The 72089-nt window shown below is 38.3% G+C and overlaps 1 pseudogene; it reads left to right on the top strand.

Moving 5' to 3' along the window:
* The first annotated feature begins 68130 nt into the window (after positions 1-68130).
* LOC142876745 (uncharacterized) lies at positions 68131-68261 on the top strand (annotated as a pseudogene).
* The last annotated feature ends 3828 nt before the right edge of the window (positions 68262-72089 follow it).

The following is a 72089-nucleotide window of genomic DNA, read 5'->3' as shown; positions in this document are numbered from 1 at the left end:
ATTTTCCCCTTTGGAACAAGTATGCCAAAGATTATAAATGTTTTCTAGGTTGCTTCGATTGTATTGGTTGAAGGGTATTCTTTATACGTGAAAAGAGTGAATTAGAGGCCTTCGTATCTTAAGTTTTAACTGCTCAATAGATCACCTAATGTTTAAAAGAAATTTATAGCAACTTCTGGTCTTTTCCACAAGCCTTATCAGATGGGCAATAATAATATTCCTCCCTTGATTTATCTGACCCACACTCTTCCCGTTTTGTTTTATGTTTGTTTTTGTATTCTTTATTTCTTTGGCTACTCCATCTCAGGATTCTGTGCAGCAATCCTCTGCCCTTTATACAGTGGTAACTTTGGGGGTTCTGACCTAAGCTCTATTCTTTTTCCTTCCTTTACATTCTCTGAGTAATTGTATACTCTCTTGGCTGTGATTTTTATGTATATTATTGGCCCCAACACTGCAATCTCTATCTCCACTATTTTCTTTTCTCTAAACTTCAGACTCATCTGCTTTTCCGAGCACATGACCTCACTGCAATCTCATGCCCAACTTGTCCACATGAGTGCCTCTCTGGACCCCCGTTTACACTGGCGTCCCTGCAGGTGTTCCCCTTCTCCATGAGTGGCACCCTGGCCTCCCAGCTGCTCCAGCCCAGGCTCCTGGGAACCTTCCTTTGCTTTTTTCCATCCCACGCTCCCCATTACGGAAGTCACATGGCCTGGTCAATTTCACCCCTCCACACACCAGCCCCTGTCCTCTCCCAGGGCGTCACTACCCCACATGCTAAGTCATTCCCTGGAGCCTCATTGCAATTTACCTCCCTGCCTCCTTCCATGTTCCATCATCTGCTTTCCACACTGCATTCCACGTGAACTTTGTAAAATTCAAATCTGGTCATGCCATTCCCTCTCTTGATACCAATCAATGACTCTAGTGAAGATGGTTTATAAATTAATTCTTGTTTCTGTCCCCTATTTACCTTTCTAACCTTATTTCTACCCCACCAAAACACCTTTGACCTCAACAGTCCCACACTTCTAAATTATGTCCATTTCCTATATGTAATATGCTATTTCTCACTCTCAGTGTTTATACTTGCTGTTGATTCTGCCCCAAATGCTCAGCTCCTCCCTCCCTCCCTCCCTCCGGTGCTCACTTTGAACTAACTTGCTCTTACTTATCTTTAGCCTTCACATATCATCTTAGATGCTGTTCCCTCTGAGCTGTAATCTTTATATCCTCAAAGCTCATCTAGGTATCTCTCTTATGTACTTTAATTTCTTGATTATATCAAACATAGTGCTGAAATACTATTTTCCTTCCTTTCTACACCTAGAAGACATTCCCATCACTTATTAACTTACCGTCATTGAGTTTCTTGACTGGGGCTTTGCAATTCCTTTAAAGATGAATATTAGATTTGGAATAACCTCATGGGTAATTCTGATATGTCTTTGGGGCAACATCCCTGGCTATGCATTGAGAAACACCATGTGTTCCAATTCCTATTTCTTTCTTTATATTCTACAGTAGACCATAAGCTTATAAGAGTCATGACTCTGTTTAAAACTCTTGCTCGCTGCTGTAGTCCTGGCACTTATCAGGCACTTTGCATGGAACAGGAATTCAGTAAACAGGTGATGGAGCGATTGATCAGACACCTCTTGCCAGTGCATGAAATGCTCAGGAGCACTTTCAAGGGAAGCAAAATAACCCCAGAGATTTCAGATTTGTGTCCACATAATTAATTTCTACTGTTATTACAGGAATGTGAAAAAAAATTAATTAGTACTGTGCTTAAGAACTTAAAAATTATCAAAAGCCTTAAAATGTGCATATAGCAATTCTAATTCTGGGAATTTATACTGGTGAAAGATAAGAATTAACATTAATATTTAATTACATAGCATTTTTATAATGGTAAAAGTTGTGAACAGCCTAAGTGATCAATAACAGGTGATTGATTTATTAACTTATTATATATTCATATAATGAACTATAACATAAACATATTTTAAAAATTTATATATATGTGACTTCTCTAATGATATACAATAGACAAAAATGATTACTAAAGAATACATATATAAGTTTTTAAATTTATATTTAGAGCCAGATGCACTGGCTCATGCCTGTAATCCCAGTTACTTGGAAGGCTGAGGTGGGAGGATCACTTAAGGCCAAGAGTTAAAGGCCAGCCTATGCAATATAGCACAATCCTGTCTCTAGAAAAATGAAAAATAAATTAACCAGGTTGGTAGTGCACATCTGTAGTCCCAGTGACTCATGAGGCTCTCGGGAGCCCAGGGGTTTGAGGCTATGTGAGCTATGATCATGCCACTGCACTCCAACCTGGGCTGCAGAACAAGATCCTGTCTCTAAAAAAAAAAGAAAAAAATTATATTTATCCATTTAAATATCATTTGATATATCATATAAGAAAGTGTTCACTAATATATTGAATCATATTCACAATTTTCATTAACTTAGAATTAAAATAATTTTTTATATTATCTTTGCATTTTTTGTCTTTGATTATTATTGTTTTTTACTATGAAAGTGTGTTTTAGGAATCATAAAATGTTCCCATATATTAAAGGATGTTGGAACCACAGAGGTGTATTTGCTCACATTTTTGCTGAAATCATCCATCACTTCCACACTAACCCAGCATTTTTCCCAAGAGGATCACACAGCTGCCTATTATCAACAAAAGACACTTTCCAGAAAACTGAAGGAAACTGTTTTATGCTGCATCACAGCAGTTTCAGTCTTTTCCTAGTTCAAGGTAAGCTGTGGGTATTTCCTGAAGGATAATGTCTTGTTAATGGAAATCCATTCCTGCTTGATCAGGTGATAACCTGGGATATGGCTTTAACTAGATTAAAAAAAAGACCATCTGTGCCTGTGCTTTTTTGGTAGGATGTACTTTAAGCTTGAATTGTCTTCATCACTAGAATCTGGCATGATCGTGGTCTTTAGTAACATACAAAGAAAAAATGGTACTTAAAAAAATACTGTTAAAATACTTTTCTTACTTTAAAAGATGATACTGTTGTTACTTTTACTAAATACTAAAATGAACATCATAAGAATTCTTACGCATCTCAACATGTGAGAAGAAAAACTCCTATTTTTAATTGCTATTTTAGACTTATTGTCTTTATACTTTATACTGTTGCTTTTATTATTATAAATAGACAAGTGCTAACTGCCTTTCCAAAAGTAATGCTTTCGGGTAAAAACACTTATTGAATAGTTTAGACTAAAGGAACGTTAAGAAGTCATCAGTATTGTTCATACAGATGGCCTATGGAACTAGGGATTTCTGAAAGGACAGTGCTATCTTTTGAGTTCACGGTATTATCGAAAGAGATTTAGTGACTCCACAGCCTGTGCTCTGGAGCCCAGCTCTGCAGCCACTCCATGAGCACCTGAGCCTTGGACCCCAGACACACCGCTGCAGTGGCACATCCATATCCCAGACCTTCGAGCCATGGTTGCTCCACACATGCCCACATTCTGATCCTGGTTCCATGACAGTTCCACATGTGCCAGTGCCTAGGATACAAGCGCCACCACTGCTTCAGAAGCACCCATGCCTGATGAACCCCACAGGCACTGCAGCCCTTCATGCACCCACGTTCCCACCCCGGGCTCACCAGCTGTCCCAGGCACCTGTGCCTTGCACATAGACACCAACACTGTAGCAGGGGCATCTGCACTCCAGGCACCAGTGTCACCACGATTGTGAGCATGCTCATGAACCAAACCCAACACCAAGAGAGATCCTCTTGGCCATGGCTTTTCCCAAAGGAGAAAAAGATGTCAGGATGACCCCAGCAACCTCAACCAACAGTGACCCCAACAGCCCTTACCACTACTGCAGATGCCCACAAGCTTTGCCACTGAGGCCCCCTGCAATCTTCACTGTTGCTAACTTCAGCTGAGTAAGATGCACAGAGACTATGCTGTTGCACCCTCACCAGAGGTGAAATTGTTGCACCCCACTCAGCCAGCATCCTCAGACCTACCAGTCTATAAACTCTGGAATAGATGACTGCCCCATCAAATATGCAGGCATCAATGCAAGACAAGAAAAACAAACCAAACAAAAAAATCAAAGAAACATGACATCACCCAAGGAATACCATAGTTTTCTAGTAGCCAACCCCTCAAAATGGAGAGCTATGACTTGCCACACAAAGAATTCAAAATAAATGTTTTAAGGAAACTCAATGAGCTATAAGAGAGCACAGATGAGAAAACTCAACATTATCAGGAAAACAACACATGAACAAAATAAGGTCAACAAAAATATAAAAATCATGAAAATACAGAAATTCTGGAGCTGAAGAATACAATAGATGAAATTTAAAAATGCAATAAAGAGTATCGAAGCATACTTGATTAAACAGAAAAAGAATCTGCAAACTCAAAGACAGGTTATTTGAAATTCCCCAGTTAAACAAACAAAGTGAAAAAGAGTACAGAAAGTCTGTAGTATATTTGGGACGTACCATCAAACAGCCCAATTTATACATTATGAAAATACAAGTTGAAGAAAGAAAAATGGACAGAAAACTTTTTAAAAGAAATAATGGCTGAAAACTTCTGAAGTCTGGAGAAAGTTATGGACATCAGGGTACATTAAGCTCAAAAATTTCCAAACAGATTTTATATCTGAAATATATACAATTTTTATTTGGCAATCATACCTCAATAAAGTTGGAAAAAAATGTAATGACTCCATTTAAATAATATTCAGTTTCAAGAACTTTTTCTACCAAGCTATTTTGTTAAATGATGTCACAGCAATAATCATCTTTAAAATGAGCACTAAAATCCATAAAATTAAATACATGCATGTAAAATAATGTCAATTTCTTAAACACTAGAGCACTGGGTTTGTGAAACAACAGTTGTGATTTCTACTTTGATTAGGGCTCTAATAAAAGTCGTCCAGATTCAGTCACTGCATAAATTACTCACAGGGAGTTAATACAAGTATTTCTGCAGCTGCAATAACTCATTTAGGCTGTTGCAGAACTATTTAGCTCACTGCAGGCAGAACTTACCAAATGGCAACTCGGGAACCAAAGAGAGTTCACGGATATATGTGAAGCTTTAGTACCATCCTGGGCTTTGAACACAGGAGATCTAAAGGCCTGTGACTGTATCATTAGTATAATGATTAGCATAATGATTCCATTGCAACCTTACACCTAGTCTGTAGCCCCTTAATATGCCATGGATGCCCCTTTCTGCTACTTACGTGCTAGACCTGCCCACCTTGCCGCACACCTGCTCTCAGCTACACGTACTCTTTATGTTTTTCCCCATAATGTGGAGCTAGGCAGTCACCCCTACCTGACACATTCAGAGAGAACCAAAAATATACTTAAATGTCATCAAGGAGGAGTAACAAGAAAATGAGTAGGAATGCGAATAATTTAAAGGGTACTAAATATTCTTCCATCTCCCAACTTCCCACTATGGTATATTTCCATATTCATCCTCAACTTGAGTTCTTAAGATAATAATGCAGTAGCAGTTCATATTCTTAGTTTATCCACAGATTATAATACAGACTACTGCAGCTGCCACACTCTGTCCAGACTCCCCTTTAGTCCTGAAGGACATATTCCCTCAGCCACTGAGAGTGCTACTGCTGTCGACTGTCTTGGAATTGTGTGTGGGTGAAGACAGCTGCCTCTGCTGCCCCTCCCTAAAGGCGGTCTGCCTCCAGTGACCAGTGGTGAAGCTTGGCCCCCCTCTCATTCAGGCGTGGCTTTTAACGATAGCTACAAGGGGAATCCTCTCAATGGGCAGAGCTTCAGGAGGTGCACTTAGTCACCTCGTTTGTGTAGAAAGAGATGTAGCCTCAGTTTGGAATATGTATAGACACACGAGTATGTGACAGATGACCTGGCCAGATCAAAAAAGGCCTGGAGGGAGAGAGATGGGAATATTATAAACAAGGATATCTGGAGTAGCGGCACACATATAAGACTACGGGAGTAGACACAATGTGTGAAGACCTTTGAATTGAATTTCTGGTTTAGACCCACCAGAAAGCATCTACCCGGAAAGAGGGGTCAGACCACCAAACAGACAGCATGACTCAGCCAGTTGATGTCAGCCAGTGTCTGTCTCTGGCCACTCTGGTGCTGGTATAATGAATGCATGAAGGGGGTAGCTTTGGGGCTAGAGGTGTGAGTCATGCATGGGCTCCACAACATGGGCTCCCAATTGTCAGTGCCGGTCCAGCTCCTAGTGCCCCCAAATAAACTTGCCAGCCACAAAGATTAAAGCTTAGTCCCGAGTACTTCATCATTCTTTGAGGAGACCATTCTCTCACTTGGTGGCAAGTTGACCACGGTGTACTCCTTTTATCTTGGAAAGGTCAGAGATTTATTTTGACAGTAACAAATATAAATTCTGAACATGGATTTGCTTTCCCTGCACATAGGGTTTCAGCCAACACCATTTTCTGAGAGCTTATAGAGTGTCAGATCCAATGGTAGTGATTTTACTTATCACTATGTCAGATGAAGGGGCCTACTTTCAACCGAAGCAGGTCCGACAGCAGGTACATGATGGTATGAGCCACTGGTCCTGTGACGTGAAACAGCCTGGCCAAACACAATGGAGGTGCAAGCTCAGATATGCTTCCCTGTGAGAATGGGCAAACATCCCTCAGGACACAGCAAACACCTTAAATCAATGAGCATTCGATTGTTCTAGGTCATCAAAAAGTAGAATGCGTAGGTGAGGAACCAAGAAGTAGAAGCAATAGTTGCCTCTCTTACCAACATTCCCAATAACCCACTCAAGGAATTTGTGTTTCTTCTTCCTGCAACTCTGGGATCTGTGGGCTTAAAGATCCTAATTTCCGAAGGAAGAACATATCTACCATGAACAAATCATCAGCCCCACATCATCAGTTAAGCTGTATCAGCTGCCTGGGCACTTTTGAATTTCTTTTGGCAAAGGACCAACAGACAAGAAAAGGAGTCACCATCCTGACTGAGGTAATGGACTCCGATCTCTTTGATCCTCCACTGTGGGAGGTGGAGCTGCCACTACAGGGAGACGTATGTTGGACTCTTGGGCAATCTACTTTGGGTATGTCCTTGATCAATTGTTCTAGTAGATGGACAGGTGCGGCAGCCACAGCCAAAGGGAGGTATGGTGCACAGGATCTTATACCAGCGGATGATTATCCAAATAGTGGAGGTCGTCTCTGAGGGCCAGGGGAATCTAGAATGGATAGCAGAGGAGAGAGACTGAGTACTACGTGTGGTCTTGAGAGCAGCTCCAGTGCTCAGGTCTATAAGTTTCCCCTGGGAAACTTCCTGGAATCCTTGCAGGTGCTGCCCCAGAATTTATATAAAGAAGCAGAACAAAAGTGGGCATATAGGAATGACATCTATTGGGTGTCGGGCAGGTGGGGGGGTGTATACATACATAATGAGTACGATACGAACCAACTGGGTGATGGACACACTTGAAACTCTGACTCTAGGGGGAAGGGGAGACAAGGGCAATATACATAACCTTAACATTTGCAACCCCATATTATGCTGAAAAAAAATAACTTTTATTTTGTCTTTATTAAACTAATACATGCACTTGTTAGCTAAAAATTTCAAATAAAAAAATAAATAAAACAAACAAACAAAAATAAAGAGGCAGAACAAGCATAGCAAGGAATGAACTGTGGAGGACCCTGCTGTGCCAACCTGAAGGATTATCCCAGCCCTGCTCCCCACCCACCTCCTGGGGCACTGGTAGATGTCATTCTAGAGATTTGGGGTGTACTCTGAGAACTTCAATTTTAGGGCTTGACTTTCAGTGCCTTGGTGATTAATACACTTGAAGACAGGGTGAAAGATCTTGTGATTGAGTCACGACTCTCTTAATTATAGCATAGCAGAATGTTGACTCTTCTTTTTGTCTTTTAGATGATGTACTTGTTAGAGTCATGTAGCTTTCTGTCTTTAGAACCACTGAGAGTTAGTCCAAGTTAACTTAATTCACTAAAACACTACATTAATCATGTTATGTGACTGATGGAATAGTATCAGTTGGAAAACAAATCACAATATTTCATTAAATCATCTTATCAAAGATGACTACAAAACTCGTGAAATAAACCATTTTTTTTCTAAATTTCTATTTCCTAGATTTATTATTATTCATAAACTAATTTTCAAGAAAATAATTTAATTTTGGTGCAAGAATAATTATGCACTAAAAACACACTAGATTTTGTGTTGTGACTCAAAAAGTCATATTCATTTGAACACATTTGGGTAGTGATAGTATAATGCTTAAAACTACTGCCTGGGTCTATATTGGAGGCTCACTACTTAGTAGCTGTGTGACCTTAGGCAAGTTAGTGAACCTTTCTATACTTTAACTTCTGTGCCTTCTTCGTTAAAAGACAATACTGTACCCTGCTTTTCGGGTTGATGTGAAGATTGTGGGTCCATAAGTGTAAGGCATTTAAAAAGTCTTTGGCACAGAGTTAAGTACTCAATTTATTAATATTTTTGAATACTTATTATGTCAGAGACAATGAGGATACTGCAATGGGGAAATTGCTTGTACATATGTTATCCCATTTAATCCATTCACTAACCTTGGTATGTAACTGCCTTCATCTTACTTGTGAGGAAAATGAGGACCACAGAAGTGGAGCGATTTGCTCAAGGTCACATGGCCATGCTCAGGTAGCGAAGGTCGAAGCTAGCAAAACCAGTTCTGGAGATATCTTAGCATTTCTTCATAGCCTTTCTTTTCTCAGATTTACTGTGAGTCTTTTAGTCTGCCCATATCAACTTCAGTCTGTTCTCCAGAAGTCAAGAGATCAGATTTGAATCTCAGTCAGTCTTGCCCTTGATACAATGGAGAACTGAAATCCTTTCTTAGAATATGTATCAATATGAAGCTTGCCTCTGCCAGCAGCTCTGTGGGCCAGCTCTAAGCTTGCTGATGAAATACCGGTTCCAGCTCACACCTCAGATATTGCTCTCTGAATATTTTTTTTTTTTTGATTCAAAGAAGTTCACACATTTTTATCCATTTGAGAACAAGATTTTCTGCAAATCCCCCTGAGACCTACAATATATTCATGTGGATTTTGTATTAAAAACAAATTCACCACTCTGCCCCTCAGTCTTCCCTCAAAGTCTCAAGTGTATTGAAGTTTGTTACCTCAGGGGTTGAATGCCATTTTTATATCATAAAGTAAAACTACAGGTTTATTCACACATATTTTTCAAAATATCGTCACAGAGTTATTGTCTCTGCAGCAAGATTTAACTTTCAAGATTCAATTAAATGGTTTACCACATTGTATTTATTTGACATTACATCACCATTAATTCATATTGGATGTCCTCCTTTGAGCTGAGTCAAATATTAACAGTAAAAATTTACTTTTTAAATAAAAATTTTAAGCACACAAAATAAGAAATTCAAAATGAATCTAAGTTATAGATCTGATAAACTGTGTTTTTTAGAGGGATAATTTATCAATTTTCCCATCAGAGAATACAGCATTGTGAATTGAGGGATATCTAGTACCTCTTTATTAATAGAAAGTGACCAAAGCTTAGCCATAGTTCTTGACAAATAATAAATGACAAATTCTTGGAACCTACAGATAGATAATGATTAATGTCTACATTTATAAGAAAGCAGAATAATTTTTAGTTATATTATCATCTATTAGAGACATGTAATATTTTTTTTAAAACCACAATCACTAAAAGTCCATAGACTGAGTTGGATTATTTCATTAAAAAAAGAATTTTAAAAGAAAATCAATTAAATTAACAACATAAAACATTGTGAAATTGAGTTAACATCTTTCTTGTAATGTTTCTGGACATTTTTAAGGGCTAATATTCAAGAGAGAGGAAGAGCAAGAAAGAGAGAAACTTTATTAGCCATTAGGGCCATGCAAATATAAACCATAATGAGATACTACTTCCTACGGAGTAGGGTCACTATGATAGAAAAGACAGATAATAACAAGTATTGATGAGGATGTAGAGAAACTGAATCCCTATACACTGCTGGTGGGTATGTAAAATGTTGCCACTTCTTTGGAAAACAGTCTAGCTCTAGGAGTTCCTCACACAGATAAATAGAATTCCATATGACCAAAAATTTCACCCCTAGGTACATACCCAGGAAAAATAAAAACATGTGTGCACACAAAAATTTGTACACTAATGTTTATAGTAGACTTATTCATAATAGCCCCAAAGTGAAAACAACCCAATGTCCACCTGATTAATGAACACATAAGTGAGATATATCCACACAATGGAATATTTTTCAGCAAAAAAGAAGGAATGAATTATTGATACACATTACGAAATGAATGAACTTTGAAATCTCATTCAGTATGATACTTGCTGTGGGTCTGTCATATATAGCTTTTAAGTAGGATTGATATTAGTTCTTCTATGAATGTTTGGAACAATTGAGCAATGAAGACATAGGATCCTAGGCTTTTCCTTGATAGATTATTTATTAGTGCTTCTATCTTATTATTATTATTGGTTTATTAACATTTTGGATATATTGGTTGTATGTGTCTAGGAATTTATCCAGTTCTTCCAGGTCTCCCAATGTATTGGCGTATAGTTGCTCACAACAGTCTCTAATGATCCTTTGGATTTCTGCAGTACTCATTGTAATGTCTCCTTTTTCATTTCTAATTGTATTTATTTGGGTCTTCTCTCTTTTTTTCTTAGTTATTATCTCTGGGCAGTATAATCATATGATTATAAGTGTGTCTCTTTCCTTTTGTCTATATTTACAAGTCTTTCCTATAATGGGTATCTATTGGTTTGGTAATCTGTAAGGCATTTTGAATTTAATAAAATACTATTTTAGTTTTAACAGCAACCAGCACAAAGAAATGTCTTACCCCTTAACATTTCACCAGAGGGGATATCTCAGATTACCCTTTTAGGAAGACAATAAGAAATGGTGAGCCTGGTAGAATATATAGCAAGGCAGAGAAGCAGCCCCGCCTACCTGCTTTTCCGTGGTGATAGTGGAATATTCATCATGCACTGATATACTTAACATTGCCCAGATTCTTGTTAGCTATTTCAACCCATCACTGTCCAGTCACAGCTAATCCCCCACCATCCTCACCCGGAGGAAAAATGACAGACTGTATGTGCCAAACAAGGTTCTGAGGTGTAGGCAACACAAAATGAAGTTGGCTATTTTAAGCCAAAGAATTCAATTGGAAATATGTAGAAGGCTCAGAGAATGAAGATTAGGTAGGAGAACCTACTTAAAAAACCAGCAAGAACCAAGTGAGTTCTAGAAGCCAAGCAGCAACAGTTTCTGGATGGGATGCCATCACCCAGTACCACTCTTACATCCAGGCTAGAAGGGCTATTGCCCTGAGCTCTGGGTTTGAAAGAATTCACTCTGGTCTTCTTCTGCAGATGGCCTTTTCCACGAGACAAGAGCCTATTGAGTTAAGGGGACAGGTTACCCAGAGCCCGAGCTCTGCCTTCCAGGCCATGCTCTAGATACATATGACCCCAGAATTCTTTCATAAATGGATCTGAATCCACTTCCAGAGTCTATGCAGGCCTCTTCACAGGCTCCATCCACTCATGCATGGACCACGGGTGGACCAAAGGGGTGGCGCAGGCTCAGTTTTCTGTCTGGGGTATGGATGGAGCTTGGATCCCTAGTTCAGGGTGTCTGCTTATGTAGGCACAAACTCCTCACAGAGCAAGACAGAGCCAGGAGTAGGAAGGCAAGGAAAGACAGCCAGCACACTAGGACAAAACACCAGAGGCCACTATCCCCAAGCTTACAGGCTCTGGCAAACAAGTCCAAGGTATCCAAGAATTCTAAACTCAAACTTGGCCACCTGGGTTTTCATGAAGACATATTATTTTTCAAGGTAGCAGAATATACAAATACATAATTTGTATGATTAAACAGTTTGTTAGATTGATTTATAACTTTTAAATATTTACTTTCATGGTATGTAGGCTTCCATGTATACTACTGCTGGGTCTTTTAAATGCTGTCATTGCCAGACCTACACAACAAATTCTACATATATTCTTATTGCTCTTTATCTTTAAAGAGCATTTAAAGATATTTTCCCCCCTCAAGAGTCAAAGTCTTAGGCAACAAATGTATAGATCCCAGGTCACGGCCTTGCTGTCAGGCATTGAGAAAAGGGGATTGGCCCTTTTAGAGCTCCCACAGTGGAAGGCTGGGCCCCTTTAGACCCACAGTACCACAGATCATGGCAATAGCCTGCTCTTCCTCCCATAGATTGGGAAATGGAAGTGCATGCTAGATAGCCAGACAAAGCAAACCCAAACAAATTTGCATTTTATTGGGAGACAGAAGACCATCCTTACTCACCTGGCCACCTTGGGTCAATGCAATTAAGTTCCTTTCCTTCATAACATAAAATAACCATGATAATGCCTTTTAATGTTGAGAACATTAAAAGGATGCTCTGTGTGAAAAATAGTCTGCAAACTGCTATATGAATTATCATATTAGTGTTTTATCATGCTCTAGGGAGAGCTCTGGCAGCTGCTAATCAAGAATTAAGAGAAATACACTAATTAAGAGAGGCACTGACCAAAGATGAGGAGCAGTAGCGGGCGTGGCTATACCTGCTTAAATGCTGTCCTGCTCGAATCTTTATGTTTTGCCTGCTGCTACTCAGCCCTACACTGTGATAAATATCTCCCATATAATCTGCACAATTTCCTTACAATAAATTTTCAAGCTTCATTTGGTCATCCCCATAAACTCGATATACTGTAAGCAGGTTGTTAAGCACATTCAAGGATTTCACAATGAACAGCCGAGATCCAGTTACCATTAAAATGAAGTGCTGACATTGGACTAAGGCCACAGGAAGTGTTTACTGCTACTGCTGCTCTGGAATTATAATTGTTTCTTTGCTTGGCCTTTAGAGGGCTGAATCATCTGATGCATATCTATCTTGTTTACTAACAAGATACTTGAAATCAAAATGTTGAAATGACCATGTATGTACATGTTTATCAGAACCGTAAACGATGTTAGCATTGAGTTCATCAAGAAAGACAGCTTCTTTATTAATTGCCTGTGTTTATTATCTACACTGGATGCATAAAATTTTATGAGATGATAGCTGTTTTCCAATTTAACAGAGTATAAGCTAAAAAGTGTTGGAGAGTTTGAGAAGAAACTTGACATGTAGTGGGAGGTAAAAGACAGAAAGGGAAAGTGGTTTTAGGAGGAGATGTACAAACAAAAAGCCTTCTGTCTTAGAAGACATGGAAGTTTTGCTGAGAAGCTCAACCTGGATACAAAGAAAAACCGAAGACAAACATCCCAGGCAATTATTGAATAGGTAATTGAAAGAGAATAAACTGGGAGGAATTTAAGTATGACTCTCAGAAGAAACCAGGATAATGAGCCAAGAAGTTGGTACTGGAAAGATTTGTAGATACAGTACCAGTATCTATTCTTATAAGAACAGAGAACAAATACTTAATGCAATATCCACAGAGACTTCTGTAAAACAAAACAAAGTTGTTCAGTTATTTTCCCCCAAGACACAGGATAGGATGAATATTACATTCCTTCACATGAACTATCAGTTTATGGAAATGACTTGATCAAGCAAGGATAGAGAAATTGGAAGAACCATCATGATATCTACCCCGTGAGCCCCAAATTTGGTTTAACTTTGTGTTGTTTAGTGTTGGGATCTAGAAAAACTAGATTTGTAGGACATTGTTTGACAGGTGAATTTAAATGTTACCGACCACCTTGGATGTTAATGCCCTGCCATTCTGTTCTGCATCACTAAAGTTCTTCCAAATCCAATGTTTGGAAGGAAGTTGCTCTGGGAAATATGGTCTTTTGAAAGATGGTTATCGTATCCAAGATGAGTATGTTACCTTTCTGGACATAACATCCAGTGTTATTTATGAAAATGCACATAACGGCCACAGGTTGCTGGTGTACATGTAGGAAGACATTTCTCTAGCACGGCACCACAACAAAATGCACACTGCAACCCAAGGTCATATAGTAAGACATCATCTAAAACTCTCTGTCCGCAGACACCTGAGTGGTGCCGTCTTTATTCAGGTCCCTATCAAATGTCCTCTCATCAGTGAGGTCTCCCTGACAGCCTGTGTAAAATGGCAACTCCACTCTCCAAACAAGTACTTCTCCTATTCCTTGCCCCACATGATTTTTCTCCGTACCACTGTGACCATCTGGTGAAGTCTACATGTGTTTGCTTCTGTATTAGCTGCCCCCTTGCCCTCTGCATGTCTAGTCCCACTGGCCCCCAGTAGTTTAGTCTGAGCAGGGCTTTCACAGCACTCAGCGATGCCTCTTACCTGAAAGTGGCAGCATCTGCGTGAGTCCCGCATGTCCCAGGATGTGCAGCGTGTCTGCCCGGCAGCATGAAGCCTCCAGGGAGGTCCGGTTCACACGTGGCAATCAAAAAAACCACAACATTAAATCATCAACTTCTTCCTTTCCTTTCCTTTTTTCTTTAAATTCTCAATAAAGTTCTTTTTTAAAAAAATAAAATAAAATAGTCTGAGTGTGATGGTCCACGCCTATGACCCCAGTCCTTTGGGAGGCCAAGGCAGGAGGATCACTTGAGGCCAGGAGTTTGAGGCAGCATAGTGAGACCTTGTCTCCACAAAAAATTTAAAAACTAGCCCAGCTTGGTGGTGTTCGCCTGTAGTCCCAGATACCCAGGAGGCCGAGACGGGAGGATCACTTGAGTCCAGGATTTCAAGCGAGCTGATTGTACCAACGCATTGCAGCTTGGGCAGCAGAGTCTCAAAGTAAATTAATTAATTAATTAAAAAAAAGCCTTGGGTTACTGACAAAACCTTTTATGGCAAGTTTCAAAATAAGACCAATAAAAGGCATGCCAATTTGTTATCATAGTCTTAAATTCTCACGTTTTGCCTATATTTTCACATCTATGGTTTGGAAAGTAACTTAATGGGTTGTCATGAACAGCAATTAATGTCTGTTAGTGTGTTTTAAGCACCACTTTTAAGTATTACTTTGTAAGGAGCAAAAGGTTTTCTGATAATGTTATAATTCTCAAGAGAGTAAGGTCCTAAGTAAAACAGAATGTTGCAATTGCTGAGGTGACAAAGAATGATTGTCTTCTGAAGGGACATAAGCAAATCCGTGTATTTTACATACTATGGAGTGTCTTGTGGCTTTGACCGAACGCTTCAACATCATTTTTTCTTATGGTTTAGGGTTTTTTTTCTTGTTTGTTTTTGTAGGCAGCTCAAGTTCTGCATATCCACAAAAGATCTCATCATCCTTTCCCCTAGATTCTGTGACTGCCCCTGAATTCCCTTTGATGAATGGTAAAATCCATCTTTAAGTTACTCTTATCAGTAACTTTGGAAGTATTGCCTGATGCATCCTGATGCATGCATTCCAAATTCACACCCACCTGGATCTAAATTCTGCTTTACCAGCACCTGTGCAATCCCAGTCAAGATATCTAAATTATCTGAATCTTCAGGTTGTCTTCAAAATGGATACATAGTACCTACTCCATAACTTTGTTATAAGGATTAAATAAGATAATGTTTATTAAAATACTTAGCACACTAGTGGCTTAAGACTCACAATCAATTAAAGTCAATAATTATTATTCAGACTTTAATCATTTCTTGCATTGTTTCTGATTTCTTGTCTGTTTTTCTTTAAGGAATATGCAATTTTTCCTGCTCTGGTTTTGTTTCCCCCACAAATGTCTGCAGAGCTGCCAGAGGCTGTAGTTAAAGCATTGATGTGGTCATGTCAACCTCCTGCCTTGAATCCTTCAAGGGCTCCCCAAGGCTTTCCTGATAAGGTACAAACTTCTTTGATTAGGACACAGGTCCCTGCACTGATTGGGTGTCCTCTGCTCCTCTAGCCTCATCTCTGAAGCTCTCAATAGTTAGGTTTCTGCTACAGATAGATCCAACTGCTAATGCTTACCCAGATATTTGGGGAACTTCCTTGATGATTTAGATCCAGCGGTTCCCCAACCTTTTTGGCACCAGGGATCAGTTTCATGGAAGACAAATTTTGCACGGATGTTGGGAGAGGAGGCAAGAGCTCAGGCCGTGATGCGAGCAATGGGGAGCAGCTGTAAACACTGATGAAGCTTCAATTGCTCACCTGCTGCTGACCTTCTGCTGTGCAGCCACAGAGTGGGACCAGTCCACGGCCCAGGAGTTGGGGACCACAGATTTAGAGCATCATGTATCTGTTCTCCTGAGCACTGTGTATGCACATCTGTCGTAGGGAATATTGCATTTAGATACGGATGTGACTGACTTGCTCATTTCTCCCAAGTAACTAAACCTGTGTCCATTGTTGGCCCCACAATGTTACATTTTGTACCTAGCACATAGTAGGTACACTAGGCGTATTTATTAAGCAAGTGGATAAATATGTTAAAATGAGATCTAAGTCACGTGGAACATGTGCTTCTCTTCCCCCACTCGCTGCAGCACTCTCATGTGGCTGACTCCGATGGGACCCGTCTCAGAATCTCAAGGCTGGAAAGGTGCATTAGAAGTAAAGTCGTCTGTCTCCCATCAGAAGCAAGAATCCCCACTACAAGCTGACCCCGACTCACCTTATTTCAGACATGAGTGAGACAGAAAACATCTTTAAAAAGGTTATCTGTGCTCCTGTCTCTTATCAGCAAGATAAAATCCACTGCACTTCATTCAGCACTCTATAGTAAGTGTCTGCTTCCAGGTGAAAGATATAACTGCTATTTTTCACATGTAGTACTGATCAAACTCAAAGTGGGTCAGAAGGCAGACTATCATGGCAGCGACGTCAGATTTGAGAAGGTCCGAGTATTTCTCTCCTTGCAGGATTATTTCTTAGATAGAAACTGGTTTTAGAGAGAGTGTATTCAGCTTCTTTTTTTTTTTAACCCTCTCTTTTATCGGCGTGGGCCAGAAGGATTTTGGAGGTGAATCAATAGATTGTTCCCCTTCTCCTACTACACTGACTTCCAGGGGAAAATAGACAATACAGTTAAGCTCTTCATTTCCTGAATTTCTTTTGAATCAATAGTTCATTATCTGCTATATTTGCCAATATGTAAAACCTTCGGGATAGTCGGCACAATCAAATGAAATACCCATATTTGTGGACTGTTATATGATTTGGGATTCAAAAGAATTTCCTGCTTTTTTATTTTTATAGTGTTAGCTTTGGCCCTTATTCTGCTTGTCAGTTTTTCTTTAAAGAATGTGCAATTCTAAAGGCTTCTCATTTAGACAGTAGCTTTGACATAAGGTACAAGTGGACCACTTACCTTTTACAAAACAGTTAAGCTCCTCATCAGATTTCCTGGCTTCCCAAACCACTCTTTTCTGTCAGATGGGAAGGACAGTTCTCTTGGGAGATCAAGGGCCATTAGATGTAATTAACTTTCCTCTTGAGAAAAGCAGTTGAAACAACTACTATGCACCCCACCATGGTTTGCGATTACATTCTATTAAATGTGAGCAAGCATTTTCAGAGAGGACAGCCATCATTACGAAATGAGTTTAAAAACAAATTCCCATGAGAGCTGGTAATTATCTCGTGGACTAGAGATTACCTGCCTACAGTAAGAGGATTTATTTGGTCCATTGCTGTACTCATAATAATAGCTGGCAGTGTGATATAGAAAGAGGAGAGTGAAGCACACCATCTCAGGAGAACAGAGATGCTACTGCAGCTCTGTAGAAGTAATCGGCCCCCAAGAAGTCCAAAACAGAGTGCAAATAACCATCACATTCGGGGGAAAAACCTTGATGAGCTCTCAGTTATCTTTTCTGGTTCACACTGACATAATTAAGCAGAAATGCTCATTGTTAGAATTGTTCAGAGTCTCTGGCTTTAATTCCCACATGCCTTCTACAAATCAGCAGAGGATAGTTAAACCCAAGTACTCATTACCTTCCCCAAATGAGCAAAGTAGTGAAAAGAAAACCCACATAGAAAGGAAGATTGAGCAAGCAAGGTAGGGGCAGAGTAGAGAAGAGAAGGCTGGTTTCATCCGGCACTTGTCACCAGCAGGAGATGTGATCCAGCCATTCTGCAAATAGCAGGGGACAGCTTTGAGCAGGAGGCAGATGCAGAGCCTGGGGGTGGGACTGCATCATGTTTAATGCGAATTTCCAAAATCTTATCTTTGTGCATATGTTAAAGTAGAAAATCACATCCCCAATGCCGTCTTGTACGGTGTGCCACTTTAAATATACAAACAAGGAGAACAGATCATTGTGACCTGTGAGCAATGCACAAAAGTGCTCCTACAGGGAGCAGGATCTGAATATCACAGAAGCTTATATTTGATGTAGCCTTAGGAGAGCATTTGCTTCTGCCCTCGCACTTGGCAGATGAAGACTCTAAGCCAGAGAGGTGAATCAAAACAGATTGGGTGTTCTTTTCCCATTAGGGTAAGCAAAGGCTACCTTTAGGTTACAAATAAGTAAGTAGTGTGTGTCCGTGCTTGCAAGCACGCGCACGCACATGTGTGTGTGCCACGTCTTTTTGGTCATTTTATAAGTATGTGTTTCTATGGTCCTATTTTATTATGTGTCTCAAAACATCAAGAGTTTAGAATCTTAGTGGACAGAAATAATATAATAATATTTATTGCACACCTACTAGGTATGCGACTGGGTATGTTACGTATATTATCACAGTAATCCTCAAGAAATGAACAACATGCCATTTTCCAGGCGAGGGTGCTGACGCTCCAAAGAGTCAGGTGCCTCTTGCCACACGGATGAAGAAATGGCAGGAGGAGTTTAAACCTGGTCGCTGGGATCCCAACTGCCACAGTCCTTCTCCCTCATTCTGCTGCCCTCGGCACATCCACTAGTTGCTCTCAGGAAATTCTATGTGTGGAGTCCTTGCTTCTGTTTTAGCAAGTGAACAAGCAGTCGGAAATAAATAACAGCACCGTGACTCTGACGCATGCCTCTTCGTGGTGACCTGCTGGCAGCATTAAGCAAGATGGAAAGCACCGCGAGCTGTCTGCAGAGCGCTCGAGCAAGCTCAGACGCAACTTCAAACATCCGTCTTCTTTAGTGTCTTCTCTGGACATCATTCACACTTACAGGGTAGCCCGGCAGTTCTCAAGAGAAGCCATCGTGTCCCTTGAGGCTTCCTGGGCTGTAATCCTAAAAGGACAGTAAAGCTGGAAGCTGCCTTTGAAGCTCGCTCACACGGGCCTGGTGCTGAATTTAAGGTGAGCGCGGGCGAGGACTCTGCAGAGGGAGCCCACAAAGTAGCTGATGAAGTTTCACTTGTGAATAATGAAAGAAGCAAGTCGGTCTTTGTTGTTGTTGTTCCGAGGGAGAAAACAGACGGGTCGGCCTGCCAGTTTGATGCTGCAAAGAATAATTTAGCAGGTGATCTCGGGTTTGGAACACAAAGACAAGAGTTAAGAACTTTGAAACTTGGTCAGCATTAATTTTCTACTGGCAAAGAAGTACATGCATTGTCAAAAATGCCAGCCAAGGCATTCGAGGAGGGATTTCGCCATGAAAAACAGGCACCAGACATAAACTCATTCATTGTCTTTGTCCCATACCTCTGAATACTGGACAGATTATCTTTCCAAATCAGATATATATATATATATATATATATATATATATATATATATATATATATATAAAATGATTATCCAACATAAAAAGTATTATCCAATCTAAAAATCACCTAATTTATCTAAAGCAGGGGTCGACAAACTTTTCAGTAAAAGTCTGGAAAGTATTGCTGGTCAAATTTGACAAATCCAGGTCTATCTTTTCACAATTATTGGCAGTTAAATCTTTAACATGAGAAGAGCTTGTTTGTTTATACTCAAGGACAAAGTAGAAAGGGAATTCGGGGGAGGTTATTTGGCGAGGCAAGACCGTGGAAGTGGCAGCAGGATATCCCAGTACTGCTGTTTCCTTGCTGTGGGGATTTATCTTTTGTATTTTCTGCTTGGGAGAGATATTTAATGAGTCTTAAAATCAGATACCCAGCACAGGGCATTCGCTAGAGAAGAGTCTCAAGGGCAAATTAAGGAGGAGCCCAAAAGAACAGGATCCAAAGTGACTCTATCATGGTCACCCCCATCTGTTGAAGACTTCACAGCCTCAACTCTGAGTGGTGCTTTTTTTGAGACACTAATGCAATGCATTTCTTTGTTTGTAATTTAATTATTATAGGATGTGGATATTTTCTATTCAATTGGCTTGTTTTGCTCTGGATATTATTACACTTCATCTTAACTTTTCATCAAATCACAACATCCTACAATATAATCAGGCATCAAGAGACCAAGGAAAGATCGTGGTTTTTAGGGGCTGGGCACTTCCTTATGCAAAGCAGCTCGCCATAGCTTCTCTCTGAACCCCAGGTGCCTCATGTAGGAAATGGGCTAATAATTTCTGACTCTGAAGGTTATTGTGAGAATTGGAGACAACATAAGTCAAGTGCTTGTCACAACGCCTGGCCCATCACAGATACTCAGCGGTGGCTGTTACTCTCCTAATAACAGCAATATGCTACTTTCAAAGCCACATCGCTGTGTTAAGCAGTTGAATATAATCCCCACTACATATGGGGTTTTCCTTTTTCTCTAAAGTAATTCAACTCTAAAAATCCATGTTATGAATCTTTGGGATAGGGCATCTCACTGCCTATAACACATATTCTCTATAACTTCATATTTCTCTCTTTTGACTCATTATATTTGATAAACTGAGTTTCTAGTAATAGTGCAGCAGGCAGGGACCTTTTTCATGCCAGACAATGGTTCAGTGCTGCCAAGATACAAAAAGGCTTAATTTTACATGGCTTTATTTCTCCTGGACTTTGCTTATGTCGTGTTGATAGTGACAGTACAAAGACTCCTACAAGTTTATATGCAGCAATATGGTTATTTGTAAAATTCAGAGCTTAGAATACATTTTTCCTGTAAAATACAAAATAGGAATTTTTCTCCCTTAAAGGGCTGTCCTTCGTACAATTAAAGTTAGCTGCCTTACCGCTTAAAACCCTTCTATTTTGTAATGATTGAACTAGTATGCTCCTTCTTCTCATTGTCTCCATTTGTATTGAAAAATTGTCAAATTTGTTTTGGGAAAAAAAATGCCACTTTATAAGATTCCTACATTCCAAATGCTAGAATGAGTCACTCATGCAAAAAAGACAAGAAGATAGGACAAGCTACGTGCTAGCCCCTACTTGGCTGGATAAAATGCACTGAGAAAAGAGGACCTTTTGAAAGTGAGCATGAATTTCCTTGTGTTGTGATCTGTGAGCTCAGCCAGGGGCACCCTTGGCAGAGCAGGTCCTAAGGCAAACCTCGATGTACCGTCCCTGCCCCTCCCAGGAATGTTTGCTACAGGCAAAACCAGGAAAAGGCAGCGTGAGCATGAAAGGCTGTCCTGAAGGGGAAAAGAAGTTACTAGACAGTTGACTGAGATGGGCATGAAAGTAGAAAGGTAGAGTCTCAATAACGTTTAGAAAAGGATGGAAAATGTATGAGCAGGTTATACACACGAGGGCCCTAGGTGTCTCTTTTATGCTAAGCACCACATGATTAACCCACCTCACCGAGTCTGCTCAACTTGTAGCTCTGTGTGCTCAGCTAAGACAGAGGCCCAGAGAAAATAGCTCTGCCTTTCAATACCCTAATAAAGGTCCTTTTTATCACTCATGACATGCGTTTTTAGCTAGAGAACACTGACTCACAGTGGCATTTAGGCACCACCCCAAGAGTAGTTTCCCATAGAAGAGGGCAGTGTAGGTGCTTCTCCATGGCCCACCATGCTCCTAGGCTCAGAGCGACATGCCTTCTCCATGCCTAGGGCACCTTGCTACCCATTCACCCATCTGGTATGCTCTTTTTTCCCTTTTTCCATATCCTCAATTTCACCTTCTCTTTTCTTTCTGTGCAATAACACCCCAAACTCCCCCAAATTTAAAAGTACCACCCCAAGCAAGATCCCACCTCACCTTTCAGTCTTCTTAGCTTTTCTTTTACTTTTAAAATTCTAAAAAAGAAAAAAAAACTGGCTGTCTTAGTTGGTTTTGTGGGTTGCTATAACAGAATGCCACAATCTATGAAGAATGGAGGTTTATTTCTTACAGTTCTGGAGGCTGGGAAGTCCAAGATCAAGGGGCCTACACGTCTGGCGAGGGCCTTCACACTGTGTCATCCTATGGCACGAGGACAGCAGAGTGTGAGAGCTAGAGGGGTTGAACTTGCGTTTATAATAGGGACACTCTCACGATAACTAACGCAGTCCCAAGCTAACGACATGGATCCATTAGCATGGGCGGAGTGCTCACAACCTCATCACTTCTCATTAGGCTCTGCCTCCCAACGCTGTTGCACTGGGGATTCAGTTTCCAACACAGGAACTTTGGGGGACACAGCCAAGCCCATAACATTCCATCCCTGACCCTTAATATGTGTGCCCTTCTCACAGTGCAAAATGCACCCACTTCATGCCAATTATTCCAAAAGTCTTAACTCATTCCAGCATTGGACTCAAAAGTCCAAAGCCTACTTTCATCTAAATCAGACATGAGTGAGACTTGAGGCTTGATTTATCCTGAGACACATCCTCCGGCTGGGAGCCTGTGGGATTACCAGGTTACGTGCTTCCAAAATACAATGGTGGGACAAGCATAGGATAGACATTCCCATTCCAAAAGGGAGAAATAGGCAAGAAGAAAGGGGTAACTGGTCCCCAGGTAAATTCAAACTCCAACAAGGAAAATCACATGAAGTCTTAAAGCTGGAGAATAATCTCCTTGGACTCCATGCTCCTCGGCCTTGGCATGGCACACTGGCATGGCACACTCGGCCTTGGTGGCCCCCAAGGCCTCAGGCAGCCTTTCCCAATGGCTTTGCTGGGCTCAGCCCACCCAGCAAGTCTCACAGGTTGGAATAGCATGCCTGAAGCTTTAGGGACATGTGCAAACTATAGCAGTGGCCTGAGTGTTCAGTCTATTTTCTTCCCTCTCTTCTCTCCTCAACCTTCTACAATCAGGATAATTTTCTCACTATGCTCTAAAGGGTGCTCTCCAAAATCACTACAGCATTATATTTTTACAATTCTAGAATATCTCATTTGTTCTGATTTTCCTTCTTTTTTGTTCTGATTTTTCCTTCTTTTTCCTCTACTTTTTAATATCAATAGTAGAGCTCTTTTCTCTTCATGTCAAGAGGGACAGCAGGTAGGTAGTTCAAGGTTTCCGTCTCAGGCCCACATCTGCAGTGTACATCTCTATGTTGCCAATGAGCTTTGGAAATCAACCAGGCGAAGGATGTGGTAAATGCTCTCTTTTGAGAATTAATGAGCTTAATCAAGAAATATGCCTGAATACATGGCATTTTCCCACCTCCGGACACATAGGGAAGTCAGGAGTCACAGCTCAATGTGAGTAGTGCCCAGTGGACTTGGGCAGTAGTAGCCTGCATGGCTCTATGCAAAGAGGTGAACTCAGATGATACCTATAAAAGACAAGGCCAAAATCTGCCTGCAAAACAAGTTAGTGTGTGCCATGATATACAGTTACACTGGTGACCATGGCCTCTATGGACTACACACAGCCTCTACACAGTTGTTGATAAGCAAACATGAACCAGAGAGAGAAAGAGAGAGAGAGAGAGAGAGAGAGAGAATAAGGAGAGACAAATAAGCTGCCTCATGGGAAAGCCTTGCTATAATACCATTCTTTACAAAGTTAGACTCCAATAACAGATTTTAACTAGAAAGTATTTACATGGTTTCTTGTTTGCAAGGATGAATTGTGGGAAATGGTTAACTCCTCTAGTGTTTTCTGTGGATTAACTCCACTGTCCAAGTACTCACAGTAAAAATTAAGGCTACTACACATGGGTTATATGGCACAAAAGAGTATTTGTCATATACTATTTGTTTTCTAACTAGAATTATGAACTGTTTTTTTCCTGAGGATATTTAGAATTCTAGAACTTACCATTAGTCTTTGAGAGAACCTATCCCGAACCCTTTATTTTTCAAATTAAAAACTTCAGATGTTTTCTTCATCCCCCAAATATTATAAGCTCCTTGAAGACTTTCTGTAACACTAAATTCGAGTGCAAAAACTGTGGATTTTAAAAATAGAATTATATTATGTAGAAGGCATTGGTCAGTCAGTTCTAGTGAGAAGACCACAAGGAGTTCTTCCCGATACATAGTGAACACACGGCTGAACTTTCCACCTTCATTTGCATCAGGCACAGCTAATGTTTGCAACAGAATCCTTCACCTGAGTTCTAGCGATTCTTTAATTGTCAGAAGCACATATAATTTTGAGCTTCTTTTCAATGATCTGATCCTTCCAGAAAAAGAAAGGAATCCAGAGATTTTAAAATAAATGCTTAATTGAACTTGTTTCACACTCTTGTCCATTGCCCCCTCCCTCTAACACACACACACACACACACGTACACAGAGCATAGCACACTATCTCTTTTCTCTCTTATCTTGTCTCTGTGGGTTTTTTAAATGTAACCCATACTGTGAATTCATTCAGAATCCTTGAAGTGTGTGTCAGAGCTATAGTCAGTATGGATTATATTAATACCACCCTCGATGCAGGTCTCCTTCAGTTCCACAGATTCCATTTATAATTCTTGGCTCATTATTATATTTTTCCCATGTAACTTTCAATTTCTTAGAGCTTCTTACATGCTTAGCATATTTCTATACACTTCTCTCTTTAATTCCCAAATGAGAAGAAAACAAATGCTGACAGTGTTTTCTTTCTTTGATCATCCGGCCCTCTGCTCTTGTGTCAGAAAAATCTGAAGATTCAAAAGATAAATGAAAGATAATGAAAAAGTATTTAACATTTTTTTTTAAAAAAAGCACTGAGGTTTATTAGAGAAAAAGATCTCTTTTAAATGTTGGGAGGAAAAAGATATAAAGAATTTGGTGAAAACACTACTTAGGTGTATTTAGCAGTTGGTTATATGGGACACAATTTTTCCTTTGAATTCTGATTTTGTACAAACCTGAGAATTGCTGTCTACAAGATAAGAAGTGGAGAGAAGAGAGTAACATCTCAAACACATCTAGTAATAATACAAATGAGTAAAGTAAAGCCTTTCTTTCTCTCTCCTACCTTCCTTCCTTTCTTCTTCTTCTTTTTTTTTTTTTTTTTTTTTTGAGACAGGGTTTCTCTCTGTTGCCCAGGCTGGAGTACAGTGGCATCATCATAGCTCACTGCAGCCTTGAACTCCTGGCCTCAAACAATCCTCCCACCTCAGCCTCCCAACCTGTTAGGATTCCATCTGTGAGCCACCACACCTGGCCAGTAAAGCATTTCTTAGGACAGTCGGGCAATCTGTGTTGAAAGCTTTAAAATACAAGTGTAAAGTTATGTATCAAATCCAAATAAAATAGACATGAGAGTAGGCAAAGATTTAGCTATAAGGATAGTCAGCAAGTATTGCTTATAATGGCAGAAAATTGGAAACCGTCTCCATGCTCAACAACAGAAGATTAGCTACTTTTATGGTACATCTGTAAAATGGGATACAAACCAATCATTTAAAATGATGCTGTATGAAATTAATGATACACTGTAGGACTATTTGGAAGTGGATTTTAAAACTCCATGTACAATATGATTTCATTTTGTAAATACATACAAACACATATAAAATCAAAGTATATTCTTCAAAAATCTTTATAAAGTTTACTACAGAGTAAATGGTTAACAGATACTTTCCTTCCTTTTTACTTAGCCAAGTTTCCAAATTTACATAAATAAATAAATGAATATCTTACTATTTATTGAAGTGCTCTTTTTAAAAATAAAGCTCTTTCTAAATAAGACTGGCAATGATGAACAGGGAAAAGGTAATTCATAAATAAATCAATAAGAGAAAAGCCTTTCATAGAGCAGTAATATTAATGCCATAACTTGAGAAGTATAAATTTTAAAATATTTGCAGAAAAAGTGGCTGCTTTTCACATGAATCAACCTAAGTCTAGGATAAGCAAGCAGGGAGGGAGACTGACTCGGTGGGAGCCAGCAAAGCAGAGGCAACGGTAGTTGGTGCCAGGCTTGAGGGCCAGCCATAAGTCTTCTCTATTAAAAAATTCAACCAATTTAGTGCCTATAAGTAGACAGGAACCGAGGTGGGCCACAGACACCTTCTCCATAGCAATCAGAAACATCTATGCAGAGCTGCCATCAGACAGGGAGTTCAGATACCAGTAATCTTCTTGTACTTTCATCTTTCTCTTTGCTTTGTACATAATTATTGTGAATAATTATAGCCTAATCCCTTTCATTCATGTTTTAAAACTCCCAGCGTTCTTTCATGCTGCAGTCTCTTAATTCAGTTCAACTAATGTTCAGAAAAAATCTGCAGAATGAGCACGTCCCTCCTTGAATCTCAGAATTTCAGCAGGTGGGACAGAGAGGGAGGGGCGAAACAAGCCACGGTGCAGCCTCTCCCAGTACAGGTGAGGGGACACCTGGGCTTGCTCAGGCCTGTTTAGAATATTAAATATAGAATATTAAAATAGGATAAAATCAGCACCTACCTGGAACAGCCAGAGCAAGACCACTCCCAGGCAAACAGCTTCCTTCATGACTGCCCTTTTGCTAGTCCACTCTCTCACATTATTCTTCCATTCGCTCATTTACTCATCAGGTATGTTTGCTCTCAACAACACACCATGTACTTTGCTAAGTTTGGGGAATATAGATGAATAAGCCATGGGTGCTTCTTGAACAAAAACATGAAAACAAAAAAAAAATTATAGATCAATATAAAAGAATAGAATCCAAGAGGTAGAGTGGCAGAGAGACCAAGTAGAGACCTGGCGGGTTAGCTGGAGTTGGAGAACTCCCATGTGGTATTGATGTGACTTGGGTACGACATTTCACTTCTATGAGCTTCAGTCTCTTTATCCCTAAAAGTGAACTAAATGTCTACATTGGGAAGTTTGGGTTTACATTAAGTCAAATGAAACAATATTGGTAAAACAGCAAGCAGGTATTTAGGATGCAGTAGCAAACGAATTCTTGCTTAGCTGCTACCATATATGTAGAGTGTCTCTTGCTCATCCCGGTTATATAAAATTTCAAGTGGTTCAGGCGCGCTTGTTAGTGGCGGTGGCTGGAACGAGGGTCCCCTCGCACCTGTGCCACCACACAGGCTACGAAGGCGCCATACTTTCTGCCTCCTGACCACCGGACAGACAGGCAAGCTCTTTCTCTCCAGTGTGCAGCCTTGATCTCAAACACACACCTACAGGCTTTGGGGAGCAGAAAATCTCACCCCACCCCTTTTCACGCCAATTCTTTTCTCTCTCGCGTCGGCCAGGCTGTCTGAGCCCAGTCTCAGCTTCGCTGCCACGGGCAGGAATGCGCTCCCAGGGCACCAGGGGGAGCAGGTGTGGGAGGTACACGGAGAACACATAGAATGCGCGATACGACCCTGCCGCAGAGTCCTTAAATCTACCGGGTGGGTCAAGAAAGATTTCCTAGAGAGAGCATCATTTTTAAAGTTTCATGGGTATGGTAGGAAAACAAGGAATTTTTATGGCTGGGGCAGATATGGGAGAGTATCCCATGCGGAATAAATAAATCATGGAGAAGCACTGAATCACAAATTGTATGTTTGTGTATAAAACCATCTGTTCCCAGCTGGTGGGTGCAAGTAAGGACATTTTAATACCCGAACCACTATGGCTCTCCCTAGCCAGACGGAAGACCATCAGCCAACCCTGTCCTCAACCGTTTTCCTCCCCTGCTCTGCACCTGGGACCCTCTGGGAAGACACCAACACGTTTGGGTTGAAATCCTCTCACGCCCGGCCGTTCCAGCTGCCCCTGGAAATGCACCGACCGCTCAGGGCCAGGCGGCGCCCACCGTCAGCGCCGGGCCGGGGACCTGCAGAGAGAACGGTCGGGGTCGCGGTGCGGGTGTCACTCTGGCTGCGGAGGGGTCTGGATTTAGGAGAACGACTACCGGCCTGTCCCCAAAATCCAGGTTCCAAATCACAGAGGTACAAACCGGATAGTGGCAGCTGTGATGGAGGGAATTGGGTAGATCCGAGGGTTATTTAGGAGAGGAATCGACAGCACGTTGTGCTGGATTAGAGACCCGGAGCTGCAGGAAGCTGACGTCGTAGATAATTTGCCTGATTGTGGATGGAAAACCGCAGGCACCGAGGTGCTGTGCTGTATGAGCGGGAGAACTGCGCATGTGCGTGCGTGTGCAGGGGTGCGCGGGCGTCCGTTTGGAACAGGGCACGCTGGCTCAGTAACTTCAAGCTGAAAACTCGACATTCACGTAGATGTTTTCTGCCAAACATCACAAGCATGTCCCCTTTCTTCTTCTTTGTCTATTTCCATAGAATACATAGAATAACCCCCTACCCTTTTGGCCCTACCCAGCAAAAGCTGGCTGTTACCCCCAACTCCTGCCCCCCGTGTGTGAGTGTGTGTGTGAGTGTGTGTGTGTGTGTGTGTGTGTGTGTAGAGCTCCTCTGCCCCGTAACAGATGCATAAAGTGGCAGCCTTTAAAAAATTATTTCAGTTAGGTTGTTGGAAAGTGTCCAAGATTCCAAATGTTCAAAGACTCAGCAGACAAACAGATTCCGGACTCTTCAAAGCCAAGAAGAACCAGGAATTCCACTTGAGTGACAGCGGAGGAGACACAAAGAGTAAGCTTCATATGCTGTAGGGACCTTTGTTGTCAGCAGAGAAGGAAAAGGCCGTTTTGTAAATGAGAAAGATCTATGTGGTAGATATGCAAAATATAGGTAGGGTGGTGGGAAAGAAAGCTGAAGAAAAATGAGATGAGGATTATCTTTCTCAACGAAGTGTAGGCACCCAAGGCTCTTGGCCCCTTAAAATTTCGCTGAAGTATCACATGAAGCAGATTGATTAATAAGAGAAAAGACATGCAAATTTATTTGTTGTGTATACACGAGAGCCTTCAGAATGAAGACGCACAGGAACAGGGAAAATTGTCTATGTTTATGCTTAGGTTCAACAAAGCATGAACAGCTGTATAGAAATATGACTAGACAAAAATGACAAGACCTAATGTTAATAGACCGAGTAGGGAAACCCAGCAAGGCCTGTCTGTCCAGATTCTTCTTGGCCTCTCTGAGCAGCATCCTTCCTTGTGGGGCAGGCCCTGTCTGGAATGGAGGTCTTATGACACACAGTCAAACTGGGTTGGTCAGAGAATTCTTTTATGGCCAGTTTTTACTTGGAACAATTTTAGGTTTTATAGCTGGCTTGTGGAAAAGGGGTTCTGACTTTCATGACCTGCCCTGAGGAAGAGGGATTCTAGTTTGTATGGCTAGCCTCAGGGAAGAATGGGACTGAGAGGCAGGAGGTCAGAAGAAAAACTTTTAGTTCTGAGGCCTTCATTTTTGGGTACTGTTTTCTAAGCTCCATCAAAAGGATAGAAAAAAATATGAAATTACTGCATGTTCACAACAGGAACAGCAAACGATTATATAATGCTTGCTACATGTTCCGCATTGTCCCACACGCTTTCCATGTTTTATCACTGTATTAGTCACAATAACCCTATGAAGTAGAAACTGTTATTATTTTCATTTTATAGATTAAAAAATAAGTGTAGAGAGTTTAAGGCACTTCTCCGAAATCACATAGCCAGGAAGTCTAATCTAAGCAGTTCGGGCTCTGAACCTTTCAAATAATCTTACTTTTAGAAAGGAATAAACACATATAAAGGAAGACCCATTCTTAACTTAGAGACGGGAGTTGTAATCAGAGGTATAAATACATTGAGTCTTTTAATCTATCTACTTTTCATGTCATCTGTTTCCAAAAGAAGTAAACATTCTACCTCATCAAATTTACCATAAAATTCTTTTAAAAAAATAATAGTAGCCCAATTTATTAAATACATGCTATGTATGAGGCATAGTGCCAAGTCCATTCCATATGTTATTTCGAATTTCCACAAGCATTCTCTTCAATAGTCGTTAGTCCTATATTCTACCTGGGCGTGTTGAGTTTTGAAGGAGTTAAGTCACTTCTACACAGCACGTGGGAGGGAAAACTGGGGCTCAAATCCTTGCCTGACCAATCTCAAAATCCAGACTGTTTCCACTGCCCCTTCTTCAACCAATCTTCCCTGACTCAGTGTTTACAAAATTGGCAAGCCCTTGGGGATAGGCTAGTGGCGATGGTACACTCCTGCAGTGCTTCAAGCTGGGCTGGGAATTGCCTACTTGAGTCCAATCTGGTGAGGGCAGAGGAAGCTTCCTTTCTCTATGTATTATCAGAAACAATTCAATATTCTGGACAAAGCTGGCTGTAGCACTGCCTACGGGCGATAAACTACATCCTTTCTGGAAAGAATCAAGTCCATTGCATACCCATGAATGATGATAGCTAATGTATAGAAAAATGTAGTGAGCTTGGGAGTTTTAATATTCTGAATGTGTAAAAAAGGCAATTTCTTATGATAAGGACGTTCTGTACGTTCTGTCAGTACAGAAGAGACAAAAGGGACTAAAACTTTTAAAATTGAATGTCATCTACATTTTTAGCTTGGATGGATGGTAGAAAATTGCTGCATGAATCATGTGGGATAGATGGAAAGGTAAAGTGGAAAAAAAATGGAACAAGTCCCAAATATGAAATGAAAAGATTGAGTCTGTTCCCTGAGTTCAGCAAAATACCTGGGTGATATTTGGAAGAGTCTCCTAACTTCTTAGCACTTCAAGTTATTTGACCATAAATTATACATAATAATACTTAATTTATAGGGCAAGTAAACAAATATGTATGTGCAAAGGCTAATGTGTAAAATGTAAAGCATTCACTCTACAATCATTGTCAAATATTTTCATAGTGTTATACCTTTATAAAATATACTACATGCATTATTTCATTTAACCACACAATAAGATGTTTAAGGATGTGGTCCCAGCATATAAAGTTCCCAATTTTAACATTTGAAAACAAGAACTATAATTTTAAAGCACAGTATTAAAAGAACAATAACACTTTTTTAAGATTGTTCTTGCCAAATTTATATTTAAACACATTTTCACTGTTAACTTCAAATTCTCTGCACTGTTTTAGAAAAGAGCAATTTTAATGATCTTTCTGACTGTCAGAAGTTCTTTTATTCATTCAATTTTAGAAGATAGGTGCTGTTGTTCTTAACTGCTCTTTTTTTCCTGCACATAATTATCTTATTGTGAAAGATTGTGTTTTGCAAGAAACAGTAACTTTATCTACTGCTTACCACAACTTCTAATAATTAGACAATGAAATGGAATCTACCTGAGATGATTAAAGAGTTAGAAAATATGGCCTAAGTAGAAAGGTTAACACAATTATGCTGTATAATTTTAATCTTTTTTTTAAAAAAAAGAATGAGTCAATTTAATAACTGTCTCAGGTAGCTGCCAGTAATATCTCGATCTTCATTTATTGCAGATCAAGAAAAATTACATTATCTTTACCATATGAGAGGTCTAGTTTAGAATAAATAATTTTTCACAGGATTTATCTAGAGCCAACATGACTTAGCTGAAAGAACTAGGAGCGGGAAGACCTGTAGCAATGACCCAACTCTGCTTCACAATCGGCAGCCTGGTCTTGGCCTTCTCTTGCTTGTCTGTTAACGAGAACAAACTGTGTGTGCTTCCTGCCTCACACCAGCTGTGAAGATCCAAAGGAGAAAATGTATGAAAAGCGCTTTGTAAACTGTAAGGGCCAAACAAATAGAGCTGTTATTGAGTATGGGAATTGGCAGCAGAAATCTCTTTTTCTGAAAGAGATCCTGAAGCAGTTCAGAATCTCATTGCTCTGGGAGAGTTCTGGGCAGTCTTCTTCAAAGGTAGCAAGAAAGGCGAGAGCAACACTGTAAATACTTTGTCACCAGGGGATGTTATTCCACTTGCATATGTAGCTGAGGACTGAGAGACTCTTTCCGCATTGACTTGACCTTAAGATACTATAGCACTTGCTTGTCTGGTATAAAAGCTGTGTGGACACATTCTTTCTCCTGAACTCTCTTTTCTTTTGTAGCTGCTCTGTCTTGCAAGAGGATTCTCCCTTTATTGTACCATGCTAGGACACCTTGCTATGCTGCCATTATTATTGTCTCCTCCAACACATCTTTATTCATTCATTCAATAAAATATTTACTAATTAATGATTGTATGCCAGCTGTGCCTCCCAGCTGCTCTCCACTCCTGTAAACTGCACTTGTATATCTCTCGTTCATCTTCTCTCTCCCTCTACCACCTCCACAATCGCAGCTGGATCCCTGGCACTATCCACACTTCCTGTGTTTCCCCGAAAATAAGACCTACCCATAAAATAAGCCCTACAGCAGGATTTCTAAGCATTTGCGCAATATAAGCCCTACCCCAAAAATAAGACCTAGTGATGGGCGTGGCTACACAGCACATCTGCACAACCCATGCATTTCATCATGGAGCGGTAAAGAAGACGAGCAGCCCTCCTCATCTGCCCCATTGTGACAGCTACTAGCCCAGAGGTGACCGGAAAGGTGCGGGCAGCCCCACCAACAAGGTCGGCTCCCCCTGCCAGGTCCCGTCCAGCTTGTGCGTGCTGCAAGCTGAGGCTTTGAGGGGAAAATAACACACCCCCTGAAAATAAGCCCTTGGGTGTCTTCTTGAGGAAAAATAAATATAAGACCCTGTCTTATATTCGGGGAAACACAGTAGTCATTTTATTACATAGAACTTCTCTCATAGCTAGGTTATGGATATTCTTTCATGTTTTCCCTGTGTCATAGTTCACAAATATTGAATGGAGATGGCAAACGTTGCTCACCTCTACCAAAGGGTTCCTCAGAATCAACACCTAGTTTGAGTTGCCACTGACTTCGGACTTTAAACTCATCTGAGGAACTTGTAGGGCAGAGTTGGAGCTTTTAGTTGGGACTCTCCTGAAAGCACCCATCTCTTATATAATCCAGGAATTGATTACAACCAGATGTGGCCAAAGCAAACTGCAAAAATTCAGAAAGCATTACCATCACAATGCTTGGAGAATTTTATTCCCATTCAAAGGATCAAGGATCTCTTCCTCCTAACTATAAGAGCACCTGCAGATCAGTTCCCTGTGTAGATTTATCAAAGTCCAGTTTCTAATCCGTAGGGTGGAGAATAAGGTGCTTTATTACAAACCTGAAATGCAGTGTCAACATGCTGAGACCATTTCCTTGAGCTCTTGTTACCTACAGCAGAAGAGAAAATGACCCTTTAATGTATACTCAGCCAAAAAAAAATTTGTATTAGGAATATTTCTGTGTTCTGGGAATTAAAACTATGTCTATACACATGAAATAAACAAACTTCCCATGGCTGATCTGCTCATTTCAGCTGTCTTAATGATCAATGTGGATTGTTGCACAATCGATTCAACTGCAGCAATCGCAGCAATTGATATTATTCACAAACTCCAGGAAATTTGGTGCAAATGAAATTTCTGGGATGTTGGAAAGCATTCTCACTTACCAAATATTTGATTTAAGGAATTTTGGAAAATCATCAACTTTTATTTGTATTTTTTACAACTTTAAATTTAATCCCCTCTGAGTCAAAATTTCGAGTCTCTAGAGTAAAATGTGAAGTTGAAGATAACCTCTTCAATATCTTATTGATGATAATTTCTCTAAAATATTATTAATAATTTATCATGATTCATCTGGTACTAAATATGCATTTAAAATTCCATCATAATTTCCAGGAGAGTAAAGCCTGAATGTCTCAAAACACATTGTTTGCTTCATAGAAACTTAGATCAAAGTCCAGTAGCTACAAAAAAAAATCTGTTTGTGAAATTTTCCTTAGCATGTATCATACACAAATGTGTCAAATTTGGCAGCTTTTCTAGGAAGTCTTCCAATAATCAGAATCAGGCAGCAACCTAAAAAGATTCAATAATTCTTATATCTAGGCTTTTCAAGGACTTTCTTGTAAGAACTTTTGCTTTTTTTTCTATATTGTAAATATCAAAGAGATTAACTTCCATAGAAGTTGCCTTGTTTGGTAAAAACAAACTACAAACAAGAGGCCTCAAAGAAAAAAAAAATCTCGTACAGACATCATTGTTGGCCACACGGTGAAGTTCTAACAATATCAAATGCTCGAAAGTAAATTGGATTCCAGATGGATTTCTGTGATAATACTGAATGCATCTGCCACTGAAAAAAGAATGCTGTAGGTCTTCAGGTAAAATTGTTTACTGTTTTAGGTAAATATAATTTGGGCACCAATTGAGAAAATTGTTCTATTAGACACATGAAGGCTTTCCTCCAGGGAGGCTGAATTTCTGCTAAAATTGAAAAGATTCTGATATCAAAAATATACCATTTCAGAGAGGAATAGTCTATGATGGAGATCACAGAGTATCTGTATTGCCAATTTTTCTCTTCTGGAGACCAGTTGTATTCCTTGTGGAAAACAAGGAATGCATTCCCTTAAGGCAGTAGTTCTCAAACTTTTTGGTCTCAGGATCACTTTACACTTTTAAAAATTATTGAAGACTTCAAAGAGTTTGTATATATGTGGACTATCTCTATCAATATATGTCATATTAAAAGATTCACCAAGAAATTTTTAAAACACAAGAATATACAAGCACAGTTTCCGTTAGCTGTTAGAGAGATGACATAATTACTCATCAAGAAACCTCTGGAAAACTCCACTGTACGCTCATAGGAGAATGAGAGTGAAAATGGCAAATGTTGTCTTATGAGTAAAATGGTTTGACCTCAAAAAGGCCTTGAAACAGTTTTGGGGACCCCTAAAAAGGTCTCAGGAACCCCCAGGGTTTCATAGACCGTTATATAAGAAGTGCTGTTCCAAGGTCTCTTCTGCTCACTTGTCAAAGAAGGATAATAATAACCACAAAGATTTGCTGAGAGGATCAAAAAAATTGGCATCATATAAGCTGAAAGTCTTTTATTAAATATGTGTTGTATAAATATAAAAGATCATTACTGAGTAAATTACCATCCTCTGCAAGCTTGAGTTTCATAGGTTGTAGAGTGAATACAGTACCTGCCTTGCAGGGTTGCTGTGAAAATTAGTGTTGATATAGGTGTAACACAAAGTAGGCATTTAACAATTGTAAAACTTTATTTACCTTCTTTATAATTATTAATTATGAAGCAAAGCTATAAAAAATGTATAATCACTGGGAAAGATTTTTCTTCTTATGCCATAATGATCAAATGAAGGAAACATATAAACAACTAAAATCTGACTCTTGTTGCTACACAAAATGTACTGCTCAATGTTTGGGGTTAGATGCTTAAAGAAGTGTGAAGAAGAACATTTTTCAGATTTAGTTCTGGAAAGGAATGAATTGTACTGGACATAATAAAACATGACTATCACATTTAACACCAGGTGCTATGGGAGACAATACCTGAGAAAATTAACAAAAGCTTCATGGAGCGTGTAGCATTTGTGGTATATTTGAAGGAGGAGATGACGTTTGGGCATGTGACGCTGGTGGGGGGTGAGTGAAGGACATTTGAAGAGGAACAAACCACCAGAGCTGGACTGCTAGCAACTAGTCAGCATTGCAGGTACCCCTCCGCCTCCAAATCCTACATGAGCATGAACTGACAGCAATGGGATGAGAAGGAAGTTTTTTTGTGTTGGGTTTCCAGATGCTCGTCCTGATCCCATGCAGTTTCTCTTCATCCTCGCAGAAGCAGGCTGTGCGTGGGTATCAGGTGCTGCCCCTGGTGCGAGTCAGACACTGTACTGAAAACATAGGGATTAAGCTGGCGTCTCCATCCTGAAGAGTGACAGCTCTGGTCCCTGCACTTGAAGCTGAACACTGGCACCCTGATCAGTGTAGGGTGAGGCCTGTTAGCCAACAAACCCACCTGGGTGCAGAGAGCTTTTGAGAGACATTTTCACCTTCTCTTAAATTCGATTAGTGACCCAAGAAACGAGGACTACTAGACATTCGAGAATAGCCTCTGCCATGTAAGAGAGAAGGCAAGCCTCCCCTACTCTGCTAGCTGCTAGCTGGATGAGAGATGAGTAAGTAGATGAATAGAGACAGACCGGTATGCCTATGGGACACAGGCTCTGTCCTTTGCTAACGGAGTGACCTTAAGCAAGTCACTTCAATGTCCAAGCTTTAATTTTCCACATCTGTGACATGAAGATAATAATAATTTCCACCTAATAAAGGTGAAAATTATATGAAATAAAGTATGTAGTGCAGACTAAGTACCTAATGAATGTTTTCATTATAATTCACCAAAAATTGTGCAGGGTAAACAAAATTTTCCAGCTCAGTTCAATTGCTGAGTCCATGAAGTAGAAAAAGAGAATGGAGCCAGATGCTCATGAATCTTGACTATTGCACACTAACATGATATTAGGATATGAGAGAATTCATACAGAAAAAAAAAATGTTTACTAACACTTTTCCACCCAGGAAAGTTCTCAAGAGTCTCTGCCTCACACCTTCTGCCCCCAATAGGAAACGGCCCTCGACTCTTGAGTGCACAGCGTGTGAAAAGCCTGTAACAATCTCATATGTCTCTCTAAGTGCATTTGGTTGTTCCCATTAAATTGTGAACACTCGATAAATGCAAAATTAATATGTGATTAATTAACAACAACAACAAAACCCTCTTCTCCCTCTTGCCCAAATAGGGATTCATAGCTCTTTCAATTCACCCAGGGTCCCTTTCCGAGCCTCAGAAGGTTGGATATTGTGGCAATTAATTGTTTAAGCACATTATGAAGGATTATGATGAGAGGCAAACATAAAATGTAATAAACACTTGGTAACCAATTTATTTTAATAGCGGTTCCTCTGCCAAGCCAGCAGATTTTTCTAGGACATAGCTCCCTTCCACATTCAGCTAAGAGAGATCAAGGGAATTGCCTTTAAATGGACCCAACTCATCATTCTCTCTAGACAGTCAAGAAAGGCACGCTACTAAACCTTCTGATAGCCTGGCTAAAAGAAAAGGTGCTACGTTTCTTTAACTCTTTGGAGGATAAAGGAGCTGGCTTTTTAGTGAGAACAACATCATAATTGCGTGTTTCCTTAAAAATAGCAGCAAGGCACAAATAAAATAGAAATTGGCAGCAAGAAAAATTAGCTAACGCTGCCTAATCGGGAAGCTTTTATTCATGAATGATTGAAGGTTCTGGAAATTCTTCTCTTTCCTCAGCACAATGTCATCCTTACAAGGAAAACGATGGCAACAGCAAGTGTATCATTAGGTTCAACTGATCGCAAATTCTTCCTCAAAAATGTGTCACAATAAATCGCTTTTTTCACCAATAACTGAAGTTTTTCTAGGTTCCTAGACTCCTATTTTTCAGGTTTGGTTCCCCCCCCCCCACAGCCCAGGACATTCTTGTTCCTGAAAGAGTTTTTGTGGGGGAGTAGGGGACGGGGGGGGGGGGGGGGGGAGGTTGAAGTGGCATCAGAGAAGGCAATGTCTAATGGATGTTTAGTTGCCACTACCATGGGCCTGAAAATTTATGTGGAAGAAATTATATGGAAAACCAAGCAACAGAAGATTTTCTCCTTGGGCAGGATGATGCCATAGGTATACGTGTACATGCACGTGTGCGTGTTAGTTCTGTGTATAGCCTCCAATTATCCTTCAAATATCAATCTATGATTTTATACATTTCTAGCATGATAAAAATGTCAATCACACATGTGCACAGACAATTAGAAAACTTGATGAGTGTAGATCTTATAGAAAATTCCCTATACCTATCCAGAGAAATTGGACAAATATTGTCTTGCTAAGAATCAAGTTAGAACTGAACACCAAAAGTGATTATAAAGGAGTAATCTTGATTTAACTGTGTTAGTTGTATTGAAAATGTTGTGGTCTATAAAAACTGCAGCCAAATACATGTACCAAGAAAGTACATTTCAGGGAATCCCTCTTTTCCCAAACCCCAATAATCCATGCTCAAAGCACTGCAAAAGCAATAACATGTTGATTTAAAAAATGAAATAACAAAATGGAACCATGTAGGTTAGGTATGACTGGGTGAGACAAGGTATAGCTGCAGGTATAACCACAGACTTAGTTTCTAGTTTAGCCAAATCTCAGTTTATTACTACCTTGTTCTATAGAACATGCTCATAATTGTTGCCAATTTTTATCATTTAGAATAATTGTTCTAAGTATAATATATTTATTTTTCTTCAAAGTGATTTCTGAAAATATTGAAAGATGAAAAGAAGTTCAATGTAACTTGTTGAAGTCTAATATGAAGAGTGGACCAGCATCTCCGGGAAGGAATCTTGTGAGCAGTGGATTCTAAATGACGCCTTTGTCCTTGTCGTTAATTAGCTGCCCAACATTGGGACAGGACTTCTATTTAGAATGAATGGCTTGTTTTAAAACAGAGCCACACACACACACACACACACACACACACACACACAGTCTTTTCATTCATGGGTAACTGAGTGTTTTAGAGAGTCTAAAACTTTGAAGCATCTTTTGTATTTTTAGACTATACCTAACCATATCTTCAAATGTAGCTGTCCTATACTTTATACATCCTTATTACTTGAAACAAAGCCCATTGATGAGTGCTTGAGTCCAATATTTACAGATTAAAAAACTGTGTGAAAACCTTTTACAATATTTCCAAACAAATACAATAAATAATAATGACTTAAAGGTCAAAATTCTTAGCTATTCTTATATTTTCCAACATGCTTCTGCAAGTCGGTATTCGTTAGACAATGGCTAAACATAAAGATATGTTTTAGAAGATTTTAAAATAAGAGGCATTTGAGGTTTGCAGGAAAAACTCACGTGTCATTGTTTTAAAGAAATAGTGGAATGCAAACATGAGTTGACCTATACTTGATGATCTGTTCTGATTTCATTATTCAATGTCTTAACATGGAAGATCTTGACAGTCCAACAATTCGCTTTCTGTTCTCTTTTCAGATTTCTTTTGGTTTTAATTTGGAGAAAGAAAATGGCATTTTATTTCCTGCTTTCTATGGACTCAAAAGTCATAAAATTATAAAGAGGAGAAAAATTGTCAATTTTTTAAAGGTTAAATGCAGGGAAATTAGAGTGCCTGAAAGGGCAGACTTTGTATGGATTCTGTGCTGAAAGGTGGATAGCCCCAGAAGGCAAACTCAAAGATGAGTATTAAACAAAAAGACTGGGCAAAGGCAAGCATGTGAAAACAGCCTCAGTGACATCATTTCAATTATTGCCTTTAGCTGTATGATTGCATTGAGTTACACTTGCATACGTGCATTGTTTTGACCACACAATGGAGGAATGCATTGTGTTTTTAAGTGGACCGCTAACATTAGGGGGGAATTCTGCAGAATGATAAAATTTCCCCTCCCTTCTACCCCAAATCTTTCCTATAGAGACATGGGAGAGAAGCTCTGTAGCCAGAAGAGAACTCTCAGGAGGCCTGGGAGAAAACTAGCTTCAATTGCAGGAGTAGCAGGGCGAACGCATGTTAAAGCTCACACAGTGGAAGTATCTGAAGCAAGCTGTGCAGATACAGTCTCAACGTGGAGAAAGCATGATGTTCTGGCCAACAGGCTGGCCATTTTTTGTTCCTGCCACTGCTGAAACAGTGGAGAGCATGGGCTAGAGAAAGAGGGGCAATTTCTCCTTCTGAAACCTGTCAAGCATGAAGGGGTTTTTTTCCCCTCCCCAATGAAAACAGGGACTCAGGAAGATTTCTCAAGAACAGATTTTCACCTCTAACTCTCTCTATGAAACCCAGTTGTTTGGGTGTTTCAGAAGTGAGTCTTTTCCGGCAGTGTTTGCATATTCCTTTGGATCCTCCTGTAACCTGCAGCTGGTCCTGTTCCTTTCTCATGTCAGCACTGAAACCACCCCTTGTGAGGGCATTTTAAAACTGTCAGAAAAAACTGCATTTAATTTTCCCCAGTGTTATAGACATGGGAAGCCATCAAAGTATAATTTGGTTCAAAGCTGTCACTCTACAAATCTTTAAGCAAATTCAGGCAGAAAATGAGTAAATACCCATTTAATGAGCCAGATGTTTCTGGTTGCTAAACTCTTCCTAGGGAATGAAAGGAATCTTTAGGACAGTGTGTGAACTCCTACCCATTCCTAAGCACCCACCTTACGTGCTAAGAACAACAGAAACATTCCTAGAATCTGGAATAGTACTGACAGGATGGGGAAGAAGTCTGTCTAAAGCATTTGTCAGCATCATCAACAGAAAAAAACATTCAGAAAATCTCTATATAAGAGATTATGCTCCACAGTGCCCTGGGAAAAAATAACAGTAACACATAACACAGTACCTGCTTTCAAGGAAATTTTTATCTAGGTGAAGATAAGATAAACACCTGAAAAAATAAATAGCAAAAAGGGCTGTATAAGTTACATGTAAAATGAAAGGTACAGAGAAGCAATTCAAGAAATCAGAGTAGTATATAACTCTAGCATTGGAAAAGACCTTAAAAATCTTCTAGCCCAATAATTTACTTATTCTCGAGTCCACTTTAAAAATAAGAGTTCACATTTAGCAAGTGAATATTATGGTGCCATGCACTGTTCAAAACACTGTGCAAGTATATATTGAAAATATATGTTCACTTTTTTACATATTTCCATTTTTTTTCAAATGAGGAAATTAAGTCAGAAAAAGTAAATAACTTGTCTGAAGTCCAATAGTGAGTAAGTGACTGAGCAGTGGTTCAAACTTGTGTCTTTCCTAGCTAGGGCCTAAGACTTCCATCAGTGCAAAACCATCTTGCCACATGAAGGACTTGCAGCCTTGGTCCCCAGCTCCAGTCACAGGGACTCAGTCCATTCTCAGTGGCTCATTCTATCACTCGGAAATGGGGAGACTAATAAGGGTTTCATAGAATTGAATCTTCCAGAAAGAAGTCAAGAAGTTAATCAAAGAGATACTAATTAAAAATTTTAAAAGGCAAGTTCCAAACCATGCATGTAATCTGTGGAATGCAGATTTGTTCTTTAGTTGGAATAACCTTTGAAGGAATGCGACTTTGAACTATCAGAATCAGTCCTGGGTAGCTAGGACTGCAGTTTAAGAATAGCATTATTTTTGAAGAGCTTTGCTTCTGTGATATTTTAAAATATAATCAAATTATTGTGCAACGTATCAAGAAGTGAGTGCAATATAATCCACAGACCTACAAATGTAAATTTAGAGTATTTAAATTCATGAATGAATGATTAGACAAGGGGTGCAAGGGTTATTCTTGACCATTTGACAACAATTCTTTGGTTTTAGAATTTATTTTCTACCCAGTGAGAACTCTTGCTATATGCATAGTTCTCCCTTGAGTTTTATCTTCTCGCCTGTTCATTGGTTTATTTAATTTCAAAGATAATTAGATAAGCTAAAGTAACGATTCTACAGATGTATAAGTGTATCCTGAGATGAATAAATTATGGACATTTCTGTAAGTAGCAAATGGAAGGGAAGCAGCTGGATGCTTAATGCAGATGGGTTTATTGGTTGAAATAAACTCTATTTTGCCTTTTTTTAAAAAACTAAGCAATTTTGGCCCCTTTTGTTGCTTTGTGAGCAATCGACCAAACAGCCTAATTTTTGATGTACTGCTCTTTGATCACCAATGTTAAATCTAATGATTTAGTATTTTTTCTTCTTCAATGGTCTACGTGTGTGGGCTGAGTCCCTATGAAGCTTAAAACCTGAGGAAAAACATGCTTCATCGTCTCATGAAGAAAATATTCTTATGTGATCTGGACTTTGTCTTTGTGCCAGGCCTCTTCTAACAAATGAGAAAAAAAGGAAAATTTGTCTAATACAACCCTACCCTCACTGTGTTATGCTCATTTCTTTAAAAGAAACAATTCAGTCTGGTTATGTAAAATAATAAGGAATGGGGTGGTGGCGTGTTTCAAGAATACATGTGTAAATAAGAAAGATAGCATTATTGATTATAACATCTTTAAAAAATCATGACACTTTGCTGCACCAAATGGCAATTCTATCCAAGAGAAACAAAAATCCTTTGACATTGCACTAGGTGTCTGGCATAACCCGACCACAGTCACACTGACTTGGGTTAGTTATTGGGGACCTTAAAGGATATAATGTACACAAAGATTGTTTAAGAGGAAACAGAAATCAGAGTTAAGAGCTTGGAAACTTGAGCCCATCAGACGTGGGTTGTAGCCCAGCGCATGTTAATTTAGTAACCTCATGCAAGTGGATCAAACTGTCTAAATCTTGTTTTCCTCACTAAATGGAGATAATGAGTCTCCCTTTTCTGTAAGATCATAAAGAAGGCTAGATGAGATAATAAACTTAAATGCTTAGCACAGGCTTTTGTTTTATGCTCAGTACGTGATCTACTTACGCTTTTGTTCCTATATTATTGTTGTCGTTGTCATTTTTATTATCTGACCTCTCATATATATTTGCACGTGAAGTTCCATCTGTCTCTTGTACTCGTTCTTCATCTTACTGAATGGTTAAATTCTATAAATCTTCCAGGATTCAGCTTATCTATCACCTATCCCACTACATTTCACCAGTCTACCCTACTAGAAGCTAATTCTTCTTTCTCAAAAGCATTACAGTTCTTATTGTCAGTGACCGTCATTTGAATGTAATTCTTACAGACTTAGGCAGGTATTTTTTCTTTTCATGCATTTCTTAGCAAGTAGCAAGCTCCTTGAAGATGGAAACTATGGCTGTTTCTACGTGGCTAATATAGTTGCTAGCACAGAGTTGCGAGCAATGAATATTTGTTTTAATCAACACTCAACAAATTCAAAATGCCTTCATCATTAGATAAAATGGCCAGAGTTAAATGGCCAAATCATCTAATAGTTCACATTTACTAAATATTACTTCTAATGTTTAGTATGTTCCAGGCACTGGTTCTAAACATGTTACATGTCTTATTTCCTTTAATCCTCACACTGACTCTATGAGATCTATGCTATTTTAATCACTTTAGAGCTGAAGATATTGGGCACAGAGGTTTAAAAGAAAACTTTTCCAAGGTTATATGGTCTGCTTGACACTAAGCCAGGATTTAAATCCAGGCAGACTAACTCCAGAAAGAGACCATGCTCTTAATCTCTCTATTCAATACTGTGTACATAATAATATATTCAGAGCTGCCCCATAATCTATATTATTAAAATGAATAATATCTAAATTCATTATTTAAAAGCACTGTAAGATCTCCTTATATTATCATCTTCTTAGCTTCTTTTCAATTGGGTAGAAATCAGGAAGCCAAGAAATAACTATGGCAGATGTAATTTTCCACTTTTTTAGGGTGCAAGAAATGTCTCCCTATTTCCATAATAAAAAACCAATCCTAACTATAACAAAACAGAATATTTTAAAATAGGACTGCCTTGGTAAAATCTAGGATACACGATGAAAATAACAATGGATATATTTGAGGTATCAGGCACTGCATTAGGCTGTTAAAGTGGATTTTCTTTTTAATTACAAAATACTCTGCTTATTACTTTTAAGAAGGAGAAAAGCAGCCCTTGGCAGCTGGGACCTGGCCTGGCTCTATGAGATAGGCCTTGCTGTTCTCCCGGTGAGCATAAACTACTTCACAGAGCATCCACATCAGCTAGGACTATTCTGCAACCAGAAAGGATCAAGACAAAAACATCACCATTCCAGATGCATGTCTGAACCCAGACAAAAACAAGAGCATTTTCCAAATCACCCTTTTTCCATGGTCCCATCTCTTCCTTCTGTCTTTGACCTTCTTTCCTTCCTCATAAAAGAATTCTTAAGACTACATTGGGCTCACTTGGATAATCCAGTATAATCTTCTGATCTCAGTAGTATTAACCTAATCATATTAGCAAAATCCTATTTTCTATCCAAGGCAGCATATTCAAATATTTTGGAGATTAGGATGTGGACATCTTTGATGGGCCATTAATCAACCTACAACATATAGTCTGTATAAAGCCATGAGCCTAGAAGAGTTCACCCAGGGAGTGAGTGTAAGGAAAATAAAGGAAGAGCAATCTCTGAATATGGGCACAATCCAACATGAAGAGCTAAAGAAAAGAGTTACCACCTTCAAAGAAGACTGAGAATAATTATAATAAAGCAGAACTACATCCCCACTGTCCAAAAATGTACATCACTCCCAAGAGAAGACTCAAGGAAGAGGGAGTACTCCATTGTGCCACAATGATTCAATCTAATAAAACTACTCTGTAGATACTTCTGGTTCCAAAATGGTGATATAGATGCAAGCTGGATTCACTCCACCCATAGAAAACCACAAATAAATATACCACATAAGGTTATCATCAGCAATATCTCAGAACTCAATATAAGAATGAGATAGTTCCTGGGGTCACAAAGATGTGAACAAAAAACTCCAAGCAGATGGTAAGAGGATCAGACTTCCAGATCCAAGATGTCCCTTCCTCCAATCTGCGTGGCAACAAGTACATGGAAATTTCCCCTTGACTGAAAGTTTTTACACTGGAAAAAGTGAGATCGAGGTGTATAACCAGTTTCTCCACCATCTTGGGTTCCCTGGATAAAGACCTTTCCCTGCCTCAACATACAGAAAGCATAAGGAGGGTCTGAAGGGAGAAATATCCCTGAAAGGAAAGCCAGAGACAAAGGGGGGAGTCATGCCCACCATACACAGCCCTGGAAACTCTGCTCCGTAACTCAGCCAAAGGGGATGCCAAATCAGAGTGGCTGTTCAGCAGCACCACTTTGTAGGAGGTTCATTCCATAGGTCCCCTGGGCATGAATCCCTAGGCAGCCTTCTCACACTACTGGTATATCTCTTTTGGAACCTCCCTTATTTGGAACAGGTTGCACTCTGTTTCCTAAATCTGAAGCAAACCTGGGCTTAAGGCACCATTTAGTGCCAAAAAGAAGGTAGCAACCTAACAGAAAAAAAATAAATAAAATCAACAGGTAAATTACAAAGAATCTCTAAGCAAACATACCCAATTAAAAAAAATCCAGAAAGAGAAGACTGAAATAAATAACTAATCCTTCAATTCAAAGACATGGACATACATTTACAAGAAATAATAGTAAACAGGTAACCATAAGCTCTCCAAATGAACAAAGTAAGGAACCAGTGACTAACCCTAAGAAAATGGCAATATGTGAACTCTATGATAAATAATTCAAAATAGCAGTTTTAAGGAAACTCAGTAATTGGCAAGATAACATGGAAAAGCAATTCAAAAATTTATCAGAAAAATCTAAAAAGGAGATTAAAATAATAAAAGAACAAATCTTGGGACTGAGAAATACATTTGCTGAACTGAAAAATTCATTAAAGTCTCTCAACAGCAGAAAGAATCAAATAGAGGAAAGAATTAATGAGCTTGAAAACAAGCTATTTGAAAATACACAATCAGAAGAGAAAAAAGAATAAAAGAATAAAAAGAAAGAAAGATGGTCAATAAGACATAGAAAATTACCTCAAAAGACCAAATCAAAGAATTATTGGTGTTTAAGAGGGCATTGAGCAAGAACAAGAGGCAGAAAGCTCATTCAAAGAAATAATAATAGAAAACTTTCTGAAACTTGTGGAAGAGATAAATGTTCAGTTATAGGAAGGTCAGAGAACACCTAACAAATTTAATTCAAATAATACTACCCCAAGGCATATAATAATCAAACTCTCAAAGGTCACAGACAAAGAAAGAACCCTAAAAGAAGTAAGAGAAAAGCAGCAAATAACATATAAAGAAGCTCTGATTCATCTAGCAACAGACTTCTCAATGAAAACTATATAGGCCAGGAGGGAGTGAAACAACATTTTCAAAGTGCTGAAAGAAAATGACTACCAGCCAAGGATACTATGTTCCATAAATCTATCCTTTAAATAAGAAAAAGAGATAAAGTCTTTCCCAGATAAGCAAAAGCTAACAGAATTCTCCACCACCAGACTTGACTTACAAGAAATGCTAAAGGGAATGACAAGGCAGGTGTTTTACATTCCCAGTGTAAGATTATCAGGTACACCTAAGTAATTTAAGTGGAAATGAAATTGTATGCTGATCTCAATTCATTTCTTCTGTCCTATCTGCCCCCAAATACCTCCCTACTAGGCCCACACTACAGTTCTGAGTTTACCAAGCCTCAGCAGCCTAAATATGGAAAGACTAGGGCAGGGTGTAAGAAAAGGAAATATATAATGAATGACTAAAAAAAGAAAAAGAAATGATAAAAAGAGTTCTTCAATTTGGAAAAAAGTAATAATATGCAACAAAAAAAACATTTAAAGATATAAAACCTATCATAAAATTGAGTACACAGATATATCCAGAATACTATAATACTGTAATTGTGGTATGCAATCAACTCATAACTCTAGCACAAAGCCCAAAAGACAAATCTATCAAAAAGAATAACTACAACAATCTGTTAAGAGATAGGAAATATAAAAAGTGTGTGAATTGAGACAACATAAGTCAAAATGTGGGGGCATGGTTTTAAAGTGTAGAGGATTATTTTTTTTCTTTGTTTCTATTTATTTCTTTGAGATCTAAGACAAGTAGTCATCTCTTTAAAATAACTTGTTATATATATTATATGTTTTTATAAGCTTCATGGTAACCTCAATGCAAAAACCCATAATAGATTCACTAAAAATAAAAAACAATACATTAAAATGTGCTACCATAGGAAAGCACTTAATTACAAAGAATGACAGTGAGAAGGGAAGAAAAGAAGAGAGGAGTTATATAGTAACCAGAAGTCAAAAAATAAAATGATAGGATATTCAAATATTAGCTTTGGGTGGGGAATCTGTAGCCCTGAGGCCACATGTGGCCTTCTGGATCCTTGAATGCAGCCTTGTGACTGAATCCAAACTTTACAGAACAAATCATTTTATTAACAGGAGTGTAGCAGATAAAAATGAAGCTTTTCTTGCCTCCTTTGGTGTTTACAAAAGATCAATCTTGAAATCAGAAGGCAGAAGTTTCCCCACCCCAGTATGGCTGAATTGATTTTTAAAAATGACCCAACTATATGCTGCCTACAAGAAACTTATCTCGTCTGTAAAAGTAAAGGGATGGAAAAAGATATTTTACACAAACAGAAACCAAAAGGGAACAGGAGAAGCTATGCTTATATCAGATAAAACAGACATTAAGTCACAAATGGTAAAATGAGACAAAGAAGGTCATTATATAATAATAAAGAGATCAGCCCAGCAAGAGGATACAACAATTATAAAATATCTAAGCAATCAACATTGGGAGCTCCTGAATAAATAAAGCAAATATTAATTGATAAAGGGAGACTAGCTACAAAGAATATAAAATACCTAAGAATCAATTCAACCAAAGGAGTGAAAGATCTATATAAGGAAAACTATGAAAGATTGATCAAAGAAATTGAAGAGGACATACCAAAAAATGGAAAGATATTCCACGCTTATGGATTGGAAGAATTAATGTTGTTAAAATGACCATTCTAGCCAAAGCAATTTACAGATTCAATTACAATCCTTATAAAAATACAAACAACATTTTTCATAGGAATAAAAATAGAATTCTAAAATTTATATGAAAAAACAGGCCAGGCATGGTGGCTCATGCCTGTAATCCTAGCACTCTGGGAGGCCGAGGCGGGCAGATTGCTCGAGGTCAGGAGTTCGAAACCAGCCTGAGCAAGAGCGAGACCCCGTCTCTACTATAAATAGAAAGAAATTAATTGGCCAACTAATATATATAGAAAAAATTAGCTGGGCATGGTGGTGCATGCCTGTAGTCCCAGTTACTCGGGAGGCTGAGGCAGCAGGATTGCTTGAGCCCAGGAGTTTGAGGTTGCTGTGAGCTAGGCCGATACCACAGCACTCACTCTAGCTTGGGCAACAGAGCAAGACTCTGTCTCAAAAAAAAAAAAAAAAAAAAACCAAAACAATCTAGTTTTATCTTATTATAAATTACAAAGACATAACTTTTTTTTCTTTGTTGAGCTTATCTATCCATAAACACTACAAATAGCAAAAGAGTTTTTTTGGTAGCATGCCATCACCATTTAAAATAAATTTAAAGGCATCCATTAATGGTAATCATTTAGAAGGCATCCTCAGAAGATTTCCCATTGCTATTCATTTTATTAGTTTAGTTGAATAGAAACAATAGCAGACTTGGACTTCAGAAAGTTAATTATGGGTTTTCTTTTTAACAAGCAAGGGGAAAAGAAAAAGAAAGCCCAAATGCCCAGTGTTGCAGGAGTCAAAATAAAGAAAAGTCATCGAAACATCTATGAAGGCCACCCTAGGAACAAAGGACTTCCCCTGTAGAGAAGACGATAGCTATTGGTCACAACTGGCTGCCTGGCAACTCTTGCGGGGCAAGTCACTGTTAGCACTCCACAGTGCATTTGGCTAATTGCTCAGGGCTCCACACACATCTGACCCAAATTCTGATTGGTTAAATTTAGTTTAGACAGCCTTACGGCTCTCAGAGAAATGGTCCAATTCTCTTTCCAAAAGTTCCCAGGCTGAGGCATGATAACTTACTGATCGTAGAATTATTGCTGCAACGATCAATCTGATTTCCTTCTTTCTATCTCCACTGCCCTTTCATTCAGCAACTGCCCTTTTGTGTGGCATGCCAGGAGAATAGTAAAGAATTAGTTAGACTCATTAATTTAAATGGTGGCTGGCTTTATAATAATAATGTTTGAGTATTATTTCATTTCAGGAAATCCTGGAGAAGTTCTTACTATTTTGGGTACTCAGGAGTCATGTGTATTTCTTGCATGGATGTCTACTAGATGCAATCAGAAGGCAATAACACCAATGCACTTAAGAAATGGGGCAAAATGTAAGCATTTTACGTTTTGCAGTGCTTTTACTGTGCACGTACTAGAAATCACAGGCAAGGAGAGAGTGATTCCTCAAATGCAACTTGACTAGGAGGAACATGGAATTTTAAAAGAGCACTGTAAGAAATTTTCTCTTTTCTCCTGATAATTTAATTTACACCAGTATTTCTAATGAGCACCAGTACCTAGGTCCGAGTCCAGCATTAATAGTGCACAAGTGTAGCAGTGGTTGAGTGTGTCAGTGCTGCAGATATTCACACCAAAGAGTACCCAAGAGCCTACAGTTGAACCTATTAGGAATTATAAGCAAATGAGAAGAGAATATTTAGGAATCTCCATGAAGTTTTCCTCCACTGATAGGTGCTAAAGACACAGGCCTTGGGATTTTTCAGATAGCGTCACTATAGTCACTTTCAAAAATAATGATGAAAAGACTAACTTCTTTTTTATCTACCTTGCCAATTTCCTGTAGCATCAAAGTCCCTTCCAGAGTTGTTCCCTGCCAGTTATTTCTCAAATTCAGAAAGTGCTGGCTAGTCAGTAGCACCGTGTGTGAAAACAGAAGGGCTTTCATTTCCTTCATCCTACACACCTCTCCGATCAACTGTTCACTGTATGCGTTTATTTTCTTAAATGTTCATTTTGCTTAGAAATAAACACAAATTGGTGACATGTTTTCCTTGCACTATCCTCTAAAAATTTGTCCTAATTTGCTCTGCTAGAGAGATATTAAAAGACAATGTACTTTTTAGAAGTGAATTATTTCCTTGCTGGATTCAGCATGTATTAGGACTTCTTCACATGTTTCAGGGGGTCCCTTTCTGTTCAGTCTACTAGCAGAAGATACAAAAATAATAACCAAGTGGGGCTATGAGAATTAGCAGAAATAAAATTAAGTTAAAAGTTATCAACTCTAAGTGGTAACTTAACCACAATGTGTAGATGTTACTGAAGAAGAAAAAAAAAACTGGTCTCAGACTGGCACACTCTAAGAGTTGAGCCAGTGGATAAGAATCAAGAGACAGATTATTGGAATGCTACCCTCTGGGAAACTTCACCAATAATGTAATATGTGTGGCCAAGTAGTAAGCAAGTAGACTGAGATTCTGGGGGGCTCGGGGGAGGGAATATTGAGAGTAGCATCAGCAAATGCACACTATATGTCCATAGAAATTTACCAGTCCTATTAATGTAGTAAAGGCTCTGAGAAGTCCTGCAAGAAACTTTAACTTTGTCTAACTCAATGTTTTCCACAGTTATCTAAGCAAGAAAATGCTTTAGGTTTTGTGGAAACAACAGTTTGGAAAACTTTTTTGGCTTGGTAAATCAATGTTTTGCCCAAGTCTCATTTGGTTTTCTCTGGAACTATTTTATATCCTGACATATGTCAGTGGCCTGACAGGCCATGTGAAAATCCAAGTGGATCTTTGAATTTGGTCACTAAAATTGTGCATGATAGGATAAATTATTTTTGTTTCCACTTTCTGAGATCAAATATTCTTTAACTATGAGTTCCCTTGGAGGAAAGGGAATCAAATCAAACGAATTAAAGCATGTGAAGTTCATTGTCAACTGTTATCTTTAAGGACCATTTAAGCTTGTTTTCATGTTGTATCTCAAATAACATATAATAATCTAGCAAGAGATTAATTAATGAGGGACATAATGGGTTTTTAGTTTAATTTTAATTTAATTCAGCAAAGAAAAACATCTGCTATGGAAAAAGCTTAATTGGTTTTTATCTGATGTCACACAGCTGCTACTAGGTGTCATGACCACAGGCATTTGCCGACTGCATACTGTGCTGAGAGCTCCATTTTATCAAAGACATATAAACCCTGCCATCTAGGAAGAATAGAAATGCTAAAAAACTTTATGCTTGCCTCCCCACGTTTGACATTTGAAGTATTCAAAGACAACCTAAAAGTTATTTATTCTAGATTATAATAGAGTCTCTTGTCATTCTGTAACTGGTGAAGCCTGAGGAGATTCTTGGCTTAAGTATGAACAACCACAAAAATATCATCAGTGCTACCTGGCTCTGGTTCCCTGCAGAGAAAATTTTTAGTTTCTCTGACCCTGCAGAAGCAAATTTGGGAGTTGACAAATTTTAATAAGTATTTTAAGCAACATTAAATCTTCAATTTCACTTGGTCCAATGAAAACAGATGAGAAAATGGAGAATTTGCCTGCTATGAACATTTCCTCTCATAAAAAAATGTGTATTTTAGGAAGTTAGTAGTAACCACCTTGTAAAATACAGAGCTTTGGATATTGTATGCCAAATCAGACTGTATCTAATGGGGAAGACATCCTACTGGCTAGTTTTCAAACAATCAGAACGATTCAATAAAGAGCAAATTTATCCTGAGGATAGAAAGCAGCCTTTATTAAAAAAAATAAATAAAACAAACAAACAAAAAGTAAATAAAACACTTTTCTTTAACCTTACAATTTTGGAAATGATCTTTTTTTTTTTTTTTTTGAGACAGAGTCTCACTTTGTTGTCCAGGCTAGAGTGAGTGCCGTGGCATCAGCCTAGCTCACAGCAACCTCAAACTCCTGGGCTCGAGTGATCCTTCTGCTTCAGCCTCCCGAGTAGCTGGGACTACAGGCATGCGCCACCATGCCCAGCTAATTTTATATATATATCAGTTGGCCAATTAATTTCTTTCTATTTATAGTAGAGACGGGGTCTTGCTCTTGCTCAGGCTGGTTTTGAACTCCTGACCTTGAGCAATCCGCCCGCCTCGGCCTCCCAAGAGCTGGGATTACAGGCGTGAGCCACCGCGCCCGGCCTGGAAATGATCTTAACATTAATCATTGCTTAATATTTTTACAACTTAGCTTCTGCAAAATGTCATCAGACTTTTAAGATAGAGATTTCTTGATAATTCAAAATTAACCACTTACATATTTAATTATGTTATCTGGTACTCACACATCACATAAGTAATGTCCATATATTTCTATGGCTCACCACTGAAAATCTCGCTTAACACATTCTTTTGAGCTTTATCTTTTTAAAGCAATATTCGCAAAAGAAATAATTTCTCAAGATAAGTACTATTTTTGGATAGTAAATAAGGCATTTAATGAAAGATCTTGGAGCTAATATGTGTACTAGAGGAGATATTACACTATTATGGTGCTCATTATTTTATTCAATAGAAATAAATATCATCTACAGGTATCATAGAAATTTTTATCTGTTTCACATTGTCTCCCTGTCCTAGAGAAACATGCAAACACACACGCAAAGTCAAACTCCGAATATATATTGATCCAAACATGTTAAATCAAACAGAATTCTAGTACAGTTTTGCTGGATTGGTCATGAAGAAAATGTTTTTTTTTTTTTTTTTTTTTTTTTTTTTTTTTGAGACAGAGTCTCGCTTTGTTGCCCAGGCTAGAGTGAGTGCCGTGGCGTCAGCCTAGCTCACAGCAACCTCAAACTCCTGGGCTCAAGCGATCCTTCTGTCTCAGCCTCCCAAGTAGCTGGGACTACAGGCATGTGCCACCATGCCCGGCTAATTTTTTCTATATATATTAGTTGGCCAATTAGTTTCTTTCTATTTATAGTAGAGACAGGGTCTTGCTCTTGCTCAGGCTGGTTTCGAACTCCTGACCTCGAGCAATCCGCCCGCCTCGGCCTCCCAGAGAGCTAGGATTACAGGCGTGAGCCACCGCGCCCGGCCATGAAGAAAATGTTTAAATCCCCCAAATTATTTTGGCATCACACCCTGGATACCAGTGCATGATTGGATTTCCATAAATATAGCAGTAAATAGTCATTGGCTACCAACTATGTGTCTTTTTTGTGTTTATATTTGTGGACAATAAGAAAGTATTCTGAAAGGGGATATCAAATGTTGTAAAGACTTCCTAGTAGCAATTTCTAAAGCATGTCAGAGCTGCTGTAATAATGTAAAGATAGTGAAAAAAAAAATTTCACACCACACAATATGCCACACCATTTGCAGGTTATAAAAATGAATGATAATAATGATATAGCAAAATTCCACTGTGGCTTCTATAGTTGTCTGCCAGGATCTGAGGTTACTGATGAGCTGCAAGAATTATCACGATATTCTTTGTTTACTGACTCAGATATCCTGAGCACATTTAAGTCTAGGAAAAACTACTATACCAATACATTGTTAAAAATAAACTCTATTCAGGATTTGTGACTTTCTAGACATATAAAGAACAAATTGTAATTTGTTTGGTTCAATGTGGAGTGCATGGACTCTGTGGTTTTTAAATTAGGCTTGTGCAGGCCTGCATATTAAGATAAGTCTATTCTTCCAGGTTTAAACTGTATTTCTTGTAGAATTTTTGCTCAATCTATTGTGAGTAATGAGTTAATCTTAGCACTATAGCAACTTTTTGTAGCACTCTTTATTTTCATAATTGCCCTTAGATGTCTCTAGAAAATATTTGAAATGGTTTAGGGACTTTTCTTTATCAAATGGCCAAGCAGAAAAGGACTATTTGTGTCACCTATCCTTTCCTCCCTACCATAATGATAAAATATAAATTTTACAAGGTTATTTTTGTTGTGTGGGAAACCAGCATTTCTGCAAGGTAAAAACAAGGAACTAATTGTTTAAATTAGAGCCTTTAAGACTGGTGCTATTTTATATGCAAATTTACTAGAGTAATTTGTTTTACATGTGTATTAATTCAAATGAATCAAATAGTCTGAGTGGGTGAAACTAAGATGTTAGACCATTTCGTTCTATTTAAAAAGAATTTGCAATTCAGCATTTTATACAAATCTAATTGAAATGTAACCATGCCTCTGTAAAACAATGATAAGCTTAATATATGTGACAGTTATTGTGTGCCAATAAAATATCAAAACCAAGCGAATTACAGAACAGTTTTCAGGATGACTGCTTAAAATAACATAACTAGCTCTAAAGCTGGGTCAAAATAATTATTTCAGCTGTCAAATAGGGCAATTTAGTAGAATAAACTACATTTTCTGGCTACAGATTAAGTTTCTTTATAAAATGACAATAATAGATGCTATCAAGAGTTGAACTCTGTGTATGACAGATGAGAGTTGAGGAGACTCACCTGAGGCAGCACCAGCATCAGTTCTCTGGACCCTGGACCACATGCAGGACTAAGCAGTTTATGGCCTGCAACCAAAAGGCCTGTGGCCATTTACAGAGTGAGGCATTTTGTTATCATTGCAGGAAAAGAGGTAAAATAGCATTTGGGGATGATAAAGTCACAAGTCGTTGAAAACCATGTGACTAGTTATTTTCAGCTCTTTTTCTTCCCTCCTTTTCCTCTTTTTGGTCAGTGTTAATGTGAGTCCCTTCTCAAGAGCAAGGCTGCAGTGCCAGAGTGGTTTCTGGCAGTGACTTGGCGGGACCACAGCCCTAGTCAGTTGCACTGCCAGAGGACTTAGAGGATGTCACAAAATAGAAGGTCCTAACGTCCTAATTGGCATTTAATGTCACTATGTAGTAGGGTATTTTTAAAAGTACTCTCAATACTCTTTTTTTTTTTTTTTACAATAATCTTTTTAAAATTTTAGTTGAATCTAACTCAGTAGCTCTACAAGAAACTTTTGACTGGCTAACAAGGAAACTAAATGAAGGCATATAGTGAACAGCTTTTTATGGAATGTAGTACAGTTTGGAAGTGTTTGCCTTTTCAGCCACCTTTAAATATTTTTAAGTTTCACTGCCCTTAGGAATAGTTTTGGAGTCATAAAAGTCAATTTGCCGGACATTTTTGTTTTCTTTCTATTCACTCATCTAAATCCAGAATTCTAAAAGCAGTCTGCTGTTCATCCTATCTGTAATGTAAACAACGTCACTCGGTGTTAACAGCAGTCACCTCGGTGTTAACAGCAGTTAGAGTTTGTAGTAGACACTCACACCCTGCGGAAGGGTGCACTGTTCACTTTACATATTTTACATAAACCATTTACTAAAATCCTCATAATCATCAACCTTTGAGAATATGTCTAACTGAAAATATTGGAAGAGAAGAATCTATGGGCTAGAATCTTGTATTTTCATGTATTGTTGTTTTTTTTTTTTTTTTCATATTATTTGGGACTTTGATGTTCCTGGGACAAGAAATGAAAGTATCAAAGAATATACATTTAGATGTGAGTCTCAGAAATATATACTAAATGCAGTTAAAAATTGGTCAGATTATCACAGCACTCCAGGCAACATTCTCTAATTATAAAGGGGTTTTGTTTGTTTGGCAGTCTTTTTTTCTGTTTTTGTTTTTTTTTTCAGGCACATTAATAAACATTTGTCTAGGAAAGGAGAACTCACAAAATAATTCAATCTTAATTCTCCTGTGCAATCAATGGAAGGAAGTTTTGGTTACACAGATGTATCTGCAAAAGGCAAAGGTGACCTCCAAGCTACATTCTAGCTCCGTTTTGATGAATCTGTGAGCTTTGAGCAATGAAAATATGCAGGAATTCCTGTCACAGGAGAGAGGTAAGTAGGCAGCCTCAGTGGATGTTAAAAACTTATAGTCATATCAATGCAAGGAAACGAACCAACGGCACACCTCCGTGCATCCATGTCTCTGCTGGTCCAGATCTGTGTAAAGTGCTGCTCACACTTTAGGAGAGTCAGTGGAGACAATTAGTAAAATTCAAATCTTGGTGCTATCAGCAATATGAAAAAATAAATCACGCTTAAATAACCATGTACAAAAATGCCTATATTTTCAGATGACAAAAACTGTTGAAAAATATAATTGAGCTTTATCCATTTCTGACTTCTTATCCTGGTGATGCCTTAGTTTCTACACAATTCTGCACCTTCTGATCTGTCCTTAGATAAATGTGTTTCCTCAGCAGTCTCTCTGTGCATCCTCCTCATCCTCAATGGGAAGCGGCACGTAGGGTGTTTTGATGAACTTTGTTTATAGGCAAACACAAGCAAAGCAGCAAACTAAGGAAAGCCAATATTGCTTTTAACACTTTGCAAACCATAAGACTTGCTTTTATAGTCTTGGTACTAAAAGCACACTTTTCTTATAAACCAATCAGACTAGGATTAGACCGAAATACCCAACAAGACAGCCAACGTGGGAATGAAAAGATAAGTGTCGGTCACTAATTAGAGAAGAGATTTTAAAAATATTTTTTAGATAAACTTGAAAAAATGAAAGAGACTTGAAGCAAGTCCTCTAATAAAAATTTCATCTGTGCACATGTTTGAAATAGAGAACCTGGTAGAAAGTGGCAACAGAGAAACCAAATTCTGCCCAAATATTTAAAGAGGTTTATTCTGAGCCAATATGAGTGACCATAGCCCAAGGAGCACAGTCTCAAGAGGTCTGAGAAACTGCACCCGAGGTGGCCAGGTTATGGCTTGGTGTTCAGGCAGTCAAGAACTACAGGTAAAATCATAAATCAATACATGGAAAACATACATTGATTCAGCCAGAAAAAGCAGGACTTCTTAAAGCAGGGGCTTACAAGTCAGAGGTGAGTTTAGAGATTCTTTGATTGGCAACTGGTTGAGAATGTTAAGCTTTGTCTAAAACTTTGGAGTCGGTAAGAAGGAATGCTTAAGTTAAAGATAAGGACGTGTGCTATCTGTCATGTAATGCCATACCAGAGACAGTTTGGAAAGTAAGTCCCATCATACTGGGTCGAAAAGACAAGTTTTAATGAGATTTTACTGTTTGTAAAGTGTGACTCCCCAGGCCCCTTGGAAAGGAATGGGAGCAAGACAAAAAAGATCAGAGTTTAGTCCTGGAGATGGTAGGGAGAAACCCGATTATTAAGATAATCAATTAAAATAATAATTTCTTTTGTACAATTCATTCACACATTTATTTAATGTTGCCATACAGAGGACAACCCCAAAGTACTCCAGATTTTCGAGTATGTTATAAGTCCCTTTAGCTGTGACAGTGGCAAGGGAACAGCTAAAATATAAAGCAGTGAAATATGAACATGACTTTCTTAAAATTATAAGGTGACAATACTCGTATTAAGGCTTCATGAACTATTGTAACATTTAATTTGCCAATATTCATGTTAGGAAGACTCTTTATCAAATTTATTCAAGTTGTCAAGAACTTGGATGAAAATGTAAAAAAGGAAAGACGTGTGAATTTTACATTTGATTTTCACTGAAGTTAAATACCTACACAATTTTATACAGTGTCACCTAACATAACAATCTTTAATAAACTCAGGTCTACAGAAATCATAAAAATACAAGAAATATTTCCTTTATACTTTTAAACTGAGAGAGAGGAATGTAGCTATGACACAAGTTCATGTAAGAGACGCAGCCATGAATGAAAAACCAACATCGGTGAGACATTTTCCTTCTCTTGGAGGGGCATGTTCTTACAGTTTTTAACTGACTTTCAAAGGTAACAATTAATACAAGTGCTTTTAAATGGGGAGTCACACAGGCTTGACTTCGGCCAGATGAATGTTGCCTCTCTTTGTGACCTCACTGTGACCAGCGCTGAGTGCCTTGTCAAACTAAACCAGCACGTGACGGTCCCCATCAGCCCAAGGCTAAGGGCACACTCCGGACAGAGAAAGGACAAAGGAACACTCAAGGACAAGTCCTAGAGTCAGATATAAAACCTTTAAAACTGTATCAGAAGAAATAGTTTCTTGCACATTTTATTCACGCGAGGAAAAAATAATTACATCTGTGCCTTTAGCTTTGGTTTCATATCTTAAAACTTTTTAGTAACATATGGAGTTTGTTTTAGTTATGAAAATTAGATGTGTTTTCTTTTTTTAAATTGCCAGATGATATAAAATTCAACGTGTACTTTTCTTTTCACAGAATGTGAAAATCATGCTGTGTAACCATGTGAAATATTAACTGCTCCATTAGCTTTTCATCTTCTGGGTTGAGGGTGACTTTTATTTCAAATGTTAATTTTTCAAAATCCTTTTAAAGGGTGTTATCTTAGTTATTTCATCTGATAGCCCTATGAGATTTGTACAGTATCCATAAAATTGTGACTTGTGTATAGGCTTTTTTTAAGTAGCACATATAATTAAGATTAAATATTCACATTATTATAAGTCTGTTCTTGTAGCTATAAAGCAAGGCACATTCCCAATGGATAATACTTCAGGAAATATTTACATTCTTAACATTTGTAGTATTAAATTTGTCTTCCTGAGTTAACATTAAAACTGCTTTAGTGACCAATTTTGAATGCTAAAAGGTAAATAAATTGAAACATGAGCTAAAAGACAGCTAATTGATCAAGATAAATAAGTATACAATACAAATTATTGATTTCATTTTCATATTTTAACTAGTAGTTGCTCCGTCATTGAGAAGTATAATATATGTACGTACACACACCAATTTGGGCACTGTTTAAAAATATCATTATTCAAGTATTTTTAATGGAACTTAATACTTCATGAACTTAAAATTATGAAATCTTTATCCCCGAACAGTGAGAAAACATATCACTTTGTCTTTTCTAAAGACATAGTTCTCTATCATCTTAGTACTCTTTAAACTTGTGTTTTCCTTAACTTTTTAAATCGTGGATGAGGCACTTATATCTTTAGTTTATACTTGATGATTTGAGTTTGGAAAGGAAAGTGAGCAGCAGTGCTGTGCAAGTGGTGGTGGCAAAAACACCTTCAGCCACCTGACATCATAATAGCTGCCTGAGACTTGCCATCACTCCTTCGACCCTTTGGAAGCCTTCTCCAAGTTGTTCTTTTTTCTTTTCATTTTCTCAAAGGTTTATCCTGCTGTCCCCTCATCCTTCTGCATACTAATGATGACATCTGAGAAGAGACAGGAAACATAATGTCAACTTCTATTTATATAGTGCTGGAAAGAAAACTACCGGGATTATGTGGTCTATCACTTGGTTATGGAAACACTTGAAGAAAGTACACTAATCTAATCAAACAAATGAAGATTTAAAGCCATAGAATATGTTCATTGCATAAAGATCAATTCGGAAAATATATTGCAAACATTTTCTATGACAAAACATAGTCTGAAGTACTTTTGAAGATGCAAATCAAATGGACTTCTTGCCCTCAAGGAGTTTCGAGTATATGTGCACTTCAGAAAGGAGATATCTATGTTTCTACTAAGATTCTTTTGTCTTAGACAATTCTATGTTAGAGTGCTTAAGATTTTAAATAAATCCCATCAATTTAATGTCTTTTTAAGAATAGTGATGACTAAAGATATTTATGGGGGGAAAACTGCATTTATATTTAAAGACAATTGAAATTAGTGAAAATTGAAAGTGAAGTCACATAAAATGCGATTAGCATGAAATTATGCCCTTAAAGGCCCAAATAAGGACATATGCCCACATTGTTAAACTACAATTCAAGAGAGAAATAATGATGTAATTTCTCTCACTTCATTGATATTCAGAGTTGTTTTTTATATAGCTGGTATGTGGTAAGAAATTGTGCTCTGGCCGGGCGCAGTGGCTCATGCCTGTAATCCTAGCACTCTGGAAGGCCAAGGCAGGAGGATTGCTTGAGCTCAGGAGTTCGAGACCACCCTGAGCAAGAGTGAGACCCCATCTCTACTATAAATAGAAAGAAATTAGCCAAACAACTAAAAATAGAAAAAGTTAGCCAGGCACGGTGGTACATGCCTGTAGTCCCAGCTACCCAGGAGGCTGAGGCAGAAGGATAGCTTGAGCCCAGGAGTTTGAGGTTGCTGTGAGCTAGGCTGACACCACGGCACTCTAGCCCAGGCAAGAGAGTGAGACTCTGTCTCAAAAAAAAAAAAAAAAGAAAAGAAAAGTAAAGAAATTGTGCTTCATTCTATTGTGCTGGTGAGAAATTCACTTATTAGTTGTGGCATTTTTTGGAGTCTTTATGGTTTCCTGTACACATTTGTAACTCATATGATCTCTGCAAAGGGATCATTTGACATCTTCCTTTCCAATTTGGATAGCTTTTCTTTCTTCCATTCTTTCTTCCTTCTTTCTTTCTTTCCTTCCTTTGCTATCGTGCTTGCTCTCTTGCTTTCTTGTCTAATTGCACTGGCTAGGACTTCCAGTACTATGTTGAATAGAAGTGAGAACAAACATTCTTGCATCATTCCTGATCTTGGGGGAAGAAAAAGCCTTCAGTTTTCTGTCACTGAGAATGTTAGCTGTGGGCTTTTCATACCTGGATGTGGTAAATTCCTTCTATATATAGTTTGTTGAGAGTTGTTATCATGAAAGATGATTGAATTTTGTCAGATGCTTTTTCTATATCTATAGAGATGATTGTGTGATTTTTGGTTTTCATCCTGTTAATGTGATGCATTGCATTGATTGACGTGCATATGTTAAAATATCCTTGAATCTCAGGGATAAATTATACTTGGTTAGTGGGTATGATTCTTTTAATATAGTGATGAATTCAAATTGCTAGTATTTTATTGAGAACTTTTGCATCTAGTTTCGTCAAAGATACTGGCTTGTAGTTTTCTTTTCTTACAGCTTTGTGTGGTAGCTCTCATAGCATGGTGATGCTGGCTTCATACAATGAGTTGAGAAGTGTTCCCTCTCCTTCAGTTTTTTGGGGCCATTTGAGAAGGACTAGTGTTAATTGTTAAAATGTTTGGTAGAACCCATCAGTGGAGATATTGATCCTGGACTTTTCTTTGTTGTTAGGTTTTTGATTATTCATTAAGTCTCCCTATTTGTTATTAGTATGTTCAGACTTTCTGATTCTTCTTGATTTAGTCTTTTTTATGTCTCTTGCAATTCATCCATTTATTCTAAATTATCTAATTTGTTGGTATATAATTGTTCATAATATTCCCTTATGATCTTTTATATTTCTAAGACATCTGTTATAATGTCTTCTCATTTATTTCTGACTTTATTCCTTTGAGTCTTCTCTCTTTTTTCTTAGTTTAATTAAAGGGGTTTTTTTTTGCAATTTTATCTTTTCAAAATACCAACCCTTTATTTCATTGATTTTTTTTCTATTGTTTTTCTATTTTCCATTAGTTTCTCCTCATTTAATCTTTGTTATTTTCTTCCTTTTGCTAACTTTAATCTTAGATTATTCTTCTTTTAGTAGTTCCTAGAAGTCTGATGTTAGGAGTGTTTTGTTTTTTTTTTTAAGATTTCTTCCTTTTTAATGTAGGGGTTTAATGCTATAAAATTCCCTCTTCTTTCTGCTATTACTGCATCCTACAACTTTTAAATAATCTGTTTTCATTTCTGTTGTCTTGAGAGATTTTCTAATTTCCCTTTTGATTTCTTCTTTGACCTAGTGGTTGTTCAAAAATTTATTGTTTAATTTCCACATATTTGTTAATTTTGACTCAAATAAATAAATTATAAATGCAAGAGGAGACATTATAATTGATTCCACAAAAATACAAAAGATCATAAGTAACCTCTATGAGAAATTATACAACAAGAAATTGATAACTTAAAAGAAATGAATAAATACCTAGAAATAGAGAACCTAAACAAACCAATAACAGCTAAGGAGTTTGAATCAAGCAAAAAACTCCCAAAAACAATCTTAAAAGTCCCAAATCAAAAGGGATCACTGGTAGTTCTATCAAACCACTTAAGGGAAATTAATACAAATTCTTCAAACTCTTCCAAAAAAAAAATAGAAGAGTGTGGAACAATTCCAAAGTCATTTTATAACCAACATTGCTCTGACACCAAAGCCAGACAAGAACACTATAAGAAAAGAAAATTACAGGCCAATATCTGTGATGCAAATAGATGCAAAAATCATCAACAAAATAATAGCAAACCAAACTCAATGGTACATTAAAAGGATCGTACATTATCTCTCCACATCCATGCCAACATTGGTTGTTTTGGGACTTTTTGATAAAAGCCATTCTCACTGGAATTAGTTAATATCTTGTTGTGGTTTTGATTTGCGTTTCCCTAATGATTACAGATGTTGAGTAATTTTTCACATGTTTTTTGGCCATTAGTCTGCCTTCTTTTGAAAAGTTTCTGTTCATGTCATTTGCCCACTTTTTAATGGGGTTGTTTGATTTTTTTCTTGTTAATTTTCCTGAGTTCTACACAGAGTCTAGTTATCAGCCCTTTATTGGATGTGCAGCATGCAAATATTTTCTCCCATTCTGTAGGATGTCTGTTTGCTCTAGTGATAATTTGGCTGTGCACAAGCTTTTTAATTTGATCAGATCTCATTTATTTATTTTTGTTGTTGTGTTGTTGCTATGATTGCTTTGGGAGTCTTCTTCATAAATTCTTTGCCTAGGCCGGTGTCTATAAGAGTTTTTCCAATTAACACTTATGTGCACATATGGAAGTATTAATAACATTCATCAGGTGTTGGGCAGGGGAGAGGGGAGAGAAGGGGAAGAGTAAATTCACACTTAATGGGCACAGTGTGCACTTTCTGGGGGATGGACATGTTTGTAGCTCTGACTTGGGCTATGCAAAGGCAATTTATGTAACCAAAGTGTTTGAGGGTCCATAATATTCTGAAATTAAAAAAAAGAGGATATACACCATGATCAAGTGGGATTTATCCCAAAGATTCAAGAATGGTTCAAAATATGCATACCAATAAAGGTGGTGAAACACATATAAACAGAATGAAAGAAGAAAACCATATGATCATCCTAATAGCTGCAGACAAAGCATTTGACAAAAATCAACTTCCTTTTGTGATAAAAATTCTTGGCAAATTAAATATAGAATAAAGGTACCTCAACATAATAAAGGCCATTATGACAAAACAACAAGTAATATACTTAACAATGAAAATCTGAAGGAGTTTCCTCTAAGATCAGGAACAGGACAAGGATACCCACTCTCATAACTTCTATTCAATATAGCAAGGAAGCCCTAGCTAGATCAGTTAGGCAAGAAAAAGAAATAAAAGGCATCCAAATTATGAATCCAAAAAGTAAATTTGTCTTGTGTGCCAATGACATGTCTTATATATAGAAAACCTTAAAGACTCCACAAAAAAATGACTTGAACTAGAAAATTCAGTAAAGTTTTAGAATATAAAATCAACATACAAAAAACAGTAGCATTTTTATACACTAAAAACAAACTAAAAAATAAACCAATAAAAAATCCTATTTACAACACTTTAAAAAAATACTTAGGAATGAATTCAACCAAGGAGGTAAAAGATCTGTACACTGAAAACTATAAAACTTCGATGAAGGAAACTGTAGATACAAATAAATGGAAAGATATCCTTTGTTTATGAATCGGAAGAATTAATATCATTAAAATTTCTATACTACCCCAAATTAACTACAAATTCAATTCATTCTCTATCAAAATTCGAATGGTACCTTTTATAGAAATAGAAAAAAAACCCAAAACCTATCCTAAAATTTGTAGGCAACCACAAAACACCCCTAATATCCAAGTCAATCTTGAGAAAAAAAAGAACAAAGCTAGAGACATCACACTTCCTGATTTTACACTATATTATAAAGCTGTAGTAATCAAAGCAATATGATACTAGCATAAAAAATAGACTCATAGATCAATGGAACACAACAGAGCTTAGAAATAAACTCGTGCATATGCCATCAACTAATCTTCAACAAGGGAGACAGGAATACATAATGGAAATAGGATACTCTCTTCAATAAATGGTCTTGGGAAAACTGCATATCCACATGCAAAAGAATAAAATTGGACCCTTATCTTAAACCATTTACAAAAATCAACTTGAAACAAATTAAATACTTAAATATAAGGCTTAAAATTTTAAACTCCTAAAAGAATATATAGTGAATATAAGTCTTGACATGGGTCTTTGCAATGATTGCTTGGACGTGACACCAATAGCACTGGCATCAAAAGCAAAGATAAACAAGAGGGACTACATCAAACCAAAAGACTTCTGTACAACAAAGGAAGCGATCAACAAAATGAAAAGACAGTTTGGAGAGTGTGAGAAAACATTTTGAAACCAAATATCTAATGTGGAGTTAATATCCCAAATATTTAAGGAACTCACACAACACAATAGCAATGTTACAAATTGCCCAATTTAAAAAATGAGCAAAGAACCTGATATGGTTTAGAAGCCCTCACCAGAAGCAGATGCTGGTGAGATGTTTCTTGCACAGTTTTCAGAACTTTGAGCCGAATAAACCTCTTTTCTTTATAAGTTACCCAGTCTCAGGCATTCCTGTATAGCAGCACAAAACAGATCAATACAGAAAATTGGTATCAGGGAGTGGAGTATTGCTATAAAGATACCTTAAAATGGCTTTGGATGCTGAGCAGAGGTTGGAAGAGTGTGAAGGGCTCAGAAGAAGACAGGAGAAAATCTGGAACTCCTTAGAAACTTGTTAAGTAGTTGTAATCAAAATATTGATAGAAATAGAGACAATGGGGGCCAGGCTGACCAAGTCTCAGATGGAACTGAGGAATTTATTGGGAACTGGAGTAAATAAAGCTCACCCTTGTTACATCTTAGCAAAGAACTTGGCTGCATGGTCCATGCCCTAGGACTTTGTGGAAGGCTGAAATTAAGAGTGATGACCTAGGGTACCTAGCAGAAGAAATTCCTAAGCAGCAAAGTATTCAAGGGATGGCATGACTGCTTCTAATAGCCTATGACCAGATACAGGAGCAAAGGAATGACTTAAAGTTGGAACTTATAATTAAAAGCGAAGCAGAGCATAAAAATTTGGAAAATTTGCAGCCTGGCCACATGGTAGAGAGATGCAAGCAGGCTGTGGAGTAACCACTTGTTAGAGAGATTAACATGACTAAAAGGGAAGCCGGGTGCTAATAAAGACTATAGGGAAAAGTCCCCAAAGGCATTTAAAGATCTTCCAGGCTGCCCCTCTCACCACAGCCCCAGAGGCCTAGGAGGACTGAATGGTTTCAGGGACCAGGCCCTGGGTGACACGGGCCTGTGCTACCCCTGGATGCTGCTGTCCACATCCCAGGCTCTCTGGCTCCAATTGTGGCTCAAAGGGTCCCAGGGACAGCTCAGGATGCCACTCTGGAATGTGCAAGCTGTAAACCTTGGTGGTTTCCACGTGGTGCGCTACAGCACACAGAATGCGAGATCAAGGAAAGCATGGCGGCTTCCACCTGGCGCGGTGGCTCACGCCTGTAATCCTAGCACTCTGGGAGGCCGAGGCGGGCGGATTGCTCGAGGTCAGCAGTTTGAAACCAGCCTGAGCAAGAGCCAGACCCCATCTCTACTATAAATAGAAAAAAATATTAATTGGCCAACTAATATATAGAGAAAAAATTAGCCGGGCATGGTGACGCATGCCTGTAGTCCCAGCTACTCAGGAGGCTGAGGCAGCAGGATTGCTCCACGGTGCTCACTCTAGCCTGGGCCACAAAGTGAGACTCCGTCTCAAAAAAAAAAAAAAAAAGAAAGAAAGAAACCCTGGGTGCCAGGCAGAGCCTGCTGCAGGGCGGAGCCCCCGCTGGGAGACTCTACTAGGGCAGTGCTGAGGGGAAACGTGGGGTTGGAGCCCCCACACGGAGTCCTACAGAGGCAATGCCTGGGAAGGGGGTCACTGCCCTCCACACCCCATGATGGTAGCGCCACCAGCAGGCGCACCCTCAGCCTGGAATTGCCGCAGGCACCAGATTCCAAGCTGTGAGGCGGTCCTGGGGGCTGTGCCCCGGGACAGGGCTGCCTGAGACTGCGGGCCACCCCTCACACCCACAGGAGGCGGAACCTGCGGGGGACCACTTTGGAGCTTTAAGATTTAATGTCTGCCCTGCTGTGTGTCAGACTTGCTTGGGGCCTGTTGCCTCTGGTTGTTTTTTGTTGTTGTTTTTTTTTTTGATTTCTCAAAAAGAAATCAAAATGTTTTTTTGATTTTTGATTTTTCCCTTTCGGAATGGGAATGTTTACCCAATGCCTGTACCACCGTTGTATCTTGGCAGTAAATAACTTGTTTTTTATTTCACAGGCTCACAGATATAAGGAACTTGTCTTGAGGCCCAGATGAGACTCTGGACTTTGAACTTCTGAGTTGGTGCTGGATGTGTTACGATCTGGGGGGACTATTGCAAAGGGGTGATTGTATTTTGCAATGTGAGGAGGACTTGAGATGTGGGGGGCCGAGGGCAGAATGATATGGTTTGGATATTCGGCCCCTCCAAACGCATGTTGAAATTGGATCCCCAGTGTCGGAGGTGGGGCCTGGTGCGAGGTGTTTGTTCATGGGGGTGGATTCCTCATGAATGTCAGGGGTCCCTTTCGGGGATAATGAGTGAGTCCTCGCTTTATTAGTTCACACAAGAGCTGTCTTTATAAAGGAGCCTGGCACCACTTCCTCCCTCTCTTGCTCCCACTCTCGCCATGTTTCCCTTTCACCTTCCACTTCGACTGGAAACTCCCTCGAACCCTCACTGAAGCAGATGCTGGCACCGTGCTTCTCACATATCTGCAGAACCGTCAGCCAAATAAACCCCTTTTCTTTATAAATTACCCCGTCTCAGGCATTCCTTTATAGCAAAGTGGAAAACAGACATTTTTCCAAAGAAGATATGCCAATGGCTAACAGGTAAATAAAAGTGTTATCAATATTACTCATCATCAGAGAAATACAAATTAAAACTACCATGAGATACCATCTCACACCTGTTAGGTTGGCTATTACCAGGAAGACAAGAAGTAAGAAGTATTGGTGAGCATGTGGAAAAAAGAGAACCCTGGCACACTGTTGGTGGGAACGTAAATTGATACAACTATTGTAGAAAACAGCATGAAGATACCTCAAAAAGTGAAAAATAGAACAACTATGTGATCCATCAATTTCACTTCTGAGTGTATATCCAAAAAAAATGAATTCAGTGTGTCAAGAAGATATCTGCACTCCTATGTTTGTTTACAGCATTTATTCATAGTAGATAAGATATGGAAACAACCTAGGTGTCCATAGAAGTATAAATAAATACATTAATGTGTGTGTGTGTGTGTGTGTGTGTGTATAGTCATGTGTCACTTAGTGATGGGGTTAAATTCTGAGAAATGTGTTATTAGGTGATTTCATCATTATAGGAACATCAAAGAGTGTACTTCCATAAACCTAGGTGGTACAGCCTACTACACACCAGTTGTAAAACAATGGTCAGTATTTGTATATGTAAACATAGAAAAGGTATAGCAAAAACATGGCATAACAGATTTGTTTAAAATGGTACACCTGTATAGGCTGCTTACCTTGAATGGAGCTTGCAGGGCTGGAAGTTGCTCTGGGTGAGTCAGTGAGTGAGTGACTGTGAAGGTCTAAGACATTACTGTACACTACTATAGACTTTATAAACACTGTACTTTAGACTATAATACATTTATGATTTTTTTATTTTTTCGGTAATTAACTGTAGCTTACTATAACTTTTTTACTTTATACACTTTTAAATTTTTTAACTTTCTGACTCTTTTGTAATAACAGCTTAAAACATAAGCATGTTGCACAGCTGCACAAAATAGTTTCTTTATTTATGTCTTTATTCTGTAAGCATTTTTCTATTTTAAAAATTTTTTCTCGTTTTTTTTGTAAACTTTTTTTGGTTAAAAACGAAGACACAAACGCACACATTGACCTAGTCAGGGGTCAGGGTCATCAGCATCACTGTCTTCCACCTCCACATCTTGTCCCCCTGGAAGGTCTTCAGGGGCAATGACACGCATGGGGCTGTCACCTCCTATGACAACAGTGCCTTCTTCTGGAATCCCTCCTGCAGGACCTGCCTGAGGCTGTTTACAGTTCACAAGCACACTCTAAAATAACAATAAAAATTACAGTATCAGAGTGAGCAATATGACGACTCATTTCTCCCGCAAGAAAAGAGCAAGGCAATGAACGATCAGCCAAGATTTGACTGGAGTGCCACGGGGAAGGGGGCATGCACCTGCCAAGATTGCAAGTCCAGGAGGGCAGCGTAGAGGCACCAGCGTCTGCAGCCCCGTCTCCCTTTGCCTGAGTCAGCAGGGACTTCCCATGTCAGGGGAAAGGTAAGCAGAGGATTCCACCAGCCCTAGGGCCACCGCGAACACCTCCAGTCCTTACTACAGGAGAATCCCTCCGTCCTCACGAGCCCTGAGCCAATTTTTACATGCCAATCATTCGTCAATAAGGCTGGGGAAGAAAAGACAAAGTATAATATTCTAAATGTAATCCCCAGTCCCCTAATTACCAAAAATGAACTTAAACAAAAGCTCTATTTATATCAACGGATAGAGCTTTGCGCAGTGGCAGTATTGTAGCCAATGAGGTTTACCTGAGGCGTGATTAATGCTAATTGAAACTGTATCAATGGATAGAGAGTTTCTGTTTTAAGGCATTTTTTTTTTTTAAATCTTGTGCTAAAGGAAACCATTTATATACTGCTATATATTTTCCACGGTCTTCTATTTTTCCTTATTTTTGAGCACATAATGTGTTACCAGCTACTGAAAAAACTATCTCAAATACTACTGATTGAACTAAATTTGACTTTTATAAAAACCACATGGGGAAAAAATACTGATATAGTCATAAATGGTGCAGAAACTATTAATGCAACATTTGTCATTTTCCAAGCTATGCTTACACTTCGGCAAACAAAGACTACAATGAACTTTTCCTTAAAACTTGCTTTGTGGGTTTCTCTTTACTGTCACAAAGAATTTTCCACATATCATTAAGAAGTTAAATAAAACTGAAATAATGCCCTTTTCAAAATGTAACCCTGCTGCATGTCATTATTTATAAAATAACTGGCCCCCTTTAGAGTTAGAAGGAAAAATGCAGAGCAGTAATTGAGATTATTTCAATTTGCTATAGTAAATTATATATCTGCCAGGTCTCCAGCCTCCAAAACAGCATCACGACAGAAGCACAAGAGAATTTTCAGCTTTAACTCCTCTCCCATTTAACTTATAAAATATATGTGAAAAAGTAATTCTTTTCCCATCTGATGAATGTCTTTTATGATTTTTAGTTCGAAATATAAAATTTTGAAACCCTTTTTTGCTTCAAGGCAAAAGTATATGCCCACTAAAAAATATTCTAGAAACAATTTTTTTTCCATTGACACCACTCTTAAAGTGAAAATTTCACAGTCCAAAATGTTCAACTAGGATCCATTGAATGCTAGGAACTGAGTATAGGAAAGACATAGCAAACCCATGTTTGCAGATATAGCAAGGAAAGATATAGCAAACTCAAGCAAACCCACAGAGCCCAACTTCCTGGAAGCTTATCATTTAGTTAAGATGAGAAGTCATATAACAACAACAAAACAACTTATATATGATATTATGTTTAGGTATAATACAATCTAATATATAGATTTATAATATAATGACCACCATGTGCCAGGCATCTGCCCAAACACTTTATATACATTAACTCATTTAATACTTACAACAACTTTGCATGGTGGTTATAATTATTATGATTATTTCTATTTCACAGATGAGGAAATTGAAAACAAAGAACAAAAAAATGGTAGAGAGATCATGAACCCAGCCAGTCTGTCTTCTGGGTCAATGCTCTTATTCACTGTTCTTTACTGCCTCTCCTAGAAGGGCAAATGTGACAAATGTTAGACACCAAGTTAGGTGCACACATAATGAGTGCAACAGAAATGCAGAGAATGGGAAAAAGTCACTGTGGGTTGAGATAGCTGGGAGGATTTCAAGAATAAAAGAAGCATGGGGCTGAGTCGTCTGTGAACAAGGAAAAAAAGCTGCTTTAAGCAGGAGAAACTCAACAAACAAAAAAAAATAAAAATGAGAATAAGTTTGTAAAATTTAGGATGTGTCCTCCATATAAATATCTTACAGGTACCTCAGACTCTATGTGCTATCTTGACTACTTATAATAATCTCTTTCATTTGTTAGCTCCATATCCCTGACTAATATATAAGCTCCATGGGAACAGGATCTTGTCTGCCATTCTACGACTATGTTATGAAGTGTTTGCATAGCGTCTGGCACATAAGAATAAGTGTATGAATGAATGAAAGTTTAAAATTCAGCTCAGCCTTTCCTTTCAAGAACAAAAATAAATAAATAAATAAGCAAACATAACTCTCTTTATGTATTCCCTGTTTCATAAATGGATATTCACGAGTTCAGTCGAAAAACCTAAAATCATCTCTGACTTATCCTTCCCTTTTATTACCACTTCCCAAACATTCAATCATATGATTCTCTCCTCCTTCTTTATTCTAATTAGCTTTCTAATTCTTCCACTTCTTTGTCCCCACTGTCATTACTGCTCTCTGACAAGCAAATGATTTGCTTGAACGATTGCTATAGCTTCTGACTCATCTCCCTGCCCTTGATTTATTTACCAGTTCATTCTCTACATTGTAGTCAGAGCAAATTTCTATAATACAAACCTGATTACATCATTCTCCTCCTCAACAGTATTTATTAGGCTCCAGTTGTCCTCAGAATAAAATGTAAGTTCCATAGCATGTCCAAGAATGCCCTTCATGGACTAGCCACTGCATAACTCAGTAACCTCAGCTTCACAGCAAACCTCATCACCACCACTACTACACCTCTTGCAAGCATGCATTTTACCCCTAATGAATTTCTTGGAGTTCATAGAATGGCTTTCTTCTCTTGTTTCCTTGAGTTTTTCAAACAATCAATCCTTTCCCTGAATTTCTCCTTCCTCTCTGCTCCTTTCACCTTATTCAATATTACTTATCATTTAGGTCTTGGCTTTAATATCTCTTCATTTAGAAACTCTTCCATAACTTTCAAAATGATGCTAATTGCTTGCATATGACTCTACTCTTATATTCTTCTATGGGCAGTCTTTATCATCTTTCTGGTAATTGTTGGTTACTTGCTAAATTATCTCTAAGACTAAAAGTCTGTAAGAGTAGAGACCTGTGTTTTATTATTCACTATTTTATCTCCAATGTCTAACCAAAATTGAGGGTTATTGACATAATGCTCAGTGAAGTCACATTGAACATATGATATTGGCTGTTCAGTGTGACTTTTGCTATTGCCCTCAAATTGACCACTAGTATTCAAAGCTGAGCATAAAAAGTATTAATATCCCACTTCTAATTAGAGCTGAAAAGTGGTGCCAAATATCTCTCTCTTGAGCATACAAAGAGGTGTCACAAACTTCAAAAGTAAAAATGAATGAACTTGAAATCATAGTAATACAAATTACCCAAGCTAAAGCACAGAGGAAGAAATGATTAAATAAATAAATAAATAACAGAGCCCAACTTGCAGATTCCTCTGGCACCATCTCTGATATTTACAGCATTAATTACAGCCTGAAATTATCTTGTTCATGTATTTGGTTACTTACTCATTGCCACTCTCCCTTCATTGTCCCCTGAGCTTTATGACAGTTGGGACCTGGTATGTCTTTCTTACTGTTTGATTCCTAGTCCCTAGAGCAGTGCCTAGTATATAATAGGTAAGCACTAAATACTTGTTGAATAAAGGAAGAGATAAATGAGTGGATTCAATGGACATTGTGAAAACATTATGCTCTCTAGTCCTAGAAGTTTTTAACATGCAAATTTGAAAATGTAGATGGGGGATGGATTATATCTAGGGGAAGGTACTTTAATCTCTTCCTTAGGAGTAAGAGCTCCTGACAGATTTTGTAGCAAATTAGTATTTCCACTGGAATTCTAGCCAGATATTTCAGAGTTTTAGATCTAAGTAATTAGTTTGCATATCAATTAAGAAAGATAAAATTGATTATTTCAAAAGATATTTATATTCAAATCTAATATATAGACATATTTTATAAATTAAAAAATAAGAAATTAAATTATATCTTAGTTTGAAAAAACAGAATCTCAGCTGAAGATTTAGGTCCTTTTTTTGAGGATTAATGTTAACTTGCTGTTTATTATGATTAACAAAATAACTTAAAGCTCAAGCAATATGTTCAAAATTGAGAAACATTTATCAATTATGCTAATTTGTAATGAAAAAGAAATGGCTAGAAGTCAAATATGACAAACAAAATAAGTGTGTTAATATAACAGAGATGTGAAGTAGGTAGAATTAAAGTATGTTCTCCTTTCAAATCTCAATAGTTTTATGGATATATTTCATCTATATACATTTGTTTTGCCTTTTTAAGGTATTTGATTAGCATAACGTGGAGAATTTTAATTTATTATAAATATGACTTCTTTTCATTTATCTTCTTTTTTATA

The sequence above is a fragment of the Microcebus murinus genome, chromosome 15, assembly GCF_040939455.1.
Source record: "Microcebus murinus isolate Inina chromosome 15, M.murinus_Inina_mat1.0, whole genome shotgun sequence".
Taxonomy (NCBI): Eukaryota; Metazoa; Chordata; class Mammalia; order Primates; family Cheirogaleidae; genus Microcebus; species Microcebus murinus.
The sequence above is the reverse complement of the archived record's forward strand: the minus strand, read 5'-3'. Positions and strand labels throughout refer to the sequence as shown.